This window comes from Zosterops lateralis, assembly GCF_965231275.1.
Source record: "Zosterops lateralis genome assembly, chromosome: 36".
NCBI lineage: Eukaryota > Metazoa > Chordata > Aves > Passeriformes > Zosteropidae > Zosterops > Zosterops lateralis.
In genome coordinates this window covers 94,709-157,971 of record NC_139796.1, presented here as the reverse complement: position 1 = coordinate 157,971, position 63,263 = coordinate 94,709, and the positions used below count along the sequence as shown (strand labels likewise).

General features: G+C 66.0%; 9 protein-coding genes and 1 long non-coding RNA gene across 16 annotated transcripts in view; 3 read left to right on the top strand and 7 right to left on the bottom strand.

The window, feature by feature from the left end:
* Positions 1–3,931: 3,931 nt before the first annotated feature.
* Positions 3,932–15,560, top strand: CC2D1A (coiled-coil and C2 domain containing 1A). Of its 3 annotated transcripts, XR_014592185.1 has the most exons (30): positions 3,932–3,967; positions 4,310–4,377; positions 4,618–4,756; positions 4,842–4,948; positions 5,029–5,091; positions 5,788–5,919; positions 6,838–7,161; positions 7,250–7,304; positions 7,387–7,476; positions 7,563–7,693; positions 8,336–8,408; positions 8,489–8,634; positions 8,730–8,814; positions 9,205–9,377; positions 9,589–9,711; positions 10,018–10,076; positions 10,187–10,303; positions 10,929–11,002; positions 11,091–11,149; positions 11,553–11,604; positions 11,699–11,798; positions 12,555–12,645; positions 13,189–13,323; positions 13,736–13,785; positions 14,043–14,106; positions 14,196–14,322; positions 14,403–14,479; positions 14,851–14,898; positions 14,976–15,184; positions 15,357–15,560. XR_014592185.1 is itself a non-coding variant. In XM_083881856.1 (29 exons), the coding sequence occupies exons 2-29, from the start codon at positions 4,327–4,329 to the stop codon at positions 14,994–14,996; spliced, it is 2,766 nt and encodes a 921-aa protein (XP_083737982.1). In that variant the 5' UTR covers positions 3,932–3,967; positions 4,310–4,326; the 3' UTR covers positions 14,997–15,560. The 3 variants fall into 3 exon arrangements, 2 of the variants coding, with proteins under 2 accessions (XP_083737982.1, XP_083737983.1); XM_083881856.1 differs by having other exon boundaries at positions 14,976–15,560; XM_083881857.1 differs by lacking the exon at positions 3,932–3,967 and adding an exon at positions 4,082–4,146 and having other exon boundaries at positions 14,976–15,560.
* Positions 15,561–15,901: 341 nt separating this feature from the next.
* DCAF15 (DDB1 and CUL4 associated factor 15) lies at positions 15,902–22,231 on the top strand (the record flags this gene model as incomplete). Its single annotated transcript, XM_083882014.1, has 13 exons — positions 15,902–16,030; positions 16,791–16,888; positions 17,291–17,426; positions 17,735–17,841; positions 17,992–18,128; positions 18,815–18,985; positions 19,415–19,855; positions 19,945–20,036; positions 20,130–20,258; positions 20,706–20,791; positions 20,864–20,968; positions 21,472–21,587; positions 22,118–22,231. The coding sequence occupies 13 exons, from the start codon at positions 15,902–15,904 to the stop codon at positions 22,171–22,173; spliced, it is 1,803 nt and encodes a 600-aa protein (XP_083738140.1). The 3' UTR covers positions 22,174–22,231.
* Position 22,232: 1 nt separating this feature from the next.
* Positions 22,233–28,080, bottom strand: LOC310921785 (MHC class II regulatory factor RFX1-like). Its single transcript, XM_083882015.1, has 12 exons — positions 27,931–28,080; positions 27,566–27,685; positions 27,372–27,487; positions 27,175–27,293; positions 27,003–27,091; positions 26,575–26,726; positions 25,940–26,037; positions 25,335–25,484; positions 24,518–24,726; positions 23,900–24,053; positions 23,575–23,620; positions 22,233–23,271 (listed from the first exon to the last, which is right to left on the bottom strand). Exons 1-12 carry the CDS (start codon positions 27,960–27,962, stop codon positions 23,087–23,089), a joined length of 1,470 nt encoding a protein of 489 aa, XP_083738141.1. The 5' UTR covers positions 27,963–28,080; the 3' UTR covers positions 22,233–23,086.
* Positions 28,081–28,090: 10 nt separating this feature from the next.
* Positions 28,091–31,079, bottom strand: LOC310921715 (MHC class II regulatory factor RFX1-like; the record flags this gene model as incomplete). The annotated part of the gene is made up of 6 exons (XM_083881935.1): positions 30,680–31,079; positions 30,105–30,314; positions 29,907–29,998; positions 29,240–29,328; positions 28,802–29,138; positions 28,091–28,195 (listed from the first exon to the last, which is right to left on the bottom strand). Coding segments are annotated over exons 2-6 (825 nt in total), but the record flags the coding sequence as incomplete, so codon positions are not given.
* Positions 31,080–31,132: 53 nt separating this feature from the next.
* Positions 31,133–36,651, top strand: LOC310921786 (ATP-dependent Clp protease proteolytic subunit, mitochondrial-like). Of its 4 annotated transcripts, none has more exons than XM_083882016.1 (8): positions 31,133–31,640; positions 31,919–32,017; positions 32,399–32,470; positions 32,565–32,661; positions 33,301–33,488; positions 33,856–33,961; positions 34,041–34,312; positions 35,150–35,287. In XM_083882016.1, exons 1-7 carry the CDS (start codon positions 31,590–31,592, stop codon positions 34,211–34,213), a joined length of 786 nt encoding a protein of 261 aa, XP_083738142.1. In that variant the 5' UTR covers positions 31,133–31,589; the 3' UTR covers positions 34,214–34,312; positions 35,150–35,287. The 4 variants fall into 4 exon arrangements, with proteins under 4 accessions (XP_083738142.1, XP_083738144.1, XP_083738143.1 ...); XM_083882018.1 differs by lacking the exon at positions 31,133–31,640 and adding an exon at positions 31,657–31,694; XM_083882017.1 differs by lacking the exons at positions 31,133–31,640; positions 31,919–32,017; positions 32,399–32,470; ... (2 more) ...; positions 33,856–33,961; positions 34,041–34,312 and adding exons at positions 34,432–34,892; positions 35,523–35,647; positions 35,741–35,859; positions 36,546–36,651 and having other exon boundaries at positions 35,150–35,320.
* Positions 36,652–37,260: 609 nt separating this feature from the next.
* On the bottom strand, positions 37,261–43,348 carry GTF2F1 (general transcription factor IIF subunit 1). Of its 2 annotated transcripts, XM_083881848.1 has the most exons (14): positions 43,332–43,348; positions 42,811–42,868; positions 42,552–42,598; positions 42,136–42,208; positions 41,660–41,853; positions 41,304–41,474; positions 40,777–40,961; positions 40,357–40,507; positions 39,997–40,058; positions 39,779–39,895; positions 39,614–39,687; positions 39,220–39,355; positions 38,796–38,919; positions 37,261–38,716 (listed from the first exon to the last, which is right to left on the bottom strand). In XM_083881848.1, the coding sequence occupies exons 2-14, from the start codon at positions 42,820–42,822 to the stop codon at positions 38,512–38,514; spliced, it is 1,551 nt and encodes a 516-aa protein (XP_083737974.1). In that variant the 5' UTR covers positions 42,823–42,868; positions 43,332–43,348; the 3' UTR covers positions 37,261–38,511. The 2 variants fall into 2 exon arrangements, with proteins under 2 accessions (XP_083737974.1, XP_083737973.1); XM_083881847.1 differs by lacking the exon at positions 43,332–43,348 and having other exon boundaries at positions 37,265–38,716; positions 39,997–40,061.
* Positions 43,349–44,111: 763 nt separating this feature from the next.
* KHSRP (KH-type splicing regulatory protein) lies at positions 44,112–53,028 on the bottom strand (the record flags this gene model as incomplete). The annotated part of the gene is made up of 20 exons (XM_083881934.1): positions 44,112–44,218; positions 44,756–44,916; positions 45,006–45,083; positions 45,767–45,958; positions 46,530–46,618; positions 46,695–46,813; positions 47,037–47,197; positions 47,661–47,802; positions 48,394–48,494; positions 48,598–48,700; positions 49,281–49,379; positions 49,474–49,572; positions 49,793–49,964; positions 50,332–50,389; positions 50,491–50,562; positions 50,668–50,717; positions 51,030–51,069; positions 51,558–51,596; positions 51,707–51,815; positions 52,858–53,028. The coding sequence occupies 20 exons, from the start codon at positions 53,026–53,028 to the stop codon at positions 44,210–44,212; spliced, it is 2,064 nt and encodes a 687-aa protein (XP_083738060.1). The 3' UTR covers positions 44,112–44,209.
* An 820-nt stretch (positions 53,029–53,848) lies between these two features.
* On the bottom strand, positions 53,849–54,948 carry LOC310921778. The gene is made up of 2 exons (XR_014592207.1): positions 54,808–54,948; positions 53,849–54,503 (listed from the first exon to the last, which is right to left on the bottom strand). It is a non-coding gene; the product is annotated as an uncharacterized lncRNA (long non-coding RNA).
* A 3,164-nt stretch (positions 54,949–58,112) lies between these two features.
* LOC310921712 (low-density lipoprotein receptor-related protein 8-like) lies at positions 58,113–60,908 on the bottom strand. The gene is given in 6 exon segments (XM_083881928.1): positions 58,113–58,382; positions 58,734–58,856; positions 59,099–59,224; positions 59,378–59,717; positions 59,719–59,762; positions 60,811–60,908. Coding segments are annotated over 6 exon segments (789 nt in total). The 5' UTR covers positions 60,836–60,908; the 3' UTR covers positions 58,113–58,251.
* A 1,317-nt stretch (positions 60,909–62,225) lies between these two features.
* LOC310921711 (transcription activator BRG1-like) overlaps positions 62,226–63,263 on the bottom strand; it is an 18,675-nt gene continuing 17,637 nt past the window's right edge. The window contains 3 exon segments of the mRNA XM_083881927.1: positions 62,226–62,922; positions 63,016–63,148; positions 63,249–63,263. The exon segment at positions 63,249–63,263 is cut by the window's right edge and continues 87 nt beyond it. Coding sequence (XP_083738053.1) covers positions 62,780–62,922; positions 63,016–63,148; positions 63,249–63,263 — 291 coding nt within the window. The 3' untranslated portion in view covers positions 62,226–62,779.

The following is a 63,263-nucleotide window of genomic DNA, read 5'->3' as shown; positions in this document are numbered from 1 at the left end:
CATCCCCACACAGGTGCAGGGTTTGTGACATCAGTGATTGTGCTGCTTCCAAACGTGAGTTTAGCTGATTCCCATGAGGAATTTCATTGTGGAATTGGAGATACCAAAGGGAGGGCACCAGGGAACAGGTAACACTGGGACATAGATAAAGGATGGAAGACTCCATGTCCCCATGCAGGTACTGAGGGGGTTTGGATCCAAGCCTGGGTTTAGCCAGGAACAGAATTCCCATCAGGGAATCTCAGCAAGGAGGCACTGGGAAACAGGGGACATAAAAGGAGGGAGATGTTCTTGGAGCCTGGATTCATCCAGGACGGGATTCTGCACTAATCATGGGCTGTGTGCTGCTGCTTCCCACCTCTCCTCGCTTCTCTTCCAGGGATTTCCCCAGAGGATGAGGCCACGGCTCGGCCCTGCCCAGTTTGGGACCAGTTTGTGCCACCTCCCGACGCTGTGGGACCCCGGAAGATTCGCTCCAGCCAGATTTGGGCACTGCCAGGGGGGCCAGTTCTGTGTTTTGTGTTAAGTTTGAGTTCTGAGTTCTGAGTTTTGGTTAATGCCAGGCTGGGAAGGGGCCGGTCCTCCAGGGGCTGGAGCCATTACCAAGATGTTCTGGGTCAGATTGTTGAGTTTTGGTTAATCCCAGGCTGGGAAGGGGCTGGTCCTCCAGGGGCTGGAGCTGTTACTGCATGTTTAAAGTTGGATTGTGAGTTTTGGTTAATCCCAGGCCAGAAATGGACTGGGAAGGGGCCAGTGCTCCAAGTGTTGGAAACTTTATCCCAACACCGGAGCTGTTATTAATATTTCGAGTGGGTTTGGTGGGATTTTTTCACCCATGATGACTGGAAGACTCCAGCAGTCAGCACTGGGATCGTTCTCCAGATGAAGGGTGATTTTATTCCCCTTGCTCCCCTCAATAAATGGTTATTCCTGACGCCCCTACCCCTCTTTCCAGCGGCTCCCACCGGTCACTGCCCTCCGGCCGCGGCGTGGCTTCGGCCTCCTCAGCAGCTCCAGCCCCCGGCGGGCCCCCATGGCCAGGCGGCTGTGGGGGGACAGGGGCGTCACCCACGGGGCCGCTGGACCCCCCAATTCGGGGAAATCCACACGGATTTGGGACTTACTTGAGGTCCGAGAGCTCCCGGATCAGCCCCCGGACGACGTCGCTCGCGTCCGCCGGCTCCGCGGCCCCGGCGCTGCTGGGGGGAGGAAAAATCGGGGATTTTTAATCAAAAATCGGGATTTTATTCCTGCAGGAGGGTCTGGAGCCACTCACCTGTCCCGTGGGCTGTTCCCCGTGGGGCCGGTGTGGGTCTGGCCCGTGGTGTCCCGTGGGTCTGGAAATGTCTGCAGGGAAAGAAAGGAGCTGGAGCCCAAGGGGTGGGGAGGGTCCAGCTGGGGTGGGGAGGGGTCCCTGGGTTCCAGTTTAGGATGGGGAGGGGTCTCTGGGTCTCAGTTTAGGGTGGGGAGGGGTCCCTCAATCTCAGTTTGGGTGAGGAGGGGTCTCTGGGTCTCAGTTTGTTTGGGGAGGGGTCCCTGGGTCCCAGTTTGGGTGAGGAGGGGTCTCTGGGTCTCAGTTTAGGGTGGGGAGGGGTCTCTGGGTCTCAGTTTGGGTGAGGAGGGGTCTCTGGGTCTCAGTTTGTTTGGGGAGGGGTCCCTGGGTCTCAGTTAGGATGGGAAGGGGTCCCTGGGTCTCAGTTTGGGTGGGGAGGGGTCTCTGGGTCTCAGTTTGGGGTGGGGAGGGGTCCCTGGGTCTCAGTTTGGGTGGGGAGGGGTCCCTGGGTTCCAGTTTGGGTGGGGAAGGGTCATCCCAGTTGTACCTTCTCTGTTGGGAGCTCTGGGCTGGTCCCTTCCTGCTGCTGCTCCTGGGGCTCGCTGCTGGAATTCCTGTCCTGGGAACTCCTGCCTTGGGGATTCCTGCCCTGGGAACTCCTGCCCTGGGGATTCCTGACCTGGGAATTCCTGCCCTGGGAATTCCTGCTCTCTGCCTCCCCTCCGCTGCTCTGGGCCTCGCTGGGACAATCTGGGGACTCTGTGTCCATTCTCAGGACGGTCCCAGTGCCACCTCCCTCCTCCAGGGCACCTTTTTCCTCCTCTCCTGCTGCATCAGGCACCTCCAAACTCTCTGTCTCCATCACAGAGTCCTCAGGGCTGGATCCCTGTGCTCCACAATTCCCTTCTTTTGGTGATTTCGGCTGATTCTCTCCTGCCTCATCCCAAATTCCCTGTTCCAGTGGCTCTGGCTGCTCTTCTCTTGCCTCGTTTTCCTCTGAAATTCCTGTTTTCACTGGCTCTGGCTGCTCCTCTCCTGTCCCATCCAAAATTCCCATTTTTGGTGACTCCAGCTGCTCCTCTGCTGCCCCATCCACCTCCGAAATTCCTGGTTTTGGCGATTCCAGCTGATCCTCTCCTGTTCCATCTAAAATTCCCAGTCTCAGTGACTCCACCTGCTCTTCTCCTGCCTCGGGAATTCTCAGCTGGGGCGACTCTGGCTGCTCCTCTGCTGCTCCATTCCCCTCCAAAATTCCCAGCTGCGACGATTCCAGATGGTTCTGTCCCATTCCATCCAAAATTAAATGTTTCATTGACTCTGGGGGTTCTTCTCCTGCCTCATCCACCTCCAAAATTGCTGGTTTTGGTGATTCTGGACAATTCTCCCCTGCCCCATCCAGAATTCCCATTTTTGGTGACTCCAGTTTATCCCCTCCTGTCTCATCCCCTTCCAAAATTCCCATTTGGGGCAATTCTGGACAATTCTCTCCTGCCCCATCTAAAATTCCTGGTTTTGGTGACTCCAGCTTATCCTCTCCTGCCCCATCCACCTCCAAAATTGCTGGTTTTGGTGATTCTGGACAATTCTCTCCTGCCCCATCTAAAATTCCCATTTTTGGTGATTCCAGTTTATCCTCTGCTGTCCCATCCCCTTCCAAAATTCCCAATTCCAGATGATTCTCTTCCATCTCATCAGAAATGCCCTGTTTTGGTGATTCCAGTGCTCTGATTTCCTTGTCTCTCCCTTCCTGAAAAAAAAGAAAAAAAAAAAAAAAAAAAGGAAAAAAAAAAAAAAATTAAAACCCGCCATTTTGGGGAGATTTTCCCCCTCTGCTTGGTGTGAACACCTCGCTGGAGGTTTTCCATACCTGCGGGGATCCAGCTCCACGCTGTTCCACAGGGATTCCTTTTGTTTCTGCCTCTCCGTTGCTGTTGGACCCAGGAAATTCCATGAGATTTGATCTGGGCGGATCCAGCCCAGCCAATTCCACTCCTTTACCCTCTTTTACCTCTCCAGGGTGTCCATCCCATCAGGATTTCCATCGGGATCACTGCTCTGGAGAGGAACAGGCATGGAAACAGCTCCTGGTGTTTCCTGAAGGGCCCTCTTGGCTTTGGGAGCGTGGAATTTCCTGTCGCCTGTTGTGAGGGGGAAAAGGGAGTCTCAGTTTGGACCTGGGGTGGTGAATTTGGGTGGGGAAGGGTCATCCTGAGGCCAAATTGGTATTTTTGGGCGTTTCCCTGTTACCTGGGACTGGGCGGATCCTGCGTTTCCCCATCCTGGCTCTACCTGGGAGGAACAAGCCTCAAATTACCTCAGCTCTCCATTATCCCACTCCATTCACACCCCACCATTTTCCCTCAGGCACCAGGCAGCAATTTTCCCCTCATCAGCCCAACCAATACCCCTATATCCCCCCCAGAGGCACAACCGCAAACAGAAAGACCCAAACCCTCCGGGCCTGAGGTGAAAATCGTGGAATTTTCACCGATTTTCATCCCATTTTCCACCTCGGGGAATCCTCCCCTCACGTTTTTCCCGCCTTTTCCCTGCCCGCGGGGCACGCCGGGAGTTGTAGTTCTCCCGCGCCGCCAAGCGAGACGCAACCGCAGAGGAGGAGGTTTTGCGACAGCGGCTTGTGCGACGGCGGCGCCGTAAAGCGCGGGGTGTTGACAGCAGCCGGCGGAGCAGGAAGTGAGTGAGGAAAAACCGGGATAAACCGGGATAAGTCGGGATAAACCGGGAAAACCGGGAGCGCGAGGGTGACCGGGATCGAGGGGTGAGGGCGGCGGAGCGCCGGGGGAGAGCTGGGGACTGACAGTGCCTTGTGGGGTGCCCTGTGAGGGGGAAAAGGGGCGATTGGGCCTTGCGGGGTGAGGCGGCGGCGCCTTTTGAGGGGCGGGGGGACACCGAGATCTTTGGGGGGCTCTGGGGCATTAAAGGGGGCTGGGAAGAGCCCGCGGGAGGCCGGGGGGTGGATGAGCGGTGGGGGCTCAGCTCAGGGCCGGGGTCCCCTCGTGTTTTTCCCCCCCCCAGGTGGGTCTGGTGGAGCCATGAGCCGAGCGAGGAGGGTCCCGGGCCGGGGGGCGGCCGTGGCCCGGCAGGTGCGTGTGAGCCCCGGCTCTGGATCCTGGGGGGTCTCATCTTCCCCTCCCTGGGCTCCTGGAGGGAGGGGATCCCCTGCTCTGGATCTGGGGGGATCCTCCCCTTCGTGGGCTCCTGTAAATCCCCCCCTCTCCGCCCCACAACTTTGGGGGATCCCCTGCTCTGGATCTGGGGGGAATCCCCCCCTCCGGACCCCCGAGATCCCCCCGCCCCTGCCCTCACTGCCGCCCCTCCCTCAGATGGGGCTGCTGGCGGATCCCGGCGCGGGGAGGAGCCCGGGGGAATCCGGGGAGGGGGATGCGGCTCTGGAGGCCGAGCTGCTGCAGCTCCTGGGGGCTCGGGGGGCGCCCGAGGGAAAGGATCCACCCCCGCAGCAAGGTAAAGCCCCCTCCCCTTGCCTGGACCCCCCGAACGGGGATCAGCTTCTCCCCAAACAGATTTGTGACCCCCCTGTCCCCCCCAGCTGTGGCAGCAGTCGAGGCCCTGGCCCAGCTCTGCCTCCAGGACCCCCTGGAGGAGGAGGAGGAGGAGGATGGAGAGGAAGATCTGGAGAACGAGGAGGAGCTGCTGGTGGGTGAGGGGGGGTCCTCAGCCTGGAAAAAGGGGGGGTCCCTGCCCCGAGCAGGGGCTGATTGAGGATCCCTGAGCAGGCAGAGCTGCAGGAGGTGCTGGAGGAGGAGCCCGAGGGCGCAGCCACTGCAGAGACCCCACAGGTACGGCCCAGGTGACCCCAGCCCAGGTGACCCCACAGGTACAGCCCAGGTGACCCCACAGGTATGGCCCAGGTGACCCCACAGGTATGGCCCAGGTGACCCCAGCCCAGGTGACCCCACAGGTACAGCCCAGGTGACCCCAGCCCAGGTGACCCCACAGGTACAGCCCAGGTGACCCCAGCCCAAGTGACCCCAGCCCAGGTGACCCCAGCCCAGGTGACCCCACAGGTATGGCCCAGGTGACCCCAGCCCAGGTGACCCCACAGGTATGGCCCAGGTGACCCCAGCCCCGTGTCAGGGGGGGATTCCCCTGTTACCCCTTCCCTTAGAGGGACAACACAGGTGTGGACCCTCACAGAGCACAGCAAACAGCAGCAGGGTCAAACACGGAAAAACTTCTTTATTATCTGCCTCCAATAATTTATAAACAATTTGTACAGAGGGCCAGGATTGACTTAAGGAGGTCACAACTCCTCACATGATTGGTCACTCTCACTTTAAATTAAATTCTCCTCTCAGAGAACAATTATACAAACAGATAAATTAAAAAAAACCCCACATATTGTTGTCTCAGATAAACAGATAAATTTTAAGAACACACATTGTTTACACAAAGCAGCATGAGGACGGGGCTGTAAAGGTTTAAACTGTTGAAAGCAGGAAAGCACAGAGGTGACAATCCTGGTGCTCCCACAGGGGCCAGAGGGGGCCAGGGAGCTGCTCCTGGAGCTGTCGGAGCGTGCAGAGCTCTACAGGGCAGCCCTGGAGAATTCCAGGAGGGAAAACGGGAATGGGGCCCGGCTCCGGCGCCTCCAGCGCGGCCTCAAGGTGAGTCTTGACCCAAATTCAGTGTTGTGGCAACAGGGTGTGAAATAAAGAGGTTTGGCTGCAGTCAGAGGGCAGGAGAAATCAGATTTATTTACAATTTATTTATAATTTATTCAGCCCTTTTATAACCTGCTGTGCTGAGAAAACACGTTATTATTGGTCCATAGGACTGACAGATCTCCCATGGGTTGAGGAACAGAAATAGCAAACAAGACCTGAAAGGAATATCATTCGCACAAGGTTGTTTTGGGAAAAAAAAAAAAAAAACAAAACAAAACAAAACAAAACAAAACAAAACAAAACAAAACAAAAAAAAAAAAAAAAAAACAAAAAAAAAACAAAAAAAAAAAACAAAAAAACCAAACAAAAAAAAACCCACACAAAAAACCCCACAAAAAAAACACAAAAAAAAAAAAAAAAAAAAAAAAGAAACCAAACCAAAAAAAACCCAAAAAAAAAACCCCAAAAAAACCTGTTGAAAAGTTTCTCTTGAGAAGAGTTAGCTCTTCCCAAGCTCAGAAAATACGGGTGAAATTGGGGATTTGGCTGCTCTGGCCAGACCTGATCCCTCTGCCTGTAAAACCCCTTGGAATAACCCTGGCTTCGTGCTGTTTTTCCCATATTGAGCAGCTTGTCACAGTTCTGAACCCTGTTTTTCCTGAGTCTGAGCAAGTTTAACCTGTTTTTTCCAGTTCTGAGCCCAATTTTTTTTCACTTTCCCCAGTTCCGACCAGTTCCATTCGAATGAAATTCCATTTCACTCCATTCACTTCTTTAGTTCTATTCCATCCCTTCCCTTTCCATTCAGTCCTGAGCTCTGTCTTACCCCATTTTCTGGCTGCAGATCCCGTTCTATCCCCCCATTTCACCCCAATCCTCCAGATTTTCACCGTTTCCCCCGTTCTGTTTTGCCCCCAGACCCTGGAGCAGATGCTGGACTCGGTGCAGAAAGGGAAACGGATCGACCAGGCCGAGATTCCTCCTCCTGTGGCTCTGGGGAAGGGCGGGGGAGCCCCTGGGCCACCACCCCCCGTGAGCCCTGAGCCCCCAGTGCAGCCCCCTGCCCCTGCAGAGCCGCCCCCAGCCCCGGACCCCTCCCCAGACCCCTGCCCAGACCCCAGCCCCGATCCCAGCTCGGTGCCGGCGCTCCGGGGGCGCCTCCAGCAGCTCCAGAGGGAAGCCCTGGCAGCCAAACGCCGCGGGGACACGGCCACGGCCCTGGGGCACTTCAGGGCTGCCAAGGTACGCTCAGGATTCCCGGAATCCCCCTCCCCAAATCTCTCTGTTTCCACTTTTTGTGGAATTTCTGTTGTGCTGTGGTTTTTTCCAGAGGGTGGAGGCTCAGCTGGAGGCGCTGGAGCAAGGCCGTGTCCTGCCAGGCCCTGGTGAGACCCTGACTCAAACAGAAAGGGTCTGAACTCCTCTTTGGGGGTCCAGTGGGATCTGGCTGTGATTCTCTTCTTGCAGATCCACAGCCCGAGGATCCAAAGGCTCCACTCCCCAAGGATTCACCAGCAAAGGATCCACCAAACACCAGCCCAGCCCCTCCCACTGCAGGTCAGCTCTGGTTGGTCCCTGGGGAGGGGGAAACGGGGAGGAAAAGGGGGTTTTTGGGGGGGATTTTGCCGTTTTTCCCCCCCCAGAGGCCCCCCGGGCGCCGCGGGACGTGCGGGAGGCGCTGGAGCAGCGCGTGGAGCGGTACCGGGCGGCCGCGGCCCAGGCCAGGGACAGCGGGGACGGCAGGAAGGCGCGGATGCACGAGAGGATCGTCAAGGTGGGAGAGCAGGGACCCCGTTCCCAGAGCAGCCCCAGAACTGTGATCTCAATCCCAGAACACTGATCCCATTCTCAGCCCCAGAACTGTGATCTCAATCCCAGAGCAGCAATCCCAGTCCCAGAACCATGATCTTGATCTCAGAGCAGCAATTCCAGTCCCAGGACACCAATCCCAGTCCCAGGACACCAATCCCAGTCCAGGCACACCAATCCCAGTCCCAGGACACCAATCCCAGTCCAGGCACACCAATCCCAGTCCAGGCACACCAATCCCAGTCCAGGCACAGCAATCCCAGTCCCAGGACACCAATCCCAGTCCCAGAACACCAATCCCAGTCCCAGGACACCAATCCCAGTCCCAGGACAACAATCCCAGTCCCAGAACAACAATCCCAGTCCCAGAGCAGCAATCCCAGTCCAGGCACACCAATCCCAGTCCAGGGACACCAATCCCAGCCCCGCCCTGGGCAGGGCCCAGTCCTGCTGTGGGTGTTTCCCATTCCAGAACACTCATCCCAGTCCCACCACAATGATCCCGGTCCCAGTCTCCCCACAGTGACCCCAGTCCCGCTCTGGGGGCGATCCCAGTCTGGCCCCAGTGCTCCCAGTGCCCCCTGACCCCGCTGTGCCCCCTCCCCAGCAATACCAGGCTGCCATCTCCGCTCACAAGGCCGGCAAAGCCGTGGATCTCTCGGAGCTGCCGGTTCCTCCGGGTAAGTTCCTCCTTCCCAACCCATTGTGGGGGGGACTGGGGAGCCCCCATTCCCACTGGGACCCCCCCCCCTTTTTCCAGGCTTTCCCCCCATCCAGGGCACGGAGAGCCCGTTGCAGCCGAGCCTTTCTGGGATGCTGGAGGCGGCCCTGAGGCTGACAGGGCCGGAGCAGGAGGAGCAGGAGGAGGAGGAGGAAGAGGAAAAAGGGGACACCAAGGTGGCCAAGGTGGGAACTGGGGGGCTCAGGGAATCTCGGGGAGGGGGCTGGACCCCGAGTGAGACATTCCCAGTGATTCTTACCCACCCACGCCACTGCTCCAGGTCCAGCCCGGGGCTCCTCCTGCTCCCCAACCCAAACAGGCACCGCCCCGGAACTCCCACCCTGTGACCAAACCTGCTGGGAAAGGTACGGGAGGGGCTGGGGATGGGGACAGGGGGGCTGAGGACAGGGGGGCTGGGGACAGGGGGAGCTGGGGATGCGACAGGGGGGGCTGGGACAGGGACAGGAGGGGCTGGGAAAGGTGCAGGAGGGCTGGGGATGGGGACAGGGGGGCTGGGGATGGGGACAGGAGGGGCTGGGGACAGGGACAGGGGGGCGAGGGGATCCCCCTGGGCAGGGGTACTCTGACCCTGCTGCCAAACCTGCTGGGAAAGGTACAGGGGGGGCTGGGGATGGGGACAGGGGGGCGAGGGACAGGGACAGGGGGGCGAGGGGAGCCCCCTGGGCGGGGGTACCACCCTGGGCAGGGGTCCCCTGACCCCCCATGCAGGACAAGCCCCCTCTCTCTCCCCCCAGCCCAGCAGCAGCTGGAGTTCCTGGAGCTGCGGCGCCGGCAGCTGGCCCAGGCCGCGCTCCGCGCCAAGCGCCGCAACGACCTGGAGGGGGCCAAGCTGCTGCTGCGCCGGGCCAAGGGCGTCGAGGGGCTCATCGGGGCCGCCCGCGGGGGGCTCCCCGTGGACATCGCGCAGGTCAGGGGGCTGCTGGACGTGTGCCCGGGCGGGGGTCCCACCCTGGATACTGTCTGCTCAGGGGTCTCACCCCAGATCCCGTCTGCTCAGGGGTCCCACCCTGGATCCCACCCCCTCAGGGGTCCCACCCCAGATCCCGTCCCCTCAGGGGTCTCACCCCAATCCCGTCCCCTCAGGGGTCCCACCCCTCAACCCCCAAACTCCCCCGCAGGTCCCCGAGGTGCCCCTGGACGGGGCCGAGTTCGAGCTGGGGCCGGGCAGGGGGGTCCCGATGCCCCCCGAGGCCGCCCAGGTTTTCCTGCAGCTGGCGGGGGCCCTGAGGAAGCAGCACCAGGTGAGGGGGAGACCCTGAAAAATGGGGGAGCAACAAAAAAAAGAGGGGTGCCTTTTCTCCTTTTCTCATTTATTTTTTTTTCCTTTTCTCCTTTTCTCATTTATTTTTTTTCCTTTTCTCCTTTATTTTTTTTCCTTTTCTCATTTATTTTTTTTTCCTTTTCTCCATTTCTCATTTATTTTTTTTTCCTTTTCTCATTTATTTTTTTTTTTCCTTTCCTTCTTCCTCTTTTTCCTCTTCCTTCTCCTTTTCCTGCCTTCTCCCTCCTCATTTCTCTTCCTCCTCCTCCTCCTCTTCCTCCCCCAGGTGTGTCTCACCTATTCCCGACAGTTCGCTCAGATGGGGAACATCTCAGAGACCACCAGGTGAGGAGTGGGCTGGGGGGGACAGGACCTTCCTCCTCCTTTGAGGAAGAGGAGGCTGATCCCGGGGGTGGGGGGAATCCCGGGGGTCACCTGCCCAGGTGTGTCCCCAGGTGCGAGGCCCTGGCCGAGGAGTGCCGGCGGCACATGGAGACCCTCAGGAGGGAGCACAGCCGGGGGGGACCCCCCCCAAAGCCCCGCTACGAGCAGAGGACCTTCAGTGTCGTCAAGTGAGGGGGGGGCTCACCTGGGGGGCTCACCTGGGGGGAAAGGTGTGGGGCACACCTGGGGGGCACCTGGAAGGGAAAAGGTGTGGGGGCACACCTGGGGGGGAAATGGTGTGGGGCAGATCTGGGGTAGGGGTTCACTTGGGGGGCACCTGGGGGGGAAATGGTGTGGGGTATAGATATCAGGGGTGGGGGCTCAACTGGGAGGGAAACGCTGTGGGGCAGATTTGGGGTGGAGGCTCACCTGGGGGGAAATGGTGTGGGGGCACACCTGGGAGGGAAATGCTGTGGGGCAGATTTGGGGTGGGGGCACACCTGGGGGGCACCTGGGGGGGAAAGGTGTGGGGTATAGTTATCTGGGGTGGGGGCTCATCTGGGGGGCACCTGGGGGGGAAATGGTGTGGGGCAGATCTGGGGTGGGGGGCACACCTGGGGGGCACCTGGGAGGGAAAGGTGTGGGGCACACCTGGGGGGGAAAGGTGTGGGGCAGATTTGGGGTAGGGGCTTACCTGGGGGGCTCATCTGGGGGGGAAAAGGTGTGGGGGCACATCTGGGGAGGCACATCTGGAGCGGGCGTGGCACACCTGAGTGGGGGGTCACCTGGGGGATTCCTCCCTGTCCCCTGTAGGATGTTCCCCGAGCTGAGCAGCAGCGACCTGGAGCTGGGGATCGAGAGGGGGATCGGCCTCCCGGTGCCCGCAGGTGGGAGACGGGGGGAGCCGGGAACTGGGGGCTGGTTGGGAACAGGTGCAGCCGCTCACCTGGTGCCCCGTGTCCCCCCCCCCCCCAGGTGTGGCCCCCAGTGACCTGGACACCTTTGTGCGCTTCGAGTTCCCCCACCCCAGTGTGGTGAGTGGGGCCCTGTGACCCCCTGGTGACCCCCCATATTGTCCCCCTGGGACCCCCGGGACCCCCAGGACCCCTGTGACCCCCTGGTGACCCTCCCCTTGTGTCCCCCCTGCCGTGTCCCCCCTGGGACCCCTGGGACCCCAGGACCCCCCATATTGTCCCCTCTGCCCTGTCCCCTCTGCCATGTCCCCCCGGGACCCCCAGGACCCCCCATATCATCCCCTTGGGACCCCTGGGACCCCCCATATTGTCCCCTCTGCCGTGTCCCCCAGGGACCCCCAGGACCCCCCATATCATCCCCTTGGGACCCCTGGGACCCCCCATATTGTCCCCTCTGCCGTGTCCCCCCGGGACCCCCCGGGACCCCCAGGACCCCCCACATCATCCCCACCTCCCCCCACAGGAAGAGGCACAACGGGACAAAACCAACGTGGTCAAGAGCACGGATTGTCCCGGTACATTTTGGGAATTGAGGGGAGGGGGGGCTGTCCTGGGGGCTGGGTATCCCCGGGGAGGGGGTCTCACTGACTCTCCTCTCCCCCTCCCCAGAATTCCGGGCCCGGTTCAGGCTGCGGCTGCTCCGGGGGCACCGGGGGCTGCGGAGGGTCCTGAGCTCCCGCGGGATCAAGTTCGAGGTGACCCAGAAAGGGTACGGGGGGAATTTGGGGGCACAGGGGAGGGGGGAATAATACAGGAAAACTTGTGGAAAACCCCGCAGGGAATTTGGGAAATGTTGGAAATAACTGGGGGAGTGAGATGGAAAAATGAGGGAAGTGCAGGGAATGGGAAAAGGGGTGTGGGGAATGTGGGAAGTGCAGAAAATATGAAAAATAATGCAGAAAACATATGAAATAACACAGGGAAGAGAAAAATATAAGGGAAGAGAAAATTTAAGGAAAGAGAAAATATAGAGAAAACATAAAAGAGCACAGGGAAGAGAAAAATATAAGGGAAGGGAAAAATATAAGGAAAAATATAATATAAGAAAATAAATATGAGAAAAATATAATATAAGAAAATAAAATGTAAGAAAAATACAGAGAAGAGAAAACACATAAAATAGCGCAGGGAAGAGAAAAATATAAGGAAAAAGAAAATAGAGAGAAGAGGAAAACACATAAAATAGCACAGGGAAGAGAAAAATATAACGAAAAAGAAAATATAGAGAAGAGAAAACACATAAAATAGCACAGGGAAGAGAAAATACAGAGAAAAGCACACAAAACACAGAACACGAGCTGGAAAATCCACATTTATCTGGGTAAGGAGCTGCCAGAGGTGGCTCTGGGGGCTCTGAACTGCAGCAATTCCCCATTTCTTGGGGTCATCGATGGGGCAGGGGGTTCCTGACCCCGCCCCTGCCGGTGGGCTCGAGGCGATGCCGACCCCCCGGGCCCACCCGCAGGGGGCTGTTCCGGCCGGAGCGGGCTCTGGGCTCGGCTCAGCTGCGCCTGGAGGGGCTGGAAGGGTCCTGCGAGCTGCGGGAGCAGCTGGAGGTGAGGGTGGTTCTTCCCTGCCATTCCTTCCCCTTTTCCCCTGGCATTCCCGAGGCTCCTGGTGCCCCCAGATGTGCCTGTGCCTCCATCCCTCAATTCCCGGTGCTCCAGATGTGCCACCATCCATTTCCTGGTGCCCGCAGATGTGCCTCTCCCTCCATCCCCTCGATTCCTGGTGCTCCCAGATGTGCCTGTGCCTCCATCCCTCAATTCCCGGTGCTCCAGATGTGCCACCATCCATTTCCTGGTGCTCCAGATGTGCCTCTCCCTCCATCCCCTCAATTCCCGGTGCTCCAGATGTGCCACCATCCATTTCCTGGTGCCCCCAGATGTGCCTCTCCCTCCATCCCCTCAATTCCTGATGTTCCCAGATGTGCCTCTCCCTCCATCCCCATCCCTGTTTTCCTGGTGTTCCCTCACTCCCAGCCCTTCCAAACATCCCCCCTGGCAGCTCATTCCTGCTCCCAGCCCTCCCCAGCTCATTCCCGACCCCCGAATTATCCCCGTTCCCGCACAATTTCCCCGTTCCGGGGGTGCCCGCAGCTGCTGGACGGGCGGCGCCGCACGGGGGCCCGGCTGGAGGTCTGGGTGCGGATCCGGGAGCCCCTGGGGGCCCAGAGGGAGCTGGAGCCGCGCTCGGAGCGATGGCTGGTGCTGGAGCCCCGAGCCGAGACCCCGGTGAGTGTGGGGAGCCCCTGGGACCCCCCTGAGAACCCCCCGGAACCCCTGGGAACCTCCTGGAACCCCCCTGGAACCCCCTGGAACCCCCTGGAACCCCCTGGAAACCCCCTGGAACCCCCTGGAACCCCCTGGAAACCCCTGGGAACTCCCTGGAACCCCCCAGAACCCCCGGGAACCTCCTGGAACCCCCCTGGAACCTCCAGGAACCCCCCTGGAACCCCCCTGGAACCCTCTGGAGCCCCCCTGGAACCCCCTGGAACCCCCTGGGAACTCCCTGGAACCCTCAGGAACCCCCAGGAACCCCCTGGGACCCCCTGGAATCCCCCTGGGAACCCCTGGGACCCCCCAGGAACCCCCCGGGATGGGGGGGATCATCACCCTGGGATAACACAGAGTTCCTCCCACCCAGGTCCCCGTCCCCAAACCCACCGTGGCCGCCCCCAAGGATGGGAACAACAGGTGAAGGAGGACTGGGGAACGGGGAGCACCGGGAATTACAGGGGGAGGTTGTTGTTGTTATTATTATAGGGGAGGGAAGAGTTGGGGTGGGAATATGGCTGGGAATTGGGGGTGGGAAGCTCTGGGTCCCCCCCAGAGGCCTCCTGGGATCCCTGTTTCCCTCCTCCAATGTCCCAGGGCTTCTCTGGGGTTTTTCAGGGGGTCTCCCTGACTTTTTGTAACGTTTCCCCTCCCTCCACCCCGATCCCTTTTCCCAGATCCGTCGCCACATTCCCGAGCCTCAACCTGCTGCAGTTTGACCGGGAGCGCCTGGAGAGGAAGGTCAGGGGGGGCTGTGGCGGCGCTTTGGTGGGGCAGAGACCCCCCGGAGACCCCCAGAGACCCCCCTGACCCCCCGTTTTCCCCCCCAGATGTTGCCCTTCAGCCGCGCCGGGCGCCCGGTGCCCCCCGAGCTGCGGCAGCAGCACCAGGATCTTCTGCGGCGCATCCAGGGGCTGAGGGCGCGGCTGCAGGGGGGAGACCCCCATTTCCGCACGGGTGAGACCCCCAAATCTTCATTTATCTCGGTTTTTCCCGGTTATCCCGGCGTGTTATCCCGGTTTTTTCCCTTTGTTCAGAGTACACGGAGCACCTGCAGCGACACCTGAGGCTCTACACGGAGGCGGCGCGGCGCCTGGGGATGCAGGGGGAGAGGGTGAGACCCCAACCCGGGACCCCCTGAGCCCGGGGGGCGCCCCCAGACCCTCCCAAATCCCGCCCCGGAAATCCTGGGCTGACCCCAAACCTTGGAGACCCCAAACTCTGGTGCCCCCCACGATTTTTGGTGCCCCCATAATTTGTGTTCCCCCCCAAATTCTTGTTTCCCTCCCACCCTCGTGACCCCCAAATTCCTGATGTGACCCCCCGACCCTGGTGCCTCCCCAACCCTGCTGCCCCCCAACCCTGTGGGTGCTGCCCCCCAATTCCTGCTGCCCCCCAACCCCTGGGGGTGCTGCCCCCCAACCCTGCTGCCCCCCAACCCCTGTGGGTGCTGTTTTGGGCCCCCCCTGATCCCCCTCCCCACAGGAGGCAGCCAAGGAGGCTCTGTACAAACGGAACCTGGTGGAGACCGAGGTGAGGACCCCCCAGGGGGGGAATTTGGGGGTCCCCCAGCCCCCCTGCCCCTCCCTCACTGCCCTTTTCTCTTCCAGCTGCAAAAGCTCCGTGGATGAATCTCCCCTGCCTTGCCTTGGTCTCCCCTCCCGGGGTTCTGGGGGGGCTCAGAGACCCCTCCCCTTGTTTTGGGGGGGCTCTGGGGACTCCCCCCCCACCCAATGCCCACTGTGACAATCACAGGGATCAGAGCTGCTACATCCCCCCCGTCCCCCGGGGGTGACAATGAGCCCCCCAAAATGACAGGGTGACCCCCTCCCCAAATGACAGGGTGACACTGACCCCTCCCATGACAGGGTGACCCCTCCCCAAAATGACAGGGTGACCCCCTCCCCAGATTACAGGGTGACACTGACCCCTCCCATGACAGGGTGACCTCTCCCCAAATTACAGGGTGACACTGACCCCTCCCATGACAGGGTGACCTCTCCCCAAATGACAGGGTGACAATGACCCCTCCCCAAATGACAGGGTGACCCCTCCTCAAATGACAGGGTGACACCGACCCCTCCCCACCCGGGTCCGCGTGTCCCCCCAAGCACTTTTTCCCCCACCCCCCCGTGTCCCCCCCACCAAAGCGGATCCCTCCCAAGTGCCTGTAGGGGAGGGGCTGTTCCGGGCGCTCTCAGAAATTATTATAAAGTTTTTAAGAAGAAAAACGCGGATTTTGTTGACTCCCGACTTGTCAATCACGTCTAAGGCTCCGCCCACTGTGCTCCGCCCCCGCCGCTGTCCCGTCTCCATGGCAACCCCGCCAGAACGGACGGGCGCGGGCAGCAGCCAATCGCATTGCGGCTGCTGGGTTCCCATTGGTGTTATCGCCGCGTGGAGGCGGGGCGCGCCGGGGATTGGCGGGCGTTCCGGCCAATGAGATGCGCGGGCGGCGCATCAGCGGCCAGTGGCAGCGCGGCGTGGGCGGGGCGGCAGCGGCGCGCGGCGCGCCGGAAGCGGCCGGTCCGGGAAAATGGCGCCGAGCTCGAAAGCGGAGCGGGGCGGCCCCGGGGGGAAACGGGGGGCGGCGGGAGGCGCCGGGCCCGGGGCCGCCCCCAGAGGCCGCCGCGAACACCTCGTGAGGCAGCTCGACCGCGTCCGGGTGAGCGGAGCGGCTGAGGGGACGGCGGGGGGCTGAGGGAGCGGGTTCTGAGGCGGGACGTGAGGGGGGTCTCTGTGAGGGGACCCTGAGGGAGGGACGGGGGCGCTGAGGGGACACCGATCTGGGATATATCGGGGGGCCCTGTGAGAGGAAAGAGGAGTCTTGAGGAGCCCCTGGGGGAGCTGCCGACACGGCGGAGGGTCCCTGAGGGAGCCCCGGGCTGGGGGCGCCCCGTGAGGGGGGCTGAGGGGTCGGGGGCGTGGGAGAAACCCTCATCTGGGGTGGGTTCTCTGGGGCATTGGAGATCACGATGTGAGGGGCTGCCGTGGGCCGTGTGGGACCCCCCCGGTACGCCCCCAGCTCAGGGGGCAGCTCCCCCCGGCTGTCCGGGCTTTTTGGGGTCTTCGTGGACCCCTGACCCGCCACTGCCCCCCAGATCGGCTTTGCCCGGCCTTTTGGGGGGGCTGTTGGGGGATTTTGGGGGTGTTGGGAGGTTTGGGGGGGTGTTGGGGGTCCGGGGGTCCCTGTCCCCCCCTGTCCCCCGCTCTGAGGGTCTGTGGGGAGTGTCAGGGGGTCCCTGACCCCTCCACGCCCCCCAGCTCAGTGGGCAGCTCTCCCCCCGGCCCTGGGGGGTCTGTGGGGAGTTTTGGGGGGGTCCCTGACCCTCCCGTGCCCCCCAGCTCAGTGGGCAGCTCTCCCCCCGGCTCTGGGGGTCTGTGGGGAGGGTTGGGGGGTCCCTGACCCCTCCACGCCCCCCCAGCTCAGTGGGCAGCTCTCCCCCCGGCTGTTCCGGAAACTTCCACCGCGGGTCTGCGTCGCCCTCAAGAGCATCGTGGACGAGGAGTTCCTGTGGGCGGGGTGAGGGGAGACCCCTGCCCGCCCTGGGGACACCCGGGGGGGACCCCCGCTCTGCTGGGGGACCCCAGATCTGTGGGGGCTTTGAGGTGACCCCCACTCTGTGTGTGTTCCCCCCGTGTCCCCTCACCTGTCACCTCCATTCTGTGTGTCCCCTCTCCTGGCCCCCCTTGGTGTCCCCCCGTGTCCCCCCTGTCCCCCGTGTCCCCCAATGTCCCTCAATGTCCCCCCATGTCCCCCCGTGTCCCCCCATGTCCCCCGATGTCCCCCGTGTCCCCTGTGTCCCCCCATGTCCCCCGATGTCCCCCCATGTCCCCCCGTGTCCCCAATGTCCCCCATGTCCCCCATGTCCCCCGTGTCCCCCCATGTCCCCCGATGTCCCCCGTGTCCCCCGTGTCCCCCCAGGCACATCTTCCTGGGTTTCTCCAAGTGCGGTCGTTACGTCCTGTCCTACACCAGCAGCTCCGGGGACGACGATTTCTCCTTCTACCTGTACCACCTGTACTGGTGGGAGTTCAACGTGCACAGCAAGCTGCGCCTGGTACGGGCACCTGGGGACACCTGGGGACACCTGGGGACATCCCAGAGATCCCTGGGGACACCTGGGGACACCTGGGGACACCAGGGACAGCCCTGGGGACCCCTGGGGACATCCAGGGACCCCTGGGGACACCTCTGGGACACCTGGGGACACCTGGGGACACACTGGGACAGCTGGGGATACACCTGGGGACACCTGGGGGCACCTGGGGACACACCTAGGGACACACAGGGACATAGGGACAGCCCTGGGGACATCCAGGGACACTCCCGGGGTCTCCCCGCCCACCCACTCCCCCCCGCCCCCAGGTGCGGCAGGTGCGGCTGTTCCAGGACGAGGAGATTTACAGTGACCTTTACCTGACGGTCTGCGAGTGGCCGGGGGACAGCGACAAGGTCATCGTCTTCGGCTTCAAGTGGGTGCTGTCCCCCTGGACCCCTCCCTTACCCCCCATGCCCCTTCTCTCGCCCCCCTGACCCTCCCCTGTCCCCCCGTGACCCTCCCCTGTCCCCCCCTGACCCTCCCCTGTCCCCCCCTGACCCTCCCCTGTCCCCCGCCCCCCCAGCACGCGCTCGGCCCCGGGGCTGCAGGTGAACATGATGCTGATGAGCGACGAGAACCACCGGGACATTTACGTCAGCGCCGTGGCCGTGCCCCCTCCCCGCCACTGTCCGGCCTGCCGCCGGGCCGCCGTGCCCCCCGGTGAGTGCCCGAGACCCCCGGGGAGTGCCTGAGACCCCCGGGGAGTGTCTGAGACCCCCGGGGAGTGCCCGAAACCCCTGGTGAGTGCCTGAGACCCCCAGTGAGTGTCTGAGCCCCCCGGGGAGTGCCCGAGACCCCCGGGGAGTGTCTGAGACCCCTGGTGAGTGTCTGAGACCCCCGGGGAGTGTCTGTGCCCCCCGGTGAGTGCCTGAGACCCCCAGGGAGTGCCCGAGACCCCTGGTGAGTGCCTGAGACCCCCAGTGAGTGTCTGAGCCCCCCGGTGAGTGCCCGAGACCCCCGGGGAGTGTCTGAGCCCCCCAGTGAGTGTCTGAGACCCCCGGGGAGTGTCTGTGAGCCCCTGAATCCCCCAGTGAGCCCCTGTGAGCCCCCGAGGGGCTGCCCCAGTGTGTCCGTGCCCCCTGGGGAGTGCCTGAGCCCCCTGGTGAGTGTCTGAGACCCCCAGGGAGTGCCTGAGACCCCCAGTGAGTGCCTGAGACCCCCGGGGAGTGTCTGTGAGCCCCTGAATCCCCCAGTGAGCCCCAGTGACCCCCGAGGGGCTGCCCCACTGTGCCCACCTGCCCCAGTGACCCCCGGGCTGGCAGTTCCCGCCCTGGGAGCTGCTGCAGGGGAAGGTTTGGGGGTTCCCCATCCCGGGGTGTCCCCACTGAGCCCCCCACGCCCCCCAGGTGAGGTGCCCCCCGCCTGCCTGCGCCACGGTTTCCTGCTGCACACCAAGTTCCAGGTGGTGTACCCCTTCCCCACCTTCCAGCCGGCCTTCCAGCTGCGCAAGGACCACGTCGTGCTGCTCAACACCAGCTTCTCCCTGGTGGCCTGTGCCATCGCTGTGCACCCCGCAGGTACCCCGGGGACCCCCAGAGCATCCCCAGGGTCCCCCAGGACCCCCCAGGACCCTCTGACCCCCCAGGACCCCCCCAGAGCACCCCCAAAGCCCCCCCAGAGCACCCCCAGGGACTCCTGACCCCCCAGGGCCCCCCAGAGCCCCCCTGACCCCTTAGGACCCCCCAGAGCACCCTCTGACCTCCCAGAGCACCCCCAGGGCCCTCCTGACCCCCCCAGGACCCCCCCTGACCCCCCAGAGCACCCCCAGAGCACCCCCAGGGCCCCCCAGGGCCCCCCCAGAGCACCCCTGACCCCTTAGGACCCCCCCAGGGCACCCCCAGGAAACCCTGGAGCCCCCCAGGGACCCCCTGACCCCTTAGGACCCCCCAGGCCCCCCTGGGACCCCTGTGGGACCCCTCTAAATCTCCCCCCTGCGCCTCCCACAGGTGACAGCAGCTCCCAGCAGATCCTCTACGACCGACGGAACGTCCCAGGCCCCACCCGGAGGGGGGAAAACGCCCCCCCACAACCCCCCGAGGAGCCGGAGGGGACTGTGGGGGCCCCCCCGGCCGCGCAGCCCCCCCCAGGAGCCCCCCAGAGCCCCGACCTTCCCCCCGCGCCCCCCTCCCCGGCCGTGGCCAAGGCCAAGGAGTTTGTGGCCGACCTGTTCCGGAGGGCTCAGGGGGCCGGGGGAGGGTCCGGGGGGGCTCACGGGGAAGGGGGGGACGACCCCCCGTCCTCCCCCCGCGGGCCGCCCCCCGAGACTCCCCCCACAGTGCCCGGCAGCCCCCCAGGGGACCCCCACCCCCCCGGGACCCCCCCCGAGCCCGGCTACGTCAACTACACCAAACTGCGCTACGTGCTGGAGCCCGGGGAGCCCCCCGAGGGTGAGTGGGGGGCCGGGGGCGCCCCCGGGGGGGCTGGAGGGGCTCCCCCCGGTGCTGAGGGACCCCCTGAGCCCCGTTTTCCCCCCCAGACCTGGAGGACGACAAGATCTCGCTGCCCTTCGTGGTGACCGACCTGAGCGGCCGCAGCCTGAGGCCGCTGCGGGACCGAGCCACAGCCCAGGTGGGCTCAGGGCGCCCCCAGACCCACAGGGGGACCCCTAGAAACCTGTGGGGGGGGTGGGCAGAGCCCCGGTGACCCCCAGGCCCCCCCCAGGGGCAGTACCTGACGGTGGAGCAGCTCACGCTGGACTTTGAGTACGTCATTAACGAGGTGATCCGCAACGACGCCGCCTGGTCCCGCCAGTTCTGCTCCTTCAGCGACTACGACATCGTCATCCTCGAGGTGCCGGGACCCCCCGAGCCCCCTGAGCCCACCCAGGACCCCCCGAGCCCCCCGAGCCCACCCTGAGCCCCCCAGAGCCCCCCGAGCCCCCCGAGCCCACCCTGAGCCCCCCCTGAGCCCCCCGAGCCCCCCTGAGCCCAACCAGAGCCCACCCAGAGCCCCCCGAGCCCCCCGAGCCCACCCTGAGCCCACCCAGAGCCCCCTGAGCCCACCCTGAGCCCCCCGAGCCCACCCAGAGCCCACCCTGAGCCCCCCTGAGCCCCCCCCAGAGCCCCGAATTCCCAGTGCCCCCCACACCAGCTCCTCTGTGTCTTGTGCATCCCAAATGTTCATGACCCCCCCAACACCCCTGGGATACCCCAAAATCCCCCCCAGACCCCTGTGGGATCCCCTAAATGGGGGGGGGATCACCCTCACTCTGCCCCCCACCCCCGTCTGTGCCCCCAGGTGTGCCCTGAGACCAACCAGGTGGTGATAAACATCGGGCTGCTGCTGCTGGCCTTCCCCTCGCCCGACGAGGAGGGGCAGCTCCGGTGAGAGGGGTGGGGAGGGTCCCAAAGCTCCCTCAGAGCCCCCCCTGGTGCTGACCCCCACCCCGTTCCCAGCCCCAGGACGTACCACACCAGCCTCAAGGTGGCCTGGGACCTCAACAACGGCACCTTCACCACCGTGGGGGTCGGGGACCTCACCGAGGTCAAGGGGCAGACCAGGTGAGGAGGGATTTGGGGGTGTTTTGGGCGGCTGGGAGGGTGATGAGGGGAGCTGCAGGTGATTCGGGGGGCTGGAAGGGGGTTTGGGAGAGCTGGGGTGAATTTGGGTGGGCCCTGGGTGAGTCTGGGGTCTTGAGGAGGATTTGGAGGTTTCTGGGCGGTGATTTGGGGGGTCTGGGTGGGTTTGGGGGGGGGCTGGTTCCATTGTGGGGGTGACCCCTGGAGCAGTTTGTGGTACTGGGGGCGCTCAGGGACTGTCCCCAAATCTGCTGTGACCCTCCCCGAGCCTCCCCCAGACCCCAAACCTCCCCGAGCCCCCCCCAAACCTCCCCAAGCCCCCCCCAAACCTCCCCGAGCCCCCCTTTGGCAACGACTGAACTTGGGGCGCCCCAAATGCCACAAGGCCATGGTGCCCGTGGGGACCCCGGGGTCCCTTTGGGGGGCCTGGGGGCGCACTGGGGGGTCCCGGGGGTCCCCCCAGCCCCCCCGACCCCCTGTGGCAGTGGCAGCGTGTGGAGCTCCTACCGCAAGGGCTGCGTGGACACCGTGATGCGCTGGCTCGTCCCCGAGGGGCCCGGCCGCGGCGTGCACAGGATGACCAACGAGGCCCTGCACAAGGGTGCGGGTCTGGGGGCTCGTGGGGGGGTCTGCGGGGGTGGGGGGTCCCTGGAGGGGCCGGGGGGTGGCCAGAAGAGGGTCCTGGAGGAGTCTGGGGGTTCCACGGGGGTGGGGGGTCCCTGGAGGGGGTGGGGGTTCTCGAGGGGGTCCTTGGAGGGGTCTGGGGGTTCCCAAGGGTGTCCCTGGAGGGGCTGGGGGTGGCCAGAAGAGGGTCCTGGAGGAGTCTGGGGGTTCCACGGGGGTGGGGGGTCCCTGGAGGAGTCCCTGGTGGGCAAAAGAGGGTCCTGGAGGGGTCTGGGGGTTCCCAAGGGGGTCCCTGGAGGGGTCTGGGGGTCCTGTGGCAGAGCCAGGAGTGTCCAAGGGAGGTGGGAGGTGGAGGGTGGGATCCAGAGCTCCTGGGGGGCTGGGGGAGTTTGGGAATACCTGGGAGGGGTCCTGGGGGGTCGGAGGAGGGTCCTGGATGAGTCAGGGGGGGTTCCTGGCCGGGTTTGGGGGTCGTCTGCCCCTCCCCATCGCTGTTTTTCCCCCCAGGCTGTTCCCTGAAGGTTCTGGCGGACAACGAGCGCTACACCTGGATCGTGCTGTGACCCCCCGGGCCGTTCTGGACACGGACAGACCCGACCCCCTCTGTGGGGCCATTTGTTTGTTTGTTTGTTTTTTTCCTTTTTTTTTTTTTTTTTTTTTGGTCTCTTTTTGCCATTCAGTGTTTTATCAGGGGTGGGGAGGGGTCTCCCGGACCTCCAATCCCCCCCTCCCCAAAATAAAATTCTCATTTCCACGTTTTGTCTCTTTGATTCATTGGGGTTTGGGGTGTTGAGGGCGGGTTTTGGGGTGAATCCCTGAACTCTGGGCTGAGCCCTGTTTGCTGTGGGGGGATCTGGGGGTCGCCTCGCCCCCCGCCCACCCCCCGGGCACAGGCGGGGCCGGGCAAACACCGCAGTTGGTTTTTATTCCTTTTACAAAGAAGCTACAAAAGGTAAAAAACAGCGTCTGCAAGGAAGGGGGGAGGGGCAGGGGGCGCGGGGGGGGGGCGGGGGGGAACCCCAACCCACCCCCGGGAGCCCCCCCCCAATTCCAGGTTTGGCTTAATTTCCACACGGGCGGCCACGGACACGGCCCCTCCCCCCGGGGGGGCACAAAGCACAAAATGATCGAAAACGCCAAAATCTAATACGGGGGGGGGAGGGGCGAAGCGCGGGGGGGCGGGGGGGGGGCCCGACATGCGGGGGGAGGGGGCGTAAGGCAGCGGGGGGAGGGGGTTTGGCACTGCAGGGGGAGGGGGCAGCGGCCAGGGGTCCCCACGGTCTTTGTTTTTCCTCCCCCCCCCACCCCCGGCTCCCCCTCCCCAAAAAAGGATTCCCACCCCCCCCCCCGGGGGGAGGGGCCATCCCCAAATCCCGCGGGTCCCTTTTCTCCCCCCGCCGGGGGGGCCGGGGGGGCTTTGGCACGGTCCCGGCGTGGCTTAAGGCACATTGTCCCCCCCGGGGGGGCGCGGGGGGCTCAGCTGGAGGGCAGGGCCTGCACGAAGAGCCCGCGGGGGTCGGCCCGGGGCAGCTTGGCCGGGGGGGGCTCCAGGGGGGGCTCCAGGGGGGGCTCCAGGGGGTCGGGGGGCCCCTCGCCGCCCCCCAGCCCCAGCTCTGCCGGCAGCTCCTCGTCGCTCTCCTCCTCCTCCTCCTCCTCCTCGTCTGTGGGGCGGGAACAGTGTGGGGAGGGGGCGGGATGCCCCTGCAGTGCCCCCTCCCCAATAAACACAGCGGTGGGGGGAGTGGGGGGGGGGCTGCCACCCCTGGGCTCCAAACCTGAACCCCCCAATTAACACACACCCCTAATTAACCTCGGAATTAACCCCTCCCCATCCGGAACTGCCCTGCCCCCAATAACTGCCCCCCCCGCACTGGGGAGAGGGGGAGACCCCCACCTCGCTGGGGGGGCTGGGGGGGGGGACAGGGGTGTCCCCTCGCTGGGGAGGGGACAGGGGGGTCACCCACCTTTGTCAGGGTCCTGCGAGCTCAGGGAGCTGGTCAGGTTGGCAAACTGGGGGGAAACGAGTGGGGGGGTCAAATTTGGGGATGTTTAGAGTGGGCTGGGGGGGTCACCCCCCCACAAAAATCCCCCACAAAAATCCCCCTGGACCCCTCTAAACCCCCCCAGTGCCCTGAGCTGCTCTCCCAGGTGACACAGGTGAGAGCAGGGCCCCGCCCACACCTGCCTGGACCCCTCTAAACCCTCCCCAGTGCCCTGAGCTGCTCCACCAGGTGACACAGGTGACACCTGGGCCCCGCCCACACCTGCCCGGACCCCCCCCGCGCCCACCTCGCCCATGACGGCGATGGGGCAGGTGCCCCGGGCCCGCGCCACGCGCTGCTCCACCAGGTAATACATGTACTCGTCGTAGAGCAGCCGGATCAGGTGGAAGGAGCCGAAACTGGCGGCGCTGCGCAGGGTCAGGTCCCGGATCACCATCGAGCTGGGGGTAAACGGGGGCGTCAGCGGGGCTGGGGGCTGGGGAGGGGCACGTGGGAGGGTCGTGGGGGCAGCAGGGGGGGCCTGGATGGTCAGGGGGTGTTCTGGGAGGATCAGGAGTGTCCGGGGGGCTTCCAGGGGGCTTTCAGGAGGCTCAGGGGTGTCCAGGGGGTCACAGGGGGCTGGCAGGGGGCTGAGGAGTGTCCAGGGGGCTTTCAGGGGGCTCCGGGAGGATCAGGACTGTCCAGGGGGCTGGCAGGGGAGGGTGGGGTGCCCGTGGGATGCCGGGCTGTTTTGGGGGGGGGTCTCTCACCTGTAGAAGGTGGGGGGGGGTCCCTCACCTGTAGAAGGTGGGGGGGGGGTCTCACCTGTAGAAGGGGGGGGGGTCTCTCACCTGTAGAAGGGGGGGGCGGGTCTCACCTGTAGAAGGGGGGGGGTCTCTCACCTGTAGAAGGGGGAGGGTCTCACCTGTAGAAGGACCACTTGAGCAGGAAGAGTTTGGCGGCGCGGGGCAGGCCGGGCGTGCCCAGGTGGGGGCGCAGGACGCGGCCCACCACGGCGTCCAGCCAGGCCGCCCACTGCTCCAGCGAGTGCTGCTGCCCCAGCGTGGCCTTGAAATCCTGCTCCAGGCGCTGCACCACCCGCGCCTCGCAGCGGCACACCCAGGCCGCCTGCTCCTGGGGGGGGACAGGGCTGGGGCCGGGGGCGGGACCCCCAGGGCACCACAGACACCCCTGGGGACCCCCAGCCCACCCCCAGACACCCCCGGGGACCCCCAGCCCACCCCAGCCCATCCCAGCCAACCCCAGCCCACCCCGGGGACCCGCAGCCCACCCCAGCCGCTCCCAGCCACCCCCGGGGACCCTCCAGCCCCATTTGGGGTCCCCCCAGCCCCGTTTGGGGTCCCCCAGCCCCGTTTGGAGTCCCCCAGCCCACTCTCAGCCCCGTTTGAGGCCCCCCCAGCCCCATTTGGGTTCCCCCAGCCCCATTTGGGGCCCCCCAGCCCCATTTGAGGCCCCCCCAGCCCCATTTGGAGTCCCCCAGCCCCATTTGGGGTCCCCCCCAGCCCCATCTGGAGCCCCCCAGCCCCGTTTGGAGCCCCCCCCAGCCCCATTTGGAGTCCCCCCCCAGCCCCATTTGGGTCCCCCCAGCCCCATTTGGGCCCCCCAGCCCACTCTCAGCCCCGTTTGGGGCCCCCCCAGGCCCGTTTGGCCCCCCCCCAGCCCTGTTTGAGGCCCCCCAGGTCCGTTTGGGGTCCCCCCAGCCCCATTGGGGGTCCCCCCACCTGCACGTTGGCGAAGTCGACGCGGTTGAGGTCGCTGAGCATTTGGCTGATCTGGGCCGTGTTCTGCAGCACCGCCCGCGCCGCCTGCGCCAGGTGGTTCAGGGAGGTGTAACGGCGCAGGGTCTGCGCAAAGGCCCCGGCCGCCGCGGCCTGCGGGGAACGGAGGGGTCAGAGCCCCCCAGAGACCCCCAGAGACCCCCCAGAGCCCCCCAGAGCTTGGCACAGCACCTCAAAACCCCCCAGAGCCCCTCAGAGCCCCCCAAAGCCCCCCAGAGCTCCCAGAGCTTGGCACAGCACCTCAAAACCCCCCAGAGCCCCTCAGAGCCCCCCAAAGCCCCCCAGAGCTCCCAGAGCCCCTCAGAGCCCCCCAGAGCCCCCCCAGAGACCCCCAGAGCCCCTCAGAGCTCCTCAGAGCCCCCAGAGCCCCCCAGAGACCCCCAGAGCCCCCTCAGGCCCCAGCCGCCGCTGCCTGCGGGGAGACTGCGGGGTAAGAGCCCCCCAAGAGACCCCCAGAGCTCCCCAGAGCCCCTCAGAGTCCCCCCGGAGACTCCCAGAGCCACCTCAGAGCCCCCCCAGAGCCCCCTCAGAGCCCCCCCAAAGCCCACCTTGACCCGGACCATCTCCTCGGGCATGCTGACCATGGCGTTTCCCAACCAGCTCTCCAGGCTCTTGGCGAAGTTCCGGATTGCCTGGGTCAAGGCACCTGGAAAGGGGAGCAAAATAAAGATTTGGGGTGCTGGGGGAGCTCGTTTGGGGGGGCCTTTGAGGGGCCAGAATAAACTTTTGGGGTCTGGGTGAGGGTTTGGGGGTGTAAACTCTCCCTGGGAGCTTTTGAGGAAAGGTGGGGCCCACTGGAGGTTGTTTTGGGTTGGGGGGTGGGTGCTGGGTTGGGGGAGGTTCTTGGGGGGTTCTGGGGGGTCCGTGGTGGGTTTGAGGGGGTCTGGGGGGTCCGTGGTAGGTTTGGGGGGTTCTGGGGGGTTTTGGGGGGTCCGTGGTGGGTTTGGGGGGTTTTGGGGGGTCCGTGGTAGGTTTGGGGGGTCTGTGGTGGGTTTGAGGGGGTCTGAGGGGTCTGGGGGGTCCGTGGTGGGTTTGGGGAGGTTCTGGGGGGTCTGGGGGGTCCGTGGTAGGTTTGGGGGCTTCTGGGGGGCTTTGGGGGGTCTGTGGTGGGTTTGAGGGGGTTCTGGGGGGTCTGTGGGGTCTGTGGTGGGTTCCGGGGGGTCCCGGGGGTCTGGGGGCTCACTGGGGATGGGGCGCAGCACGTCGGGCACCAGGATCTCCACCAGCCCCTGGTACAGGGCGTGGTCGCAGTCGCGCACCCAGCGCAGGACGGGCTCGTGCCGGGCCAGCAGCAGCAGCCGCTGCCGGGGCAGGCGCCGCTCCGCCTCCTCCTGCCTGCAAACGGGGGGCCGGGGTCACCCCACGCCCTGGGGGACCCCCAGAGCACCCCCAGCTCCCACCACAGCAGCTGCAGAGCCCTTTGCACCCCCCACCCCAGGGACCCCAAAACCCCGGGGGTCCCAGACACGATGAACCCCCGTGTCCCCAGCACTCCCACACCCACGGGACCCCCAAATCCCGCTGTTCCCCACGTCCCCCAGTGTCCCCAGCCTGCAGAACCCCCCCGAATTTGGGGAAATTTGGGGAAATTTGGGGTCCCCCCCCACTCACGCCTCGGTCTCGCCGCTGCAGCGCCAGAAGCTTTTCCAGAGCGTCTCCACCAGTGAGAACTGCAGGTTGATCATCACATCCACGATGGCCTTTGGGGGGGGCACAGGGGGGTCAGGGGAGGGTCTCTGGATGCTGGGATAGGAGGTTTTGGGGTCTCCAGGGGGGTTCCCACCTCGCAGTGCTCCCGGTAGAGCTGCTGGAACATGCGCAGGTCCTCGGCCCCCGCGCCCTCGGGGAGCCCCTTGCCCTGCACGTCGATCTCGGGGAACTCCGGCAGCGTGCGGGAGGCGTCTGTGGGGATTTGGGGGTCAGGGGGGCTCCCCAAAACCGGGGGGGAAAGGGGCACAACGACCCCACAAAGGTGCTCACCCAAGAACTGCTGGTACTGCTGCACTTGGGCGCTGATATCGGGGACGCCGGGGGGGGCCGGCCCCGACGACACCCCGTTGGTGACCCCCCCCTCCACCTTCTGCACGGGTTTGAGGCTGCGGGAAAAGGGGCGAGGATCAGCGGAGCTGGGGGGGTTTTTTGGGGGGGGGGGGGGCTCGGAGGGGACCCCTCACCGTTGTTTCTGGGCGAAGGGCTGCTGGCGCATGGCCAGGTGCTGCTGGTCCTCCACCAGCCGCAGCAGCGGTGACCCCGCCTTGATGCGCAGCCCGTAGTAGTGGTACTTGGAGTTCCCCCTGCGAAACGGGGGAGGATTTTGTGGGCCGGGGGGATTTGGGGGGCGGGGGAATTTTGGGGGGGCAGGTCGGGGGTCTCTCCCGGGCAGGGGGGGCGCTGCAATGGCGCGGTTCCACCCGCAGGGGGCGCTGCAATGGCGCTGTGTCACCTGCAGGGGGCGCTGTGGCGGCCGCGGGCACTGCAGGACCTTTTGGGGGCGATTTTTGGGTTTTTGGGGGCGATTTCGGGGTTTTTGCGGCCTGACCTGGTGCCCAGGCGCCGCGTGCGCAGCCCCATGAACACGGAGCGGATCAGCTTCCCGAAGGAGGCGGCGTTGACGGGCTCCAGCTTGTGGCCCTGGCAGTGCAGCAGGTAGTGGCAGTACAGCGCGCTGCGGGGCAGGCTCACCCCCTCGGCCGTCCGGGCTCCAGCTTGTGGCCCTGGCAGTGCAGCAGGTAGTGGCAGTACAGCGCGCTGCGGGGCAGGCTCACCCCCTCGGCCGTCTCGTAGTTGTCCAGCAGCCACTGCACCTGCGGGGGCGCGAAACGGGGGGTCACCCGCGCCCCAAAAGCCCCCTCGGCCCCGCCCTTCCCACCTGAGCCCCGCCCGGACCGCCCAAACCCCGCCCACGGGGCCACACCCACCCTGAACCCTCACGGGTTTTGCCCTGAAACACCGAGGGGTGGGAGGAATTATTGTAAAGAACCACAGGTGTTGCCCCCCCAAAATCTCTCATTCCCCCCCACCAAATCTTTTTTCCCAAAAACGGATTTTTTTCTCCGTAATTTCCTCAAATCTCACATTCCGCCCCGAATATTTTTTCCCCAAACCTCTTTTCTTCCTCCAAAACCAAATCCGAGATTGGGATTTTCCCCAAATCTCCCATCCTGCCCCAGTTCTTCAATTAAGCCCCCCACTCTCCTTTTTTTTTTCCCCTCCCCACACGCCCCCTTTTCCCCCTTCCAACCCTCCTGGTTTCCCCCCAGACCCCTGGGGCAAAGACCCCCAGACCCCTGGGGTAAAGACCCCCAGACCCCTGGGGCAGAGCCCGATTTCCCCCCAGACCCCTGGGGCAAAGACCGCCCCCAGGAGGGTCGTGTCCCCCCAGTCCCCCCGAGCCCCCCTGGGGGTCTCACCGTGGCGGGCGAGGCGCGGGTGGTGTGGGCGTAGGCCGCGCTTCCCCCGGCCATGTAGCCCCCCTGGATCACGTAGGTGCCCCCGCCGGGGGTCGCGGCGCCGCCCTGGGGGGCCGCGGGGGGGGTCCCCAGGATCTGCCCCCCCGTCACGTACATGGGCACGGGGGCGGGGGCGGGGGGCGCCTGCGAGCTGGCCGGGGGAGGGGGCGGCGGCGGGGGGGGAGGAGGGGGAGGGGGAGGGCTGGGCTGCACCGCAGCCCCCCCGGCCCCCTCGAAGTAGCCCCCCGAGTTCTGCCCGAAGAGCGGCGTCTCGGCGAACGGGAACGAGCCCGAGCGGCTGCGGGGGGGCGAGAGAACAGGGTGGGGAGGGGTCGGTGAGGCTGGAGACCCCCCCGAGGGGGTGGTCGGGGGGCTGGGGGAGGCTGGGGGGGCACTCACATGGCGCCGGGGGCGTAGGAACCGTCCCCCCCCTCCACGTAGGGCACGGGCGTGGGGAAGACGTGCTGCACCGGGGGGAGCTGCTGCACCTGGGGAGGGGGACACGGCCCCGGGGGGGTCAGCGGGGGGCACCCCCCAACACCCCCCGTCCCCCCCGAACGGCCCCCGCTCACCTCCTGGGGGGCGCCGGGCTTGGGGGCGGCCGTGGCGCTGGGGGCTGGGGAGCGCTGGGGGCACAGGGGGGACCCCCGGGTCAGCTCTGGGGGCGCTCGGAGCCCCCCCCCGTTTAACCCTTCTCGGCACCGCTTTAACCCCTTCGGACCCGTTCTGCCCCGCTCCGCCCCGTTTCACTCCCGTTTTATTCCAGTTCTCTCCCTTCTCGCCCCTTTTTGCTCCACTCCGCCCCGGCTTTATCCCAAATTTATCCCAAATTCGTCCCGTATCACCCCGTTCCAGCCCCATTCCAACTCCATTTCTGTATTTGGGCCACTTCAGCTCAATTTTACCCCATTTCACCCCACTCCCTTCCCATTTTACCCCATTTCTGTCCATTTTGAGCAAGTTTTTTTTTTGTTTTTTAAATTTTCACCCCCTCCCAGCCCATTTTGCCCACATTTCTCCCCAGCCCAGTCCCAATTCCGAGCCGGTTTTCCCCAGTTTTTCGCACCTGCTGCTGCCCCCCGGGGCTGGGCCCGGGCTGGGGGGGCGCGGGGGGGGCGGGGCTGCCCTCGCTGCCCTCGGGGGGCCGCAGCCCCTCTGCTTTGGGGACAAAAACGGCACATTCGGGTCAGACTTTGATCCTCTCCCAGTTCTGGGGTCACCCCCAGAGCAGGGGGCGAGCGCGGGGCGGGTTTTGGGGTCTCACCCGCCACGGTGACCACGATGAACTGCTGGGGGGGGGGCGCCGGCGCGGGGGGCGCGGGGGGGGGCGCCCCGGGGGCGGAGCCTCCCGAAAGCTCCGCCCCAAAAGGGGCGGTGCCCGCGGGGGGCGGTGCCGAGGGCGGCGGCTGCTGCTGCTGTGACGTCGTCGCCGTCAGCTCGGTGACGAAGGAGGGTTGGGTCGCCATGGCGACGGCTGGGGGAGTGACGTAATACGGGTGACGTCAGCGCAGGACTGACGTCACCGGTGAAAAAAAGAGGTGAAGCCCCCCTGCACGTGACACCCCCGCGTGACGTCACGACAGGAGTCCGCCCTAGGGATGCCCGCAAAGTGACGTCACGACTCGTTGGTGACATCACGGCGCGGGACGGGGCGTGTCCAACCGCCACCCGCGCGCCCACATTGGCTCCCGCCCCCCGCCCCGCCTCCCCATTGGCCCGCCCGTCCGCCAATCGCAGGGCGCGCCGAAGCCCCGCCCTTCCCGCCCAGGCCCACTGCCCCCCCCCCGCTCCCCCCTTCACCCCCCCCGCCGCCATTTTGGCGGCGCCGCTCGGACTCACCTGCCCGCGGCCGCCGCCGGGGCCCCGCTCGGGCTCCGCCCGCCCCCGGTGCCGCGGCTGCTGCTGCCGGCGGGGCCCGACGGAGCGGGGGGCGGCGGCGGCAGGGGCCGGGCCGGGCCGGAGCGCGGTCGCCACGGTGACCGTGGCTATGGCGGCCTCCCTGGTCCCTCACCGGGGCAACTGTTGCTACCCGCCTCGGCGGCGGGCGGGGCCGGCAGTGTAGGTCCCGCCCAACAGCTTCTATTGGTTATAGCTCTCCGCCGACGCACTCTGGTTGGTTAAGACGCGCGTCGCTCTGCGCAAGCCCCGCCTCCTCGTCGTCTCATTGGTTCTTCCGAACGTCAATCAGCGCTTCCTCAGGGAGGTGGGGAGGGCGGGGCCACGAGGGGAGCTGGCGCAACGCTATTCGCCAGAGCGGTTGCCGATCAGCGCGAGGGGCGAGCGAGCCGCGCGCCGCGAGGGCGGCCGGGAGATGTGGTCCCTGACGGCAGAGGTGCCTCGTGACGTCACGGAGGCGTGACGCCATCGCTGGGCTGTTTTCACGGCGTTCCTCCCTAATTGGCGCTGCTGGGGGGGTTTAATTCGCGCTGTGAGGGGAAGAACGGGCGGTTTAATCGAGGAATGAAACGGGGGCCAGTCGTGGGGCCCTTAAGGCCGGGAGGACCAGCGTGTGCCTGCGGGTACTCCTAAGGCTGTGCTCTCCACGGGGCGCTACCGGACCTTTAAACGGCTACAACTGTTCTACAGGGCTGTGCCGGCTCCAGCGCGGGGCTGTGCCGGTTCTGGGGGGGGCCGCAGGTGCGAGAGGGGCCCCGAGCTCAACTTCCGGCGGTGTCATGGCGGCCGCGCCGCGGAGCACGATGGGAAACGTAGTCCTGAGGCGAGTCAGTTGACGCCTGTGGTCCCGCCCATGGGGGGCGGAGCTCCAGAGGGGGCGTGGCCGGCGGGAAAGCGATGTCACGTGAGCGGGGGTCACGGGGAACGCTTCCGGGGCGCGATGGGGCCGGGGGTGGCGGTGAGGGGGCGGAGGGGGTCGGGGGGGTCCCCGGGGGGTCCCTGGGTGTCCCCGGGGTCCTGGGGAGGGTCCCGGCGGTTTCTCGGTCCAGGAGGAGTCCCGGTGCTGGAGTGTCCCACTTTGGGGGGGGGGGGGTCTCGATTTGGGGGTCTCCCAGTTCCGGGGGGTTTCTGGGGGCGGTTCTCTGTTTCGAGGGGTCTCGCTGACTCCCCCTCTCCCCCCAGCGCTCCCTGCACCGGGCCTGGGCCGGCGCCCGGCGCTGCCTGCACGGGACGACCCCGGCCCGCGCCCCCCCCCTCATCCCCATCGTGGTGGAGCAGACGGTGAGTGGGGAGGGTGCGGGCCCTGGGACCCCAAACCCCCTTTGGACCCCCTTTGGCCCCCCACAAACCCCCCAAACCCGCCCCAAACCCCTCCGAGCACCCCCAGACCCCTCCGAGCCCCCAGACCCACTCCTGGACCCCCTTTGGACCCCCACAAATCCCCCAAACCCGCCCCAAACCCCTCCGAGCCCCCAGACCCACTCCTGGTCCCCCCTTTCCCCCCCAGGTCCAGAGATTGCCCCCACAACATCAATTCGGGGGTTCCCGTCCCTCCTCTGACCCCCCAACTCCCCCCCAAACAATCCCGGTGACCCCTCCAGACCCCCCTCAAGACCTCTGAGCCCCCAAAAACCCCTCCTGACCCCCCGTTTTCCCCTCCAGGGCCGGGGGGAACGCGCCTACGACATTTACTCGCGGCTGCTGCGGGAACGCATCGTTTGTGTCATGGGCCCGGTGGGTACCCCCGAGGGGAGGGGGCTCGGGGACCCCCAGACCCGCCCCCGAGAGCCCTGGGGACCCCCTGACCCCTGTGCCGCCCCCTCCCCAGATCGATGACAGCCTGGCCAGCCTGGTGATCGCCCAGCTGCTGTTCCTGCAGTCCGAGAGCAACAAGAAACCCATCCACATGTACATCAACAGCCCCGGTGAGGCTGGGGGGGCTCTGGGGGGCTTTGGGGGGCAAAAGGGGGGTTTGGGGGGCTCTGGGGGGCTTGGGGGGGCAAAAGGGGGGTTTGGGGGACTCTGGGGAGCTCTGGGGGGGCAAAAGGGGGGTTTGGGGAGGGGCTACAGGGTCTGAAACAGGAGATGAGACCACCAGCAGAAGGCTGTGGACACCAAAATCTTCTCGCCCTGGAGGCAGGAAGGAGAGGGCTGTGGGGATCGCGGCAGTTTATGGGGTCAGGGAGGGTTTGGGGGTGTCACCAAGGGGGTGTCCACCCCACCAGGGGTTTGGTGACCCTGCCTTGGCCTCCTGCAGCCCAGTGGGGCTTGGGAGTCCAGGGGCTGCTGTGGATCTTTGGGGTGTCTGTGGGGTTTTAATGGCTTGGGAGAGGTTTGGGGGTCCCAGGGGGGAGTTTAGGGGGGTTTGGGGTCCTGTGGGGAGGGTTGGGGATGTCCCTGTGACCCCCATCCACCCCCTGGGGGGTCTTGGTGACACCTCTGACCACCTACAACCCCCCCAAGGGCATCCCGGGGGGCTGTTGTCACTCTCTGGGGTCTCTAAAGGGCCATGAATCCCCAGGGTGGGTTTTGGGGTGTCCCTAACGTGGTTTTTCCCCCCTCAGGAGGCTCGGTGACCTCGGGGCTGGCCATCTACGACACGATGCAGTACGTGCTGACCCCGGTGTGCACCTGGTGCGTGGGGCAGGCGGCCAGCATGGGCTCCCTGCTGCTGGCGGCCGGCGCCCCCGGGATGCGCCACGCGCTGCCCAACGCCCGGATCATGGTGCACCAGCCCTCGGGGGGCGCCCGGGTACGGCCCCCCTGCCCCACACGGGCCGGGGGAGGGCTGGGCAGGGGGCTCGGGGGCGGTGCTGGGAGCTGGAAGAGCGTTTTGGGGAGGGGGGAGAAGGGTTTGGGGAGACCCCGAAGTGTGGGGAGCACAGAAATGGGGAGGAGTGTGTTCCCCATGTTGTGTGTGTGTGGGGAAGGGGCTCGGAAAGAAGGGGGGCAGTGCCTGGAAGGGAGAAAAGGGATAACCTGGATGGGGGGAGATGTGCTGGGACCCCCCAGGGGCTGTGGGTGGGCATGGGACTCCCCCAGGGGTTGTGGGCAGGGCTGGAGATGGCCCCAAACCCCCCCCCAGACCCTTCTGAGCCCCCCCTGAACCCCCTCCTCAGGGCCAGGCCACCGACATTGCCATCCAGGCCGAGGAGATCCTGAAGCTGAAGCGGCAGATCAACGGGCTCTACGCCAAACACACGGGGCAGCCGCTGCCTGTCATTGGTGAGGGACCCCCTCAAACCCCTCAGGACCCTCCCCAATTTCCCCCGGAGGTGCCCCTGACTCCCCTGTGCCCCCCCAGAAGCCGCCATGGAGCGGGACCGGTACCTGAGCCCGGTGGAGGCGCAGGAATTCGGGCTCCTGGACCAGGTGCTGGTGCATCCCCCCCCACGCGGCGAGGACGAGCCCCGGCTGGTGCAGAAGGAGCCCCCCAACAGCCCCTCCGGGCCCCCCCAAGTCCCCCCAGCATCTTGAGACCCCCCCGGGGGTGCTGGGGCGCACCTTTGGAGAGGGGGAGCTCTGGGATCCCCCGTCCCGTTCTCCTGTGTGGAAATAAAGGGCTGTGGAACCCAAGTGAGTCCTGAGGGGGTTTTGGGGGGTGTCAGGGCTGTGCTGGGGGATGGGAGAGGAGATTGAGGGGTGACAAAGAGGCGTCGGGGGGATGAAGAGGGAGGGTTTGTGGGGTCTGTGAATGGTTTGGGGAGATAGTGAGAGGCCTGGGGGGCCCAGGAAGGGTTTGGGGCGGGGGGTTTTGGGGGGGGTGACATTGACGAAATCGTGAACCCCCACCCGAGTCCTCCTGGCCGCCAGGGGGCGCCCTCCCCGCGTGCTCAGCTCCGGGTCCTCCGAGCCGCCAGGCGGCGCCTGCCGCACTCCCGTCATGCACCGCGCGCGCGGCCTGTGGCGGGCGGGGGTCCCCGCGGCCCTCGGGGGGTCCCGGGCGGTCTCGGGGGGTCCCGGGGGCGGGTTGGGCCCCGAGGCCGAGGCCGACCCCGCGCTGCTCCGCGCCAGCAGCCCCGAGCTGGCCCGGCGGCTCCGCGGGCTCGCGCTGGTCCGCGGCGGCTTCGTGAGCGACGGGGAAGCGGCGGAGCTGCTGCGGGAGGTGGAGCCGGGGCTGCGCCGGGGGCGGTACCAGAGCGACCACTGGGACCGGGTGAGGGGGTCCGGGGCCTGGGGGGGGTGGTCCTAGGGCCTGGGTGGGGCTCAGGGTACCGAGGGGGGGTCCCGGGGCCTGGGGGGGGGTCACGGGGCCTGGGGGGGGTCAGGGGTCTGGGGAGGGGTCCCGGGGCCCTGGGGGGGGTCACGGGGCCCTGGGGGGGGGGCTCAGGGTCACGGAAGGTCACGAGGGGTCACAGAAGGGCACCGGTCTGAGGTCAAAGGTCGGCGTTAACCCCCCCCCTTTCCCCCCAGGCCATCACCGGGTACCGGGAGACCGAGCGGGGCCTGCGGGGGGGCGCGGGGCGGGCGCTGCTGCTCAGGGTGACCCCCGCCTTCCCCCCCCGCCGCCCCCCCCGGCCCAGCGCCCACGTCCTCGACCTCCTGCCCGAGGGGAGCGTGGGGCCGCACGTGGACAGCGTCAAGGTGAGGGGTGGGGGGTCCTGGGGGGCTCCTTGGGGGGCTGGGGGATCCCCGGGGGGCTCCCTGGGGGGGTTTTGGCCGTGCCCAGGCAGGGCGCCAGGGGAGGACGGATTGGAGTTCCCCGGTGGGTTTGAAGGGTTCCCAAGGGAGCTTTGGGAGCCCGAGGGTGGTTTTGGGGGGTCTCAGGAGTGTCTGTCCCCCCCAGTTCTGCGGCTGCACCATCGCGGGGGTCTCCCTGCTGTCCCCCAGTGTCCTGAGGCTCCGGAGCCTCCGGGACCCCCAGGACTGGCTGGAGCTGCTGCTGGAGCCGGGGTCTCTCTATGTGCTCCGGTGGGTTTGGGGGAGCCCTGGGGGACCCCCCGCGGGGGTTTTGGGGAGCCCTGGGGGGTGTTCAGGACCCTCTGAGCCCCCGATCCCCTCCAGGGGCGCTGCCAGGTACGACTTCACCCACGAGATCCTCCCGGACCAGGAATCGTTTTTTGGGGAGCTCCGGGTGCCGCGGGGCCGCCGGGTGGCGCTGATCTTCCGCAACGACCCCCCCGGTGAGGACCCTCATAAACCCCCCTGGGACCCCCCAAACCCCCTGGGACCCCCCAAACCCCCCTGGGACCCCCCAAAACCCCCTGGGACCCTTCACACAAGCCCCGAGATCCTCCAAACCCCCCCGGGACCCCCCAAACCCCCCTGGGACCCCCCAAAACCCCCTGGGACCCTTCACACAAGCCCCGAGATCCCCCAAACCCCCCTGGGACCCCTCAAACCCCCCTGGGACCCCCCAAACCCCCCTGGGACCCCCCAAAACCCCCTGGGACCCTTCACACAAGCCCCGAGATCCTCCAAACCCCCCCGGGACCCCCCAAACCCCCCTGGGACCCCTCACACCAGCCCCGAGATCCCCCAGACCCCTCTGGGACCCCCCAAACCCCCTCAGGATCCCCCAAACCCCCTGGGACCCCCCCAAACCCCCTAGGACCCCCCAAATCCCCCCCAGGGATCCCCCAGACCCCCCTGGGACCCCCCCAAACCCCCCCAGGATCCCCCAAACCCCCCTGGGACCCTTCACACCAGGCCCGAGATCCCCCAAACCCCCTGGGGAACCCCCCAAAACCCACCTGGGACACCCTTAAAATCCTCCCAGGACCCCCTAAACATCCCTAGGGACCACCCAACCTCCCATAAAGACCCCCCAGATCCCCCCCTGACCACCTCTGTTTCCCCCTCACCCCAGAGACGCCTCCAGACCCTCTCAGCGACCTCCCAGCGTTTATTGAGGATCCCCACGACCTCCCACCCAAAACATGAGCCCCCCCCCCCAATAAACAGCAGCGTCCCCACACTCGGCTCTTGGGGGGCTGTTTTGGGGGGGGGATTGGAGGAGGAGCCTTTGGGGAACCCCCAAACCCCCCCGAGCTGACGGCCAGGGGGTGCTTTTGGGGGTAGGGGGTGGTTGGAGGGACCCCCAACACCCCCCCCCGATAGATGGGGAGGAGTTTTGGGGGTTTCAGGGTGGGGTTTTGGGGGGACTCAGGGAGGGGTTTTGGGGGGCTCAGGGGGTTATCCGGGGTGGCTCAGGGGGGGGTTCAGGGGGTTATCTGGGGGGGGCTCAGGGAGGGGTTTTGGGGGATTCAGGGGGTTATTTGGGGGCCCTCAGGGGGTTATTTGGGGGGGCTCCGGGGGGCTCACCCCAGGCAGGCGCAGGCCCCCGCCGAGAGCCGCGGCAGCCGCTGCCAGCGCAGCCCCGAGTCCAGGAAAGCCACGTCCTCGTAGCGGGTGGGGCGGCAGCAGGGCCCCCCACCCCCGGCGCCCCCCGGGCCCAGCACGGCCCCCAGCGCCAGCCCGTGCAGGGTGGGGGGCGCGGGGCAGCCCCCCCCGCAGTAGCGGAACACCACGGTCTCGGGGGAGGGGTACCCCAGCCCCAGCGCCCCCACCCCCACTGAGACGCTGCGGAGCCCGCACGGGGGGCTGGGGGGCGCGGGGGGGGCGCGGCAGGGCCCGAGGAGGAAGAGGAGGAGGAGGAGGAGGAGGAGGAGGAAGGACCGAGAGAGCCCCGGCCTGGCCATGCTGAGCCCCCCACCCCACACAAAGCGCGGCCCAGGGGGATTTATGGGGTGCGGGGAGGGAGGGGCTTGGGGAAGGGGGAGGGGGTTAACCCTGAGCTCCCCAAGGGGGTTTGGGGGGGCACTGACACCCCCTGGGAGGGGAAATCTGGGGGGTGGGATCTTTAGTGGGGGGGTCCCATCACCCCCAGAACTGGGTGATGTGAGACCCCCCCACACCCCCACCCAGGGGTTTGGGGGTGACATTTGGATAGTGGAGACCCCTCCCCAATACAAGGGGGAATTGAAACCCCTGGGACCCCCAAGCTCTGGGGGTGTGATGGAGACCCCCCACCAGAAAAACTCCAGGGGGAGTTGGGGGTCTCAATCCATCCCCCCAGGAGCTCCTGCCCCCTAAATAACTGCCCCCCACCCCAAATGACTGCCCCCCTCAGCCCCACAGGGCTGTTCTGGGGTTAAACCCCCTAGGGGAGGGAGGGAATTTCCCCTACCCCTAAAGGAAGGGGGGCCATGGGGGGGATTCACTTGAGGGGAGCCCAAAGCCCCCCCGGAGGAGTAGAACATTCCAGCGCTGTGGGGTGTGTGGGCCTGGCACAAAGCAGAGGAAAAAAAAGCCTAAAAATAGCAAAACATCCCAATTCTGACCCAAAAAAAGACACGGAGGGTGAGGGGGGAGAGTCTCTTCCCTGCCCCAGCCCAGGAAAATTCCAGGCCCCCCCAAATTCCTGGGGAGGGGGCAGGGGAGCAGTGAGTTTGTTCAGGGGAATTTGGGAGAGATGGGGGGGCAGGAGGAGAGGGCGGGTTGGGGGGAAAGGGGGGTCTGGAGGAGTGGTGGGTGTGAGATGGGCCCAGGGATCCCGGTGGGGGGATCCTGTGGGATTTGGGGGGGGGGATCCTGCTGGATTTTTGGGGTGCCTGTCCTGGAGCTGCCTCTAAAGGAACTTGGGGCGGCACTGGGGGATCCCTGCGGGTTTGGGGAGGGTCTCTGTGGGTTTGGGGAGGGTCTCTGTGGATTTGGGGAGGGTCCCTGTGGGTTTGGGGTGGGTGGGGTGGGTCTCTGTGGGTTTGGGGAGGGTCTCTGTGGGTTTGGGGGTTCCCGTGGCTCCGGGGGGCTCCCGTGGCTCTAGAGGGGGGTCCCTACTCCTTGAGGAAGAAGTGCATCTTGTCTGCAATGAGTTTTCGCTCGGGGTCGAGGCGCTTGAGCAGCTGGGCCAGGGCGTTGACGGTGGCGTCGCTGCTCAGCCCCGTGCGCTTCGTCTGGAACTTCTTCAGCAGGTCCTTGGTGGTCATGGGCTTGCGGGACAGGTACCGGCGCACGGCCTCCTCCGTCAGCTGCACCTCCCTGCGGGGCCGGGGGGTCAGCGGGGCCGGGGGGGGCAGCAGGGCCACGGTCCCACAGCCCCCGAAGCCCCCAGACTCACCCGCTGCTCGGGGTCGACTTCCCGGAGTGGGGCTGGGGCGTGGATTTGCCCGAGGGGGGCCCCGGCTCTGCCTTCAGCCGCTTCTGGGGAGGGGGCTCTGAGCCCCCCAGGGGTGCCCGGCGGCCTGGGGGAGACAAGGAGGTCAGGAGGGCTCTGAGGGGCCCCCAGGAGGGCGCTGGGAATTGCCCCCACTCCATAATGTCCCTGTGACCCCTCCCCGAGTGTCCCCCAGCCCCTCAAAAATTCATCCCGAGACCCCTCAATACCCTCCCAATCCCCCCTGACACTCCTGGACCCCCTTCAGTGTCCCCCAGCCCTACAAAACCCTTCCCTGGACCCCCAGCTTTGCCCCAGCCCTCCCAATATCCCCCCCAGACTCCCCCCAACTCCCCTGAACCCCCTCCAAACCCCCCAGAACCCCCACCTTGCTCCAGCCTGGCAGCCGCAGCCCGGAGGGTCCCCCCGGTGCCCCCCGAGTCCGTGGGGGTCCCGGGCCGGGAGCCCCCCCTGGAGCTGCTGCCCGAGGCCCTGCGCTCCCGCTTGGGGGGGGTCTTCTTCTTCTGCGGGGGGAGAGAAACAGGGGAAGGTCAGGGGGTGTCCAGCTCCCCTGTGAGACCCCCAAGGCCCCCCCAGGATCCCCTCAAACTTCCCCGAGGCCCCCCCAGGACCCCCCCAGACCTCCCCAAGGCCCCCCAGGACCCCCCCAGACCTCCCCGGGCCCCCCCAGGACCCTCCCAGACCTCCCTGAGGCCCCCCCAGGACCCCCAGGACCCCCCAAACCTCCCCGAGGCCCCCCCAGGACCCCCGGGCCCCCTCACCGCCATGAACAGCGCCGAGGACGTCTCGCTGTCGATGTCGCTCTCCTCCGACGTCTGCGACTCGTCGCTGCTCTCTGGGGGGTTCACGGTGCCATAAACACAATTTCCTGGGGGGTTTTCCCCCAGTTCCTGATGGGGGGGGGGAATGTTGAGGGAGGGTCTTACCTCTCTTTTTCTTCTTCTCCTGGGGGGTGGGGGTCGCTTTTCCCTCCTCCTCTTCCTCCTTCTCCTCCGCCTTCTCCTCCTCGCTCTCCTCGCTGCTCTCGCTCGCCTCGTCGATGCCTTTGTTGCGGGGGGGATGCTGAGAGTCCTGGACCCCAGAAATCCCCCCACAAACCCCTCGGAAACTATGAGCAGGGTCCCAACCCCCTCCCCAACCCCACCTTTCGGGCCTTCCTCCTCCTCCTTGGGCGCTTTGGCTTTGCCAGGCTCTTCCTCGCCGGAGCTGCTGCAGGGCAGGAGAGAAATGGGGAGGTCAGGAGGGGCTTGGGGGGAATTGGGGGACCCTGGGTGGGGTTCTGGGCTCCCCACCCATCTCCAGTCACATTAAACCCTTCCAGTGACCCAAAAATATCCCAAAGACCCCCCAGGGAGCCACAAACCTTCACTGTGGTCCCCAAAATCCTCCCAAACCCATGCAGAAACCCCCTTCAGGGACCCTCAGACCTCCCCAGGCAGTCCCAAAATCCCCTGAGTCCCCCCAAAACTCCTCCAGGGACCCCCCGAAACGCCCCCAGTCCCACCTGGAGCCGTCGGACATGTAATCCACCTCCTGGCCCTCGAAGTCGCCGTCGTCGCTGTCCTCGAGGGCTTCGTCCTCAGAGCCCTTCCTGCCCTTCCTCCTCTTCCTCTTGGGGTGTGCCCCCGCGGCCTTTGGCCTGGCTGCCTTCTCCCCTGGGAATCCCAGGCATTGGGGGGCTTTCAGGGGGATTTGGGGGGGATTTGGGAGAGGATTTGGGGGAGTTTAGAGGATTTGTGGGCTTTAGGGAGGACTTGGGTGGAGTTTTAAGTAGATTTTGGGGCTTCCCTCCTCAGCCCTGGCCTCACTTTTCTCGAAACAGGGATATTTTGGGTGGATCTGGGGGGATTTTGGAGGGACGTGAGGAGGATTTGGGGGCGTTTTGAGAAGGATTCTGTGGGATTTTGGGGATTTTCCCTCTCACCCTCAGCCTCGCTGCCCTCGCTCTCCTCAGAGCTGAGCTCCAGATCCTCCTCCAGGTCGTGGATCCGCAGCCCCCCGCCCTTGCCCGGGGCCTTCCTCCCCTTGTCCTTCTCCTCCTCCTCCTCGTCCTGGTCCCGCAGGCGCCGCTGCTGCATGATGCTGAAGTGGTTCAGCACCTTGTTCCTCCTGGGGGGAGTTGAGGGGGTTCAGTGGGGCTGGGAGGGGATTTGGGGGGGCTGGACAAGACTTTGGGGTGTGTGGGAGGATATCTGGGGGGGCTTTGAGAGGCCCAGACAGTGGATTTAGGGGATTTGAAGGGATTTCAAAGGGATTTGGGGGTCTGGGAGAGTATCTGGGGTCATTTGAGCAGCCTTGGAGGAGATTTGTGGGGGCTCTGGAGGGTCTAGAAGGGGATCTGGGGGGGCTGGGAGAGAATCTGGGGGACCCTGGAGGGGATTTAGGGTGTCTGGGAAGGAATTTCCAGTGTCCCCTATAGTTCTGGGGTCCCTGCCCGGGGTTTGGGGTCACCTCTCCCACTCCTCCTCGGCCTCCTCAGCCGTCAGGGTGCGGTGCCGGGCCAGGGGGGTGAAGTTGTACCAGTTCCTGACCGGGAAGGCCTCGAAGGCGCCGTCGGGGCACTGGGTGAACACGTAGTAGGAGGCGTTTTCTGTCACCCCGCCCTTCTTCACCCCCCGGAACCTGCGAGAGGGGGGGATCAGCATCCCCAAAGCCCCCAGAACTCCCCCAAACCCCCCAAATCCCCCAGAACTCCCCAAACCCCCCAGAACTCCCCAAACCCCCCAGAACTCCCCCAAACCCCCCATTCCTTTTCCCATTTCATCCCCTTTCCCACCCCAAACCCCAACCCCGCCCTCCCCTCTCACTTCCTGCCGGTTTTCCCGTTGACCCGCAGCAGCCAGGGCTGGTCCTCGGCCCGGAATTCCCGCAGGACGATCCCGTATTTTTTCCTCCGCGCCTCCTCGCGCAGCTTGCGGTGGAACTCGCTGCCGGCGCCGGACTCGGGCAGCTCCTCCTCGGCGTAGATCCTCTTGTTGCTCATGTCCCGCTCCATGCGAGCCTGGACCCAGATTAGGATGGATCTTGGCCCCAAAGCCCCGGGCTCACAGACCCTGTGGCCCCAAAACCCACCCGGGACTGACCCAGGCAGCCCCTGCAGCCCCAAACCCCACCTGGACGTGGATTGGGATTGACCCTGACCCCAAAGCCCAAGGCTCCCAGCCCCTGTGGCCCCAAAATCCCACCTGGGACCGACCCTGGACTCCAAATGTCACCGTTCCCAACCCAGACCCTTCCAGCTGGAGGGGAGGGAATGGGCCCAGGACCCCCTCACCCCCCTCACCTGTGCCCAGGTGCTCAGGGTCACCCTGTCGGCGCTGTTGAAGGCCATGATGTTGTAGCGCTTTGGGGTGTTCCTGGGGGGGTGCAGGAAAGACCCCTCAGATCCCCCCCTGACGACCCCAGAGACCCCCAGAACAACCCCTGAGCCACCCTAACCCCCCCAAACCATCTGAGACCCCCCCAAACCTCCCCTGAAAGCCCAAAACCACCTCAAACCTCCCAAATCCCCCCACCCCGAGATGGTCAAAACACCTGAGACCCTCCCAAAGCAGCTGAGAACCCCCCAAATCTGACACCTCCAACCCCCCTGAATCGCCCCTATTTCCCCCTGGGCATCCCCAGACCCTTCCCGAGCCCCCCCACACCCTTCCCGAGTCCCCCCAAACCCCCCGAGCCCCCCCAGATCTCCCCACTCACTTGGGCACCCTGACCACATACTCGGTGACCACCTGGGAGCTGCTGCCCTGCGGGACAAGTTGGGGGGGGGGGTTTGGGGGGTCCATGGGGACACTGAGGGCGTTTGGGGGAGTCCCCGAGGGGCTCTGGGGGTCCCACGGGCATTTGGAGACACCCAAGGGATCCCCAGGAGGTTTTTTGTGGGGTTGGGGCTCCCCAAGAGGGTCCCTGAGTAGGTTTGGGGGGTCCCGGGGAGGGGGTTTGGGAGCCCCCCACTCACCAGCGCGGCCATGGCGGGGGCGGGAGGGGGCGCGGCCCCGGGCCCGGCTCAGGGGGTCCTGAGGGCGAGAGGGGGGGGGTGGTCAGTGGCTGGGAACCCCCAAAACCGGCACCCCCAAACCCCCCGGGCCCTCCTCAGGCCCCTCCCCGGTCCCCCAGGACCTTCCAGGACCCTCACAGGGCCCCCCAGGACCCCCCGAATTCCCCCGGGCCCTCTCCAGTCCCCCAGGACCACCCAAGACCCTCACAGGGTCCCCCAGGACCCCCAACCCGCACTGGGCCTTCCTCAGGCCCCTCCCAAGTCCCCCAGGACCATCCGAGACCCTCACAGGGACCCCCAACCCGCCCCGGACCCTCCTCAGGCCCCTCCCCGGTCCCCCAGGACCCTCCCAGGGACCCCCAGGACCCCCCAAACCCCCCGGGCTCTGCTCAGGCCCCTCCCCAGTCCCACAGGACCATCCCGGACCCTCCCAGGGACCCCCAGGACCCCCGGAACCCCCCCCCGGGCCCCCCCGTTCCCACCGCCCGCTCGGCTCCGCGTCCCGCCGGAACCGGAAACTCGCCGTCACGTGACCGGAAGTTCCGCCCGGACCCGCCGATGCGTCACCATGGCAACCGCGACGGTCCAGGCCCCAAATCCCCAGTTTTTATTTCAAATCTCCGTTCTGCGCCCCAAAGCCTGCGGCTTTCATCCCCGAAAGCACGTTTCTCACGCCAGCAAGCCCCACAACACACCATTTTTTTTCCCCACCTCTAATTCCCCCCACAATGTTTTCTTCCCCCCCCCCCCCCCCTTTTCCCCATCCGTCCTCAATTCATCAGAAATCCAGAGTGGTTTTTGTTCCGTTTATTTGTGAAGTTAAAAACAAGCGGTAAAAAGTAAAAACTTTGAGCCTTCGGTGGTCGGAGTTTTCCAGACGCTCCGGAACGACACGGACACGGCGGGGGCGGGGGCGGCCGGGGGGGCCCGGGGACCCCTCGGGGGGGGGGATTTGGGGACCCCCGGGGGGCTCGGGGGGGGCGCAGAGGGGCTTGGGGGGGTCTTGGGGGGTCCCCAAGGGGGATTTGAGGGCCCTGGGGCGAGTCTGGGGCTCCCCGGGGGCGTCTGGGGGTCCCCACGGGGGGATTGAGGGGTCTCGGGGGGGAAGCTGGGGGTCCCCAGGTGGGTGGGGGTCCCAGGGGGATTCTCGGGTCCCCAGGGCTGTTCGGGGGGTCCCCAGCGGCTCCCAGGAATGTTCGAGCGGCTCCGGGGGGGGCTTGGGGGGGGGAAAGGGGCTGGGGGAGGGGGGAGACCTCCCTCCAGGGGGGTTCTGGGGGGTCGTGGGGGGCCGCTCGCCCCCTCCGGCCGCGGCCGCTCGCCCAAAACAAAAGGGGGTCACAGACGGGGGGGCACGGTGGGGTCACTGAGCCTGCGGGGGGAAACAGGGTGGGTGGGGGGCACCCCAGAGCCCCTCGGGGGGATTCTGGGGCTCCCTTGGGGTGGGTCTGGGGGTCCCGGGTGGGATTGGGGGTCCCGGGTGAGGTTTAGGGGTCCCAGGGGTAGTTTTGGAGGTCCTGGGGAGGGTTTGGGGGTCCCAAGGGGTAGGTCTGGGGCTCTCTTGAGGTAGGTTTGGGGGTCCCGGGGATGAGGTCTGGGGGTCCTAGGTGAAGTCTGGGGGTCCCGGGTGAGGTTTGGGGCTCCCTTAGGGTAGTTTTGGGGGTCCCAGGGAGGAGGTTTGGGGGTCCCGGGTAGGTCTGGGGCTCCCTTGGGGTAGGTTTGGGGGTCCCAGGGTGGGTTTGGGGGTCCCAGGGCAGGTTTGGGGGTCCCGGGGTGGGTTTGGGGGTCCTGGAGTAGGTCTGGGGGTTCTGGGGTGAGGTTTGGGGGTCCCTTGGGGTGAGGTTTGGAGGTCCCAGGGGTCAGGTTTGGGGGTCCCAGGGTAGTTTTGGGGGTCCCAGAGCAGCCATACCTGCTGTCCCTGCTGCGCGGGGGGCGGCGCGGGCCCGGCCCCCCCGGGGGTCTGCCCGTAGTACGCCGCTTGCTGCCGGTAATACTCGGCCCAGGCCGCGCTGTAGTCGGGCTGGGGGCCGGGGGGGGCCCCGGGACCACCCCCCGAGGCCACCTGGGCCGCTGTGGGGACAGGGTGGGGACGGTCAGGGCAGGGGGACGCCCCCAGAGACCCCCCCCAGCCCCAGGTGGGATTTTTGGGGGGGATTTACCTTGTTTCTTGTAGTATTCCTCCCAGGCCTTGGTGTAATCCTGCTGCGGGGGGGCCCCCGGCTGCTGTGGCTGCTGGCCTGGGGGGCACGGGGGGGTCAGGGGGGTCTGCAGGGGGTTTAGGGGCTCCCGAGGAGGGAACAGGGGACAGAGGGGCAGGTCTGGGGTCCCCAGGAGCAGGTCTGGGGTCCCCAGGGGCACCTTGGGCTGGGGGGATCAGAGGAGCAGGTTTGGGGTCCCCAGGAGCAGGTCTGGGGTCCCCAGAAGCACGTTTGGGGTCCCCAGGGGCAGGTTTGGGGTCCCCGGGGGCACCTTGGGCTGGGGGGATCAGAGGAGCAGGTTTGGGGTCCCCAGGGGCAGGTCTGGGGTCCCCAGGGGAAGTCAGGAAGGTCCCTGGGGTGGGTTCAGGGGTCTCTGTGAACAGTTCGGCTCCTCTAAGGTTTGGAGGGTCCTCAAGGGGAGGTCTGTGGGTCCTGGGGGCTTTTGGGGGCCAGGACCTGCTGGGGAACTCCTTCAGCCCCCCCGCCCACCCCCACCAGAGACATGGGGAGTCCTGGGTGGGTCTTGGGGAGTCCTGGGTGGACTTTGGGGAGTCCCGGGTGGACTTTGGGGAGTCCCAGGGGGAGTTTGGGGAGTCCTGGGTGGATTCTGGGGAGTCCTGGGTGGGTTTTGGGGAGTCCCGGGTGGATTCTGGGGAGCCCCAGGGGGGTCTGGAGGCTCCTGGACCCTCCCAATCCCCCCCCGCCCACCCCGGGGTGCCCACCTAGTTTCTTGTAGTACTCCTCCCAGGCCTTGGTGTAGTCGGCCTGGCCGGTGGGGGGCGGCTGGGGGGGCTCCCCCTGCACGGGGGGCGCGGCGGGCGGGGGCTGCGCGGGCACCGGCCCGGGGGGCTGCTGGTAGTAGTGCGAGTAGTAGGCGGCCCAGGCCGCGTTGGGGTCCGGGGCGGGCGCCTTGCCTGGAGGGGGCCCCACAACCACCAGTGTCAGCCGGGGGAGCCCCCAGACCCGCTGGGGGGAGGGTGGTCCCGATTTTGGGACCCCTCCCCATAAATACAGGATACCCCCAAATCGGGGGGCGCGGTGGGGGTGGGATCTGACATTGCCACCCCTTGGATGGGGAGGCCCCAACACTCAAAAGGCCCAGGGTGAGGTGGGGAGGGGTCCCCGAATTCAGGGAAGGAGCCCCAAACTCGCAGACCCCCCCCCCATAACCCAAATGGTGTCACCGCTTGGGGTCTGACATCACCCCAAAATCCCACTGGAGGGGCCCAAAACTCCCAGTGTGAGTCAGGGGGAGAACCCCAAACACAGGGGGGACCCCTGAAATCTGTGATCACCCCTCAAAACCCCAGACCACCCCCAAAACGAAGGAGTCCCATCCCACACACTATTGACATTTACCCCCACTTCACCCCCCCAAACCCCCAAAATCCAGTTGGGAGGCCCCAGGGAGGTTCCCCAAACCCTTGGGAGGCCCCCCCAAAACGCAGGTGCCCCCACAAAGCCCCGGGGGGTCGCGGTACTCACTGGGGTCGTGGGGGGCTGGCGGCTGCCACTGGGGGTACGTGTTGCCCCAGCCCTGGGGGGGGTACTGGTGGGGGGGAGGCCCCCCCGGGCTGCAGAAAAGGAGGGTTAGGGGGGGTCCGATTTGGGGGGGACCCCGAGAACCCCCCAAAAAAGGCCGGTACTCACTGCGGGGGGGCTCCAGGGGGACCCTGGTTGAAGGGTCCGGGGTTGAAGGGGCCCATGGGGCCGGCAGGGCCAGGGGGACCCCCAGGGCCGGGACCGGGGCCGACAGGGCACAGGGGGCCCTGGGTGGGGAAAAGAGGGATCAGGGGAGGTTTGGGGGACCCCCGGAGGGCTCTGGGGTCCCTCAGCAAGATTTGGGGTGCAGGGTTGGGGCAGCCTGCAACGCCGCGCGTCCCCACTGGAGGGCGACACCGAGAGCTCTGGGGGGTTTTGGGTTTTTGGTCTTTTTGGGGGATTTGGGGGAATTTTGAGCTCCCCTGGACACGTTTCTTAGGGCGCCCTCACCTCGATTTTCTCCTCAATGAGCTGCTTGGCGTGGTCGATCTGCTGGGGGGTGCCGCGGATCACGAACAGTTTGAAGTTGGGGTCCCCGTTGGGGGGGAGCTGCCGCGAGATCTCCACAAACGCCCCCGTCTGCTGGTTGATGGCCTTGACGTTCTCCCCCCCTGCACCCCAAAATCCCCCGCGGTCAGAGGGGGCGCCCCAAAACCCCACAGTCCCCTTGGGAGCCCCTGGGACCAGCAAAACCTTCCCTGGAGAACCCCAAACCCCCCTGTGTGGACCCCCAACCTCCCTCTCAATGAGCATCCCCCATATAAAGGAGGAGAAAAGGCTTTTTTGGGGAGGGGGATCATGTGGTGGTCCTGTGGGGAGTCTGGAGATTAAGGAGGACATTTGGGGGGCTTATGGGTGGGTTGAGGGGGGTCTCAGGTCTCTTTGCAGAAATTGGGGGGAGGATCTAGGGAAGTTAAAGGGGTTCAGAGAAGAACTGGAAGGGTTTAGAGAGACGTCTGGGGAGTCCAGGGAGGGATTTTGGGGGTGTTTGTGGGGATTTTGGGAGCCAGGGATGAACTGGGAGGGGGATTGGGGGGGATTGGATTTGGGATTCGGGGGGTCCCCTCCCCTCACCTCTGCCGATGACGAGCCCGCACTTGTGGGTGGGGATGGAGAAGGTCATCTCCCCCCCGGGGGGGCCCCAGCTGCCCTGGCCCCGGCCCCGGCCGCGCCCCCCCGGCGGCAGCCCCGGCCCGGGGGGTCCTGGGGGGCCACTCTGCGGGGAGGGAGAGTCAGAACCCCCAGAACGGGGGGGACACGCCCCAAAAAACATCCCTGCTCTGAAACAGGTCCTGACTCCTCCCCAAAATAACGCCCCCACCCCAAAAACCACTCCCGACCTCCCCCTGGAACAGCTCCTGTTGCACAAGGTGCAGCCCCCTCCTCAAATACCCACAGGCTCTGCAGCACTTCATTGATGATCCCCCCTCCCCAAATACCCGCAGGCTCTGCAGCAGTTTGTTGAGGATTCCCCCTCCCCAAAGCCCCCTCCCCAAACACCCACAGGCCCCAAAGCCCCCTCCCCAAATACCCGCAGGCTCTGCAGCAGGTTGTTGATGATCCCCCCCTCCCCAGAGCCGCCTCCCCAAATACCCACAGGCTCCACAGCAGTTTGTTGAGGATTCCCTCTCCCCAGAGCCCCCTCCCCAAATACCCGCAGGCCCTGCAGCAGGTTGTTCATGACTCCCCCTCCCCAGAGCCCCCTCCCCAAGTACCCGCAGGCCCCAAAGCCCCCTCCTCAAATACCCGCAGGCTCTGCAGCAGTTCATTGACGATCCCCCCTCCCCAGAGCCCCCTCCCCAAATACCCGCAGGCTCTGCAGCAGGTCGTTGATGATCCTGGCTGCGTGTTCACAGCGCTCGGGGGGTCCCATGATGTGGGCGATTTTCTCCGGTCCCGTCCCGTCGTCTGTGGGGTTTGGGGAGGGGGGTGTGTGTCATGGGGAGGGGTCTCCACACCCCTGGTTTAATGGGGAGGGGTCTTTCTCGGGGCAGGAAGGGGCTCCCCAAACCTTGCTTGAACTGGATCCGCACCCCGGCATCGTTTTGGATCTTCTTGATCATCTCCCCGCTGCGGCCGATGACGACCCCGACCGAGTGTCGCGGCACCGGCACCTGGGAGAGGGTGGGGGGATCTGAGGGTCCTGACCCCCCTCAGAAAAAAGGGGGTGGAGAAGGGTTTGTGTTGTTTGGGTTTTTTTTTTTTTTTTTTTTTTTTTTTTTTTTTTTTGAGTAAAAAATCGTGGGTTTCGGATAAGAGAATGTGAGTTTTAGGGTGAAAATAAGAACTTTTGCCTTGAAACTGGGATTTTTCGTTGTTGAAGAAGGAGATTTTTTTTTTTGACTGGAAAGCAAGAATTTTTTATTGAAAATTTTAAAATCCAAAAGTAAAGACTGATTTTTGACTGAAAGCTGAAATATTTTAAACGGAAAAACAGGACTTCTTCGAAAAATATGTGAGTTTAGCAATGAAGAATGACAAACTTGATCAAAAAAATTAGATTTTTAGAGAGTGAAAAATAAAGGCTTGGGTTGGAGTGTCTGTGAAAAGTCACACGAAAAGGGGGGAATACCTGGGGTGAAATATGGGGTGGTCTGGTTTGACAAACGGGGTTTTCTGGGGTGAAACACTTGAGATTTTGAAGCGAAAAAAGGGGATTTCTGTGTGAGAAAGGGGGTCTGGGGGCACACTCACGTCGATGCCCCCGCCCAGGCGGGCGCCGTAGTCGGAGCGGTCCCCGAACCCGCCCTGGTCGCGCTCCCGAAGGATGTCCAGCACCATCTCACAGGCTTGCTGGGGTCAAACGGGGGGTTTGGGGGGTCAGTTTGGGGTCGTTTCAGGTGAGCCTGGGGTCGTTTCGAGGTGGGATTTGGGGCCTCCTCCTCACCTGCACCTTGTAGGGCTCCCCGATGATCCGCAGGGGTTTGTCCACGTTGGTGTTTTGGGAACCGTCTTGGATCAGGATCATCTTCACCCCTGCCCGTTCCTGGGGGGCACCGGGACCCCTCAGCGCTGACTCCCTCCAAAAACCCCCCCAGGGACCCCCCAGGGCACTTTTGGGGTTCCTGGAGCTGCTCAATGCTCTTCCCCCCCCTTCCCAACCCCACAGGGATAATCAGAGACCCCCAAACTCCCCTCGGTGACTCAAAACCCCTCCCAAATCTCCCCCAAGCCCCCCCCACCCCCCGAGGGATTTCTGGGGGCACCTGGAGCTGTTTGATGGTCTCCCCACCCTTCCCGATGACCAATCCCGCTTTTCCTGCCGGGATCATCAGCTCCTGGACGGTGCCGTTCTGGCCGTTGGTGGCGTCGGGGAAGGGTCCGGGGGGGCCCCCCCTGCCCCGGGACACGATGTCGTCCAGCAGCGCCTTCGCCTTCCTGGAGAGGGGTGGGGGGTCACTGGGGGGATCTGGGGAGACTTGGGAGGGTTTGGAGTCACCCTGGGATTTGGGGGGGTTGGTGTTAGGGGATCATCTGTGGGGTTGGAAAGGTTTGGGGAGACCCGAGTGGAATTTGGGGGGTCTCTGGGGGGGATTTGGGAGGTCTCTGAGGGGGTGCAGGGGAGATCCAGGGGGCAGTTTGGGGTCCCAGGGAGATTTCGGGAGTCTTGGGGTGGGTCTGAGACTCCCTAAGGATACTCTGAGTCCTCAAGGATTATTCTGGGGGTCCCTAAGGGGGTTCTGGGACGGTTTTGGGGTTCCCAGGGGTATTTTGGGGTTCCCGGGGGGATTTCCGGGTTACTCACTGCACAGACTCCGGGGACCCCGTCAGGGACACGCTGCGCTCCGGCAACCCGCCGCTGTCTGGGGGGGCACGGGGGGCTCAGTGGGGTCCCCCCCAGTTTGGGGGTGTCCCCCACAATCTGGGGGGCCCAGGGAGGTTTTGGGGCCTCAGCCGCCCGTACCTGGGGAGATCTGCACTTTGCACCCCGAATCCTGCTGGATCTTATTGATCTGCTCCCCCCCGCGGCCAATGACTGCAGAGACAGAGCAGAGGGGTTTGGGGACGTCCCCGAGGCTCTCCGGGAGGTCCCCGACCCCCTGGGACCACCGGAGCCCCCTCCCAGAGCCCCCAGACTCACTGAGGCCGACCATCCCGTCGGGGACCCGGTACTCCTCCGTCACCGTTGTCCTGGGGGGCACCGGGGGGTCATGTGGACCCAAAACGCTCCACGAGCATCCCAAGACCCCCCGAGACCCACCAACGCCCCCCCCAACTCCCCAAGGACATCTCCAGACCCCATAAACGTCACCAAAACCTTCAACCCCCCCCTCCCAAATACCTCCCTCCAAAACCTTCAGTGCTCCCCTAAAAAACCCCCAAATCCTGAGGACCCCCCCAGAACCCTCCCCCACCTCCCCGACCCACAACAAACTCCCCTCAGGACCCCCAAAGACCACCCCCCACCCCCCAACACCCTCCGTGCCCCCTGGACCCCCATACCTGGGTGGGGGGTGGATGGGCCCCATCGGTGCCGGCAGTGCTGAGGGGGGAACCTGACCTGTCTGTGGGGGTCCCCCCGATTTGGGGGGGCCCCAACTTCCCCCAGAGACCCCCCAACCTCCCCTCCTCGCCCCCCCAACCTCTCCCGGCCCCCAAACCTGTCTGGAATCCCCCAAACCACCCCAAAGAAGCACCTCCAGACCCCTGAAACCTGCCCTGGGCACCCCAAAACTCCCCCAGAATCCCCGACCTCCCCCTGGACCCGCTTAACCCCCTCAAACCTCCTCCAGGACCTCCTAAAACCCCTTCAGGACACCCGAGATTCCCTTTGGCCACCCCAGACAGCCCTGGGACCCCCAAACGCCCCTTGTGGACCCCCAAACTGCCCCCGGGACATCCCACAGCGCCCCCTCCTGGGGACAACTGGTGCTACAAGAGCCCCCCCCAAAACGTCCTGATGCCCAAATCCCCCCCCACTCCCCCCCGAGACCCCCCAACCCACCCCGGGGACCCCCAAACCCCCCTCACCTTCCCCCTGTGCCGCCAGTTTCTTGCTCTCGGGCTGGTCTGCGGGGTGGGGGAATGATGTGGTGTTAGGGACCCCCTACCGAGGTTTTGGGGTTCCCCCGCGGTCTGCGGGGCTCTCCCCGGGGCTGGGGGTCCCGAGCCCCCCTTACCGCCATCCTCCAGCTGCCGTTTCTGCCCCCCGAAGCTCCCGAAGTCGGGGGGGGGCGGGTTGTTGTTGGGCACCGGGGGCGCCGCGTCCCCCCCGATCTTGGCCGCGATCTGGGGGGGCAGGGGAGGGGAGGGGGGTCACCGCAGATCTGGGGGGGCTGAGGGTCCTGGGGAGCTTCAAAACCCACCATGACCCCCAAAACCCCCACCCCGCGGGACCCCCAAACACCCTCATACAGGAGGTCCCATAACACCCCGAGATGCTCCAAAACCTCCCCAAAAATTACCCCGAAAAATGATCCCCGTCAAAGTCACGCCGAGACCCCCAAAACCTCTCAAGGAACCCCCAAAACCACCCAGAGGATCCCCAAGCCCCGCAGGTGCCCCGAACCCCCCCCCAGGGACATCCAACCCCCGGGAGAACTCCCCGAGAACCTCCCAAAACGCCCGGGGGGGTCATCCCAAAATAGAGACCCCCCAATACCCCGGGACAGGCAGGAGGGCTCCAGAACCGCCCCAAAATCTCTGGGAGGGGGAGAAACACCGAGAAACCCCCCGGAAAGGCCCCCCCGAGACCGAGACCCGCCAAAGCCCCGTTTGAACCCTCCAGGACTCCCCAAAACCTCCCCAGGCCGAGGGGCTCCCCCAAAGCCCGCCCCGAGTGACAAATTTTGGGAGTTTTCCCAAATCCCCCCCCGAACCCCGGCGAACGCGGGACCCCCGAATTGGGGGGGCAGGGGCCAGCTGAGCCCCCCCGGAGCGCCCGGCCGTTAATTAGGGTGTTAATTACGGTAATTACCGCAATTGTGGCGCCAAAAGGTGAATGAGAGCGGGGGAGGCGCCGGGGCTGGGGGGAATTACGGTAAAGTACCGTAACTACCGTAATTACGGCGCCAGGACCTCCCGGAACCGGGGGAAAACACCCGGGGCGGGATGCGGGGTTTGACTGCGGCGCGGGGGGGGCGGAACGGGGGGAAAACCGTGTGGGGGGGGGGTCCCGGGGGTGGGGGAGGGGCCGCCTCCCCTCCCGCGACCCCCGTGGGGGGCGGAGCCTTACCGGGAACGTGGGGGCGGGGTCGCGGCGCCCCGGGGAGGGTCGCGGGGGGTCCCCGGCCCCTCCCGCCGCTTCCCGCCGCCCCGCCGCGCCCCTCACCTGCCGCGCGCGCTGCACCGCGTCGGCGAACGCGTCCTTGCGCCCCGTCCCGCCGCCGCCGCCGCCTCCGCCGCCGCCCCCCGGGCCCCCACCGGGCCCGGCCGAGGGGGGGGCGGCGGGGGCGGCCCCGGGCTGGGGGGGCGGGGGCGGCGCGGGGCCGAACTCGGACATGGCGGAGGCGGCGACGGGCACGGGCCGCGCTCGCCTCGGGCCGCGCGGGGCACGCTGGGAGCGCGGCGGGAAGGCCCGCCCGCACCGGCGCCAGGCGACCAATCGCCGTGCGGAGGAGCCCTGAGTGACGGATCTTTCGGCCGCTCAGCAGCTGCGGGCAGCGCTCGGCGACCAATAGGAGACGGGAAGGCGCCAGCGCGCCGCGATTGAGCCGTGTGGTGTGAGTGGCAGCCGGGTGGGCCAGTGGAAACGCGTGGACTGGTTGCCGTGCGTGGGCCGGACTGCGGGATGCGCAGCCAATCGTGCTGCGCGCTGCGCCTGGGCAGCCCCGCGAGACGCCGTGATTGGTCGAGGAAGAGGAAATCACGGAAACGGCGGGGCGAAGAGTGAATGACGTTGGCCAGGACCAGTAGCGTGCAGTGCGCTCACCTCCCACCCACGCCGCACAGCGATTGAAAGATGCATTTGATTAACGGTGAGTGCAGCCAATGGAGCGTGGGCAGAGGGAGGGGCGGAGCGCCCTTAGAATTAGAGACGCGGTAATCAATGGGCGGCGGGACACGGGGTGGCCAATCACAGCCAGGGACGGGTGTGGGGCGTGATTGGCAGTTCACCTAGTTAATAGCGTGCGTCTCTGTGCGCACAATGCCCAATGAGTATTGAGCGGCGATTTTGGAGGGAAACGGCGACCAATCAACGACCGTGCTGCAGGGGCGGGGACGAGGATTGTGCTCTGGACCAATCGCGTGCGTGGAGGTTTCCCCGGGCCCCGCCCCAGCGCTTCCCGCCCTTTCCGGTTCACCCAGTCCAGTCTCAGAGATCAATAAATAAAACTTTATTGCCAGGGGAGGAGAGGGGCGGGGCCACCTCGGCTCCACCCACTGCCCAGGGCCTCAGTCTGGGGGGAATTCACAGTATTTTGGTAAAAAAAAACCAACCCAAACTGCCCCAGGGGTCACTTGAGGTAGGGACAGCTCTGCACAGGTGAGTCCAGGTGTGTCTGCAGCCATCGCTGGGTGTGCACAGCCCTGTCCAGGTGTGCACAGGTGTGTCTGCAGCCGTGTCCGGGTGTGCACAGCCCTGTCCAGGTGTGCACAGGTGTGTCTGCAGCCGTGTCCGGGTGTGCACAGCCCTGTCCAGGTGTGCACACGTGTGTCTGCAGCCATAGCCGGGTGTGCACAGCCCTGTCCAGGTGTGCACACGTGTGTCTGCAGCCATAGCCGGGTGTGCACAGCCATGTCCGGGTGTGCCTGGCGGTTTCCAGGTGTGTCTCCAGCCCTGTCTGTGTGCACAGCCATTCCCAGCTGTGCCCAGGTGCATCCAGGTGTCCGTCCAGGTGTGTCTACATGCACACGGCTGCTCCCAGGTGTGGCCTCCCCGAGCCCTGCTCTCAGTCCTGCAGCTCCCGGGGGCTCGGGGGGGGCCTTGGCTCCCCCAGATCCTCAGGGCTCATCCTCCTCTGACGTCAGCGGCCGCTGGGGGAGGAAAGGGGGGTCAGGGGGGCTGTCCCTGACCCCGCTCCTGCCCCAGAGTCCCCTCTCACCAGGGGGTCCCCCACACCCCCTGCCCCATCCGGGCTGTCCCCAGGGCACCCCCAGCCCCCCCTTCACTCACCTGGGGGTCCTGATACCCCCTGCCCAATCCGGGTTGTCCCCAAAGCTCCCCAGGGCTCCCCAAGCCCCCCTGTTTCACTCACCAGGGGCTCCCCCACACCCCCTGCCCCATCCGGGCTGTCCCCAGGGCTCCCCAGGGCTCCCCAAGCCCCCCCGTTTCACTCACCAGGGGGTCCCCGAGCCCCCCCCCATCCAGAGGGTTCCCCAGCCCTTTCCGGAAGGTGGCGTTGGTGAAGCTGATGCTCTTGGTGTTGCGCCGGCGCCATTCCCGCCACAGCGCCCTGGCCGCAGCCCCCAGGCCCAGCACCAGCCCTGGGGGCACAGGGAGGGGGGTGGTCACGGGGGTCCCCAAAACCGGGACACCCCCCTCCTCCAAAATCTGGTAATTCACCCCCAAAATCTGGGACTTAATTCACTTCCAAAATCGGGGCCCCAACCCCTGGCGCCCCCTGGTGGCCGCGGGCAGGAACTGCAGGGCAGGGACCCCCCCCTTTGGGACCCCCCCACCCCCATCCGAGCTCCTCCAAAATTTCGCCTCCGCCCCATTTCCCCCCCCCCCCCCCAACCCTCCATTTTTGGCACCTCTGCTTCGAAACTCCCCCCTCCACCTTTGGGATCCCTATTCTTGCCCCCCCATCCATTCCCCTGCCCCCCCAGACCCCCCTCCCGGGCACCCAGATTGGGACCCCTTGCATTTTCCCCCAGGCCCCCGAAATTCTGACCCCTCCTCGCCCAGCCAAGGCCGTACCGAGGGGCAGCACGACCCAGAGGGCCACCATCCCCGGCCGGGCCCGCCCGGGCCCCCTGGTCCTGCCGAGGTCACCTGTGGGGACAGGAGTGTTCAGGTGTGGCCAGGGGGCGTGGCCAGGAGGCGTGGCCAGGAGGCGTGGCCAGGGGGGCGTGGCCAGGGAGCGCGGCCATTACCTGTCGAGGCATTTCCCTCCCTGCTGAAGTTCTGGGTGATGGGCTCGGCCGTCCTGGGGGCTTCTGGAGGGATAGAGAGGAGGTCACCTCGGCACAGGTAAACCTGGGGAGGGGTTTGGGGGAATGTTTTGGGGGGTTCTCAGGGGTACCTGTTTCACAGGTGTGTCAGGGAGGGGTTGGGGGGGTGGTTGAGGGGTCTCAGGAGGGTCTGGGCAGGTCTCAGGGGTTACCTGTGGCACAGGTGGGTCTGGAAGGAACATTTGGGGGGGGTTCATGGGGATGGAGGGGTCTCAGGGGGTTACCTGTGACACAGGTGCGTCCGTCACTGTCCAGGTGCTCCCCATCAGGGCAGGTGCAGCTGAACCGGGGGGAGCCGGGGCCCCGGGCCGGGGAGGGGAGGCACAGGAAGGAGCAGAGACCCCCGGGACCCTCGCAGCGGTTGGGGCCTGGGGGTGAGGCACAGGTGAGGGGAGTCTGGGGTGGTCCCTGGGGGAATTTGGGGTCCCTGGGGGCCCCACGGGGTGTTTTTGGAGCCCCAGGGAGATCTTTGGGGCATTTTTTGCGTCGTTTGGGTGACTTTGGGTGTTCTGGGGGTGTTCTGGGGGTTTTACCTGCCGGCTGCCTCCCCGGGTGCAGAACCACAACAGCCTCGGGGCTGAAAAGCTCCTTGGCCACCACCTGGGGGGCGGGGGAGCCCCCCTGGAGCCGCGCGGCCACCAGGGACCCTCGGTGGGTGTCGGTCCAGAAGGCCCAGTCCTGGGGAGGGGACACGGGGGGCGTCAGAGGGGACACGAGGGGACACAGGGAAGGCCGGGGGGGAAGGGACAGGAAGGGCTGTTGGGGGCACATTGTGGGGGTCCAGGGGGTCTCACCTGGAAGACAGCAAGGCCAAGGGGCTGAGCCAGGTGCTGGGGGTCCCTCAGGTGCGTCCGGCGGCCACTCCCGTCCAGGGCCACGCTGGACACGGTGTGGAGGCGGCCGTCGGTCCAGTACAGGCGCTGGGAGGACTGGTCTGGGGGGCACGGGGGCGTCAGGGGGGCACTGGGGGGTCTGGGGGGCACGGGGGCGTCAGGGGGGCGTCAGGGGGGCACGGGGGGGTCTGAGGGGCTCAGGGGGAGCACAGGGCTGGGGACACAGGGACGGCCAGGACAGGCACTGGGGAGTCTGGGGGGGGTCAGCGGGGTCTGGGGAACATGGGGATGGTTTGGGGACAGGAATGGGACCCTCACCCAGGGCCAGCCCCTGGGGCCGCTCCACGTCCTCGGTCACCAGGGGCTTGGGGGGGCCCCCATCCTGAGCCCCCCAGGCGATGTGGGGGTGGGAACCCCAGTCTGACCAGTAGAGGTACCTGGGGGACACCAGTGTCACCAGCGCCACCGGTGTCCCCGTTCCCATCTCCCCCCCAGCCGCCCTCCATCCCACTCCGTGCCATTGTTGCTGCCCCAAAGCCTCTCTGCTCCCAAAGCCCCCCGTTCCCCCTCCCTGTCACCCCTGTGTCCCCAAAGCCTCTCTGTCCCCAAAGCCCCCTGCCCCCCTCCCTGTCACCCCCTCTGCCCCCCAAAGCCCCTCTGCCCCCCTCCCTGTCACCCCTGTGCCCCCCGTGCCCCTCCCCATCCCCCCGTACCCGTTCAGGGGGTCCACGACCACCCCCCAGGGCCGCGTCTGGGGGTCCCAGTGCAGCGTCCGGTGCCGCGTCCCCGCGGAGTCGCCCACGGCCACGCGGCCGGAGCTGGGCTCGGTCCAGTACAGCAGCCCGTGGATCCAGTCCAGGGCGATCCCGGCCGGGGACCCCGGGCCCGGGACCACCCCCAGGGGCACCGCTGGGCCCGCGGCCAGGGGGGCTCTGGGGGGCACTGGAGTCATTGGGGGGAACTGGGGGGGGATTGGGAGGACACAGAGGGATCTGGGGGGAGCTGGGGGGAGTTGGGGGTCAGGGTTGAGAGAGAGTGGAGAGGGATTGGGGCTCATGGTGGGTCATGGGAGGTACTGGGGGGGTCACGGGAGGGGGGAATGGGGAGGCCACGAGGGGACTTGGGTGCATTGGGGGGATTGAGGGTCGCTGGGGGTCACGGGGAAGCATTGGGGGGGATTGAGGGTCCCTGGGGGTCGTGGGGAGGCATTGGGGGGGATTGAGGGTCGCTGGGGGTCACGGGGAAGCACTGGGGAGGCCCCGGGGGGTCTCTCACCTGTAGATGAGCCCCTCGCTGGGATCCCCCCAGAACAGGGACCCCCCCTCGACGCCGACGTCCAGCGCAGCCACGTGTTTGAGGGGCCCCTGCAGGATCCGGGGTTCGGGGCCCCCCAGCGCCAGCACCTGGTGCCGGGTGCCCACCAGGAGGGTCCCGGGGGGGCCTGGGGGGGCACCAGAGTCACCCCCCTGCAGGGACCCTCCCCAGCCCCCCAAAACCCCATATGGCCCCTCAAACCCCTGACAGTCCCAAACCCCCCAGCCCCCCAAATTCCCCTTGACCCCCCTCGGGATCCCCTGACCCACCCCCCCGACCCAAACCCCCTGGGACACCCCCAAAACTGCCCCAGGAACCCCATTTCCCTCTAGGGGCCCTCAGTCCCCCCCCGGGGCAGATTTCAGGGTGTCGGGGTTCCCCCGTGGTGTCCTGGTGGGGGCTCGGAGCCCGAGGGGGGCCCGTGGGGGGTGTTGGGGTATTTTTGGGGTGTTTTGGGGGTGTCACACACCGCGGCACGTCTGGCTGTCGGGGTCCAGGCTGAAGCCGGGGGGGCACAGACACTCGAAGCCCCAGGGCAGGTCCCGGCAGCCGTGGGAGCAGCCCCCGCCCCCCGCCAGGCACTCGTTCACCCCTGGGAAACACGAGGGGGGTCAGACTCCCCAAAATCCCCCCCCGGGAGGGGCAGAGACCCCCAAAGTCCCGGGGAGGAAGAGCTGGGGTAAAAGCGGGGGTTGGGGAGGTTTTGGGATGGTCTGAGGGGGGGTTTAAGGTATTTGGGGAAGTTAAAGGGGGTCCTGGGGGGTATTGGGAGGATTTGGGATTTTTTGGGGGGGGTTTCCAGGGAATTGGGGAGGCCCTGGGGGGCTTTGGGCTGCTCGAGGTGGTTGGGGGCTCTAAGGGGAGCTGGGGCTGCCCTGGGGGGGTTCAGAAGGTCCCGGGGGGCATTTGGGGCGTCTCCGGGGGGTTTGGGGCCCCTCCTCACCGCACTCCTTGAGCGGCTCATCCGACCAGTCGCGACAGTGGCGCCGCCCATCGCAGACCTGCCCTATCGCGATACACTCGCCCGAGCGGCAGCGGAACTGGTGCGGGGGGGAGCACGACGGGGCTGGGGGGCGCGGGGGGGGGTCAGAGACCGAGAGACCCCAAAAACATCCCCCAGATCCCCTTAAACCTCCCCCACATCCTCCCAAAACCCCCCCAGACCCCCCCACCCCCCCCGGGGCCACCCCAAACTCCCTCCCCAGACCCCCTGAACTCCCCCAAATGCCCTCGAACCCTCCTCAGACCCCCCCAAATCCCTCTAACCCCCCCCTCAAATGCCCCCAAACCTCCCCAGCCCTCCCGTACCGTCGGGACACTCCTCCTCGTCGTCGCCGTCGCGACAGTCGGGGGTCCCGTCGCAGGCCCGCGCCCCGGGGATGCAGCGCCCGTCGCGACAGCGGAGCTGGCCCTGGGGACACGGCGGGGGGGCGGCTGGGGGGAGCGGAGGGGTCAGCGGGGCAGGGACCCCCCCCGATATCCCAGCCCCCCCCCCAGGTGTCCCGGTCCCCCCCAGCCCCTCCCAGCCCCCCCCAGGGTGTCCCGGTCCCCCCAGCCCCTCCCAGTTCCCCCCCGGCCCCCCCGCACGCACCACACAGCCCTCCTCGTCGGAGCTGTCGCGACAGTCGGGGGTCCCGTCGCAGCGCCAGCGCCGGTGCACGCACTCGCCGGAGCCGCAGGGGAACTGCAGCGCGGGGCAGGCGCGGGGGGGCCGGGGGTCCCGCACAGCGCGGGCTCCTCGTCCTCCCCGTCGCGACAGTCGGGGTCGCCGTCGCAGCGCCAGAGCCGCGGGACGCAGCTCCCGTCGCGACAGCGGAAGGAGGAGGGGGCGCAGGGCGGGGCGAGGGCGGGGGGGCGCAGCCCAGCTCGTCCCCCCGTCGGGACAGTCGCGCTCCCCGTCGCAGGCGAAGGATCGCGACAGGCACGAGGCCGTCCCCGCAGCGCAGCTGGTCCGGGGGGCAGGGCGGGGGCGCTGGGGGGGGAGAACCCGGTCAGAGACCCCCAAATAACCCCAAAACACCCCCCAGGACCCCCAATCCCCACCCCTCGTGTCTCCCCCCCCCCCCCCCCCCCCCGAGACGCCCCAAACCCCCCAGGGACCCTTCGGCTTCCTCCTCGCACAGAGACCCCAAAACATCCCCGGGGACCCCCCAAACATCCCCGACCTTGGGGGGCACCGGGGGGAGCCCAGCCCAGAGTGGGGGGGGGGTCTTAATCCGGGAGTCCCATTTAGGGGATCCCGCTCCATTTTTGGGGCTCCCAGTCCCATTTTGTGGGATTTTCGTCCCATTTTGGCGTGTTTTAGCACCGCTTTGAGGACCCCAGCCCAGTGTTGGAGTTTGACCCGCCTTGGGGCCGTTCTGGTCCCGCTTGAGGAGGTTCCGGTCACATTTTTGGCGAATTTCAGTCCATTTTTGGGGTCCCGGTCACGGTTTTGGGGTTCCCAGTCCCGTTTCGGAGGGTCCCGGTGCCATTTTTGGGTGTTTTAGCCCCATTTTGGGGGTCCCAGTTTTCCCCCCGGCCCCCACCCGGGCGCGCCCTCCCCGCGCGCCGCGCTCCCATTGGCTGGCGCAGGTCCCGCCCCCACGGGTGGCCAGTCTGGGCTCAGCCAATGGGAGCCGCGTCCGTCGCGGGGCGGGGCGGGCCGCGCGCGCTGATTGGCCCTTCCCGGCCCGGGGGGCGGGGCCGCCACGCCCGGGGGGCGGGGGATGACACGTGGGGGGGCGCGGGGGGAATTTGGGGGTCCCGGGGGGTCCCGGGGGCGTCCTGGGACCCCCCAGACCCAACGACCCCCGATTTCCCCGCCCGTGGGACGCCCCGTGAAGGCGGGGGGGGGAGACCCCGCTTTGCTGAGGGCAAATAGCGCGTTCAGGGGCGACCCCCGGTGTCCCCCCGGGTCCCCCCATCCCCTTCCCGACCCTCCCCGGGATTCCCGGTGCCCTCCGCCCCCCCGAGCGTGGGGGTTCCTCCGCCCCCCTCCGGACCCCCAAAATCCCTCCCCGGACCCCCCCCCCCCCCACCTGCGCTCGGTGTCGCTGTCGCCATCGCCGCTCCCAGGACAAGCAGGAGGATCCGGGTGGGTCCCGGTCTGTTCCTGGTGGTCCCAGAGCCCACCCTGGTGGTCCCAGAGCCGCTCCCGGCTGGTCCCGCTCCTGTCCCCGGCGCCGCCCGGTCCCATCCCGGTGTTTCCCGGCCCCGGGCTCTGTCTCGGGCTCTTATCCCGGTTTTCCGAGCGGGGTCCGTGTCCCGGGAGGGGAGCGGGGCTGGGGGGGGTCCGGGCGCTCGGGGGGGCCCTGTCCCGGTCCCGGTCCCGGCGGGTTCGGAGCCGAGCGCGGTGTCTGTGCCGATCCCGATCCCGGTGTTCCCGGGGCCGATCCCGATCCCGCTCCGCTCCCGCGGGTCCCGCCGGGCCCCCTTTAACGGGCGGGGGGAGGAGCTCGGGGCGTTTCAAAAAGGTGGAGGGTGGGGCGGGAAACCGGGAATGAGGGAGGGAAAAGCGCGAGGGGCGGACGGAAAACCGGGATCGGAGGGGACGCGGACACCGGAGCGCCGGGATGAGGGGAGGGAGGGAGGAAAACCGGGATAACGGCAGGAAAAAAGGGGCAGGAAAAAAGGGGCAGGAAAAGCGAGGGAAGGGGAAGAGCAGGAAGGAGAGAGGGCGCGGCACGGAGGGCCTTGTCCCACCCGCGCCCAAAGCCGCTTGTGAAGCGTTTTCTCTCTTTTTCCCGCAGGGACTAATCGCGGTTTTTCCCCTGGAGGTGATTCCCGGGGGGTTGGGGCAGGATCGGGGGGTCCCGGGGCAGGGGAGGGGTCGCTGCTGCGGCACCTCCGGGCACGACACGATCCCCTGCGCCAGGGACCCCTCGGGAACCCTCCGAGACCCCTCCCCTCCACCCCCCTCCCCTCCCCAGCGCTCCCAGAGCCCCCAAGACCCCCAGTCCCCCCAACCCCACCCCGGCCCTGAGACTCCTCTGGACCCCCCCCAATCCCCCCCAGGACGTCTCCAACTCTCCCCTGGAGGCGACTCGGCTCCCGTTGGATTAATTTATTAATTAATTATCGACTGCTGGGATTCCAGGGACAGCGACAGCGCCGGGGCCGGGACTGGGGGGAGCCCAGGGGACGGAGGGGGGTCTGAGACAACCCGGGACCACCCGGGATGATCCAGGTTGGGGACCACTCAGGACAGGCTGGGATGATCCAGAGAACCCAAGGATAACCTGGGATGGTCTCAGCTGAGCCAGGAGGACCCAAGACCACCCAGGATGGTCTGGAGCACCCTGGACAATCCAGGACCCCGTGGGATGGTCCATGAGAACTCGGGACAATCTGGATCTGGGATGAGCAGGGACAACTTGGGACCATCTGAAACAACCCGGGGTAAGCCCAGGAACCATCCAGGACAATCCAGACGATTCGGGAGCTCTGGTGGCTGTGGCAGTGCTGGTTCTGGTATAAATACGGATGAGGTTGGACGTGGTTTTTTTTTGGATTTTCAGGATTTTGGGAATTCTGGTGTCGCTGCCGTTGGAGCTACAGGGGAGAATGGGGTGGGGGGCAGGGGACTCTGGAGTTTCACAGAATTCTGGAGCCGTGGAATGTTGGGGTCAGTCGTCCTCGGTGCCGCTGCCGGAGCGATCCTGGAAAGAGGGAAAAGAGGTGAGAACTAGAAGGGAGGATGAGGCATTTGGGAGATTCAGGACAGATCTGGGGGTCAGGCCATGGATATGGGAGTGAGATGAGGCACTTCGGGGTTCAGCTCAAGATGCGGAGTCAGGATGAGGATGTGGGCATCATTCCCAAGATCTGGGGGGTCCAGCCCAGGATTTGGAGGTGAGAATAAGGGACTCAGGGTCATTCCCAGGATTTGGGATCCCTGCCAGGATCCAAGGTCTCTCCTGGGATTTGGGGAATTCAGCCCAAGATTCAGGGTAAGGGTGAAGGGGACTGGGGGTCTCTCTCAGGATGCAGAGTCACTCCCAGGTTCCCTCACTCCTCCTGCTCGTCCTCGCTCTCGTCGTCGCTCAGGAGGGGGTTTGGGGCGTCCCCCCCGCGCCCCCGGCGCCGGCCCTTCCCGCGCTCCGGAACCTTCTCCTTCCGGCCCAGGCGGATCTTCACCTTCACCGAGCGGGCTGGGGGAATCCAGACCCTCCAAATTATCCCGACTCCTCCATCTCATCCACCCCCTCCCCTCCTATCCCACCCTCTCCCCTCCCCACACCCACCCTCAGACTCGGATCCTTCCTCCTCTCCCTCCTCCTCCTCCTCGCTCTCCTCTCCGTCGCTTTCCTCCTCCTTTTCCACCTTCTGCCGGACACTGGTGAACACAGACTGGAGCACAATGGAATCCTCGTAGATCTGGAGGAAAACAGAGCAGCCCAGGTCACTCCAGGCCCTCTCAAGCCGTCCCAGGTGCCGTTCCTGGTCATGCCAGGGGCTCATTCCTGGTTTTCCGTACCAGGGACCCCTCGAG

Bases quoted from the DNA above. Each gene is read 5' to 3' on its own strand.
- CC2D1A (XM_083881856.1), top strand. From the start codon at position 4,327: ATGAGCCGAGCGAGGAGGGTCCCGGGCCGGGGGGCGGCCGTGGCCCGG. The intron at 7,477-7,562 runs GTCAGCTCTGGT...TTCCCCCCCCAG, and splicing joins CCCAGCCCCTCCCACTGCAG to AGGCCCCCCGGGCGCCGCGG. The intron at 13,324-13,735 runs GTGAGTGTGGGG...CCTCCCACCCAG, and splicing joins AGCCCCGAGCCGAGACCCCG to GTCCCCGTCCCCAAACCCAC.
- LOC310921786 (XM_083882016.1), top strand. From the start codon at position 31,590: ATGGGGGGCGGAGCTCCAGAGGGGGCGTGGCCGGCGGGAAAGCGATGT. The intron at 32,471-32,564 runs GTGGGTACCCCC...CCCCCTCCCCAG, and splicing joins TCGTTTGTGTCATGGGCCCG to ATCGATGACAGCCTGGCCAG. The intron at 33,962-34,040 runs GTGAGGGACCCC...GTGCCCCCCCAG, and splicing joins GCAGCCGCTGCCTGTCATTG to AAGCCGCCATGGAGCGGGAC.
- GTF2F1 (XM_083881847.1), bottom strand. The intron at 40,962-41,303 runs GTGACCCCAAAC...AACTCCCCCCAG, and splicing joins GCCGAGGAGGAGTGGGAGAG to GAGGAACAAGGTGCTGAACC. The intron at 40,062-40,356 runs GTGGGACTGGGG...CCTGCCCTGCAG, and splicing joins TACATGTCCGACGGCTCCAG to CAGCTCCGGCGAGGAAGAGC.
- LOC310921785 (XM_083882015.1), bottom strand. From the start codon at position 27,962: ATGGGGCTGCGCACGCGGCGCCTGGGCACCAG. The intron at 26,727-27,002 runs GTGAGTGGGGGG...CCCCGTTTGCAG, and splicing joins TGCAGCGGCGAGACCGAGGC to GCAGGAGGAGGCGGAGCGGC. The intron at 23,621-23,899 runs GTGGGCGCGGGG...GTTTCCCCCCAG, and splicing joins CCATCGCCGTCATGGGCGAG to TTTGCCAACCTGACCAGCTC.